Consider the following 72,089-nt stretch of genomic DNA (forward strand, 5'->3'; position numbering starts at 1 on the left):
ACTTCTTTCTTCTTCATTCTCAGATCCTAATAGAGGGTTATACCCAGTCTCAAGAAAATTCTTCAGATATATTTTGTATCATTTTCCACTTCGCGTAGCTCCTGTTTATGACTTATTTCTTCTTTTCCCAAACATTAGTTCGACTGCATCCGTAGAATCCCCTTTTCACACAATAACATCTTAATCCAAAACTTCAAATAATTCAAGAAGCTACCTTGTGGCCCTTTGAAGAATCTTCATTCATGTTTTCTATAGGTCATGACTCGTCAATTGCGAACTCAGTGATGAATCCTCCCAAGATTCTATTTATCCAGAAGTAAAAAACCCTTGAGATACTTATATTGATCCTCTTGAGAAATTGTATCAAATCAAGATTCCACTCTTTAGGTTCGTCGCCTTTGAAACAGTCCTTACGCTTGGAAAAACTAGATATCTGATTAAGAAATTCAATGTGGAATGAACCAATGAAAATCTTTTACTTTTCTTCAAAAATATATCTCTGCAACTAATATTTAGTCGATAATCTAGGGTTTCTTTTCCCTTTTCTTGCAAATTCCCTTTCTTTCTGTTCAACCCAACCCTAGAGTTTTCTTAGACGGATGCCAAAACATATCCCTTAAGCAAATCTTGGTCTTGGAAATATAACCATTTTTTCATTTGAGGGGGCTTGACCTAGGTTCAGATTGTGTTGCACACCAACAAAACCCTCAACTACTAGCCCTTTTAGTAATGACTTGCAAGAAGATCACAATCTCACCCAAAGCAGTTATGGGAGGTTACAGAACCAGGCTTCCGCAATTGAAGGGATATCTGCGAAGTGGCGCCATGAAATTACTTCTATTATACATCAAAGTTATAACTTCGCATGCATAAGAACTTCATGTAGATGATTTTTATACAAACACACATAAAATTCAACACGTAATGATATATCTTATAGTTATTCGCAAAATTTAGTAAAAAACACACATGACCAGATACAAAATAGTAGGCAAATAACAAGTATATAGGTTCAATACTTCACAAAATTTTTCTTTATTAAATAGATCTTTCAATTACATTCACTTCTCTGACCTGCGCACTCGGTTGCAGGTGGTCTACACACTTAGCTGCAAATTCTTCAAGTTCTTTGTGCACTCAACTGCAGAGCCTTCTCCAAAACTACAGACTACAAATGAAAAAAAAGATTCACTTATGCTCCTATCATTTAGATCTTCTGATTCCATGATTACAACGTATTACATATCCTTTTATACAATTAATTTTTACAAAATACATGGTCCACGTACCTTGGATCAATAAAAACAAGGACTACTACCCAATACCTGTAACAAAATAAGGGCTTTATTCAATCCCTGAGGCCCTAAAATTCCACGCGTTGAATATTTCTTCACCAGGTCTGCGCTATCTGCTCCTTGCTTCGTAGGGTATTTTACCCTAAATTTGGACCAAGCTACACAGAGCCAATGCTAAGTACAAGCGGCATCATGACCAACTTCGGGTGCCACACAAGTTCCAGGTGGGCAACAAACTTTGGTTACATTTGCAGAAGGATCACCTCTCTTGGCCCCACCGCAAGCTTTTCCCACTTCGATATGGACCTTACACCACCTCTAAGGATGTAGGGGACATTGCTTCCAGGCTCAACATTCCACCATCCCTTGGCCTGCACACAATGTTCAGTGTGGACTGCCTTCGACCATACTTTTCACCATTAATGGACACATCAGACATTGCAAAACAACTCACACCAATAGAGTTAAACACAAACTGCATAGAATGGGCCACAATTGATCGGATCATCAGCACACATATCAAGAACACTCGCTAGTAGAATATCCAACTATATCGAGTTGTCAAAGTTGGCCAACTCCTACACCAAGGAAATTGGCTCATGAAGGACCAAGTTCAATAGAACTTTCCTCATCTCATGGAGGCACTCAATGTCATGGGGACCATTGGTTCCTAACGGGGGAGGATAGATCTAGGTGGATATTGGTGGCCACCTGCTTATTCCACTTGGACCTCCAATGTTGTTTTTTTCAGTTTCCTTAATTGTAATGCAACTTACTATTTTTGGCAGTTTTTCAGGTGCTAAACTTTCAGAGCCGTTTTGAGGGATTAAAATATGTTTTTTAGTGAAAATGGAGAGACAATAAAATTCACAAACTAGTTTTCCAAAAACAATTTTGGCCTCCTCTTTGAAATTTTCGAAATGAGGTATTATGATAGCAAAACAAAGATTGTATGCCAAAGTTACAACCCTGTGAAGTTGATGTACCAATTTACCGAAACGGTGCCCACAATTTTGGCATCAACTCCTAGGTCTTGTTTCTTGGATTTTTAGGGTTTTCCATTGTTTCTAAATAATAAATAGGCCTTTGATCCTCATTGTAACATAATTCAGAGGCATGTAACTGCCACATCTCTTCTCAGAGATAAGCTACCATCACCCGAGCTAGTTTATTTCCATTTCAGTATGTAAGCATATTTCAGTTCTTTGTTATTAATGAAATGAAGTTTTATTTTTGTTGCATCTCTATATTTATCTGTATAAATGTACCTTTTTTGTTCCTAAAGAAGTCCAAATTAGTGGTATCAAATTAGTCTTCCCTTTCACTATTTTTCTTTGAATGTCCCCAATGAGGTCAGGGTATAAGGAGTTACGGGTCGAATTGGTTGAACTTTTGCAAGACTAGCCCCACAAACCTTGACGGCCTCCCATGGCGGAAGAAAATAAAGATGAGGGGTAAGAGATCCTTTCAATATATTTCCTTAGGAAGCCCTCAAGTGACAAAGTAAAGTGATGATGGATAAATTTTCCCAGATCCTTCGGCAGAAACCCACAGGTGATACATCTTCATCCAACAACCACTCTAGAGGCACCACTCCTTTTAAGGTGCAAGTTAACTTTGACATTCCCATATTTGAAGGTAATATAGATGAAGATGTCGTAGATATATGGTTAAATATGTTGGAAGGATATTTTTTAGTTCAAGATTTTTCCAATCAGGAAAATATTTCTTTTGCACTCCTCAAAGTCACCCCACATGTCAAGGACTGGTGGGAAACCTACTGTGAAGAAAAGGACGAGAGATAATCCTCACTGTTTTCAGCCACACCCACTTGGAATTCTTTTCGAGATGCCATCAAGTGACAATATTACCCTTTTGGGGGATATGAAGATAAAAAAATAAAGTGGACCATGCTATGGAAGAGAAGGGACCCAGATGTGTCGGAGTTCACAAATGTTTTCCATACCCTTCGCACGAAGCTGGGTATCAAGGATTCTGAGTGACCTTTGTTACTTAGGTATCGCATATGCCTACACAAGTACATCCAATATGAGATGGAGTTCCTTGAAATCTCCTTACTTGGCATCGCCTATTGATACGTTGTCAAGATTGAGCAAAAGTTTTAACACAAGAGGCGAGATTTTGGATCTGTGAACCCAAAGCAAGGAAAATGCACCTCCAAACCATAGAACAAAGGACAAAGCCAAGGCGGTGCAAACAAGGACAACCCGCTGAAACTGCAAGAAAAGAACAACACCATGAAGACAAAGAAGGACATAGGGAAATGGTGTGAGTTCCATAAGAGCCTAGCTCACAAGACAAGTGAGTGTCAAGCCAAGAAGGTTTAATTTGTGAATGTTACATAATTCAAGTTCCTAGGACTCTTTTTAAGATCCATTTATATGTTAAATAAAAAACAAACCAACCAACCATATCTGTGGAAAAATTATTTGACCAGATTTCAGGTGTGGATATGCAAAGTTCTGAGGATATGCGAAGATTTGTGGATATGCGAAGTTCTAATATATATATATATATATATATATATATATATACAAAGAATATTTTGGAAATGATAGAACGTGTTTATGGTGGTGACAATGTCATTCTTGTCTTCCTTGTGAGCTGCATTTCCTCAATTGATATGATCCTCCTAGTAGAAGGGTAGAAACAACAATGCCAAAGACTCTCCCAACACTCACTGTAGTTGGAATGATTATGTTTCTTGAAATTGAGCCTTGTTTGTGCCTTTGACCCTGAAAATGGAAGTCATGGAAGTATATCTACGTGATGGAGAATCTTGACAAAGTGATGATTTTAGTGCCAAATTTTAGATGCAAGCAACTATAATAGTGCAGAGAATGGGTGAGAACTTTGATCTGTGACTCGTGGTGATAATTTATTGTCATCTGGTTGAAATACTCTACTACCTTAACTTTTTTTTTATTGTGACAATGACCCTGCAATCTTTTTTCCTAAGTCAATTTTGGAGCCTATATGAACTATCGTTTCAAGCCCCTTAGTGTCGTCATGTTGCTTGTTTTGTTATTCTTATGTTTTCAACTAATGTCACATCCTCCAAAGTTATCTTATTATCTTATGTTATCTTGTTCATGGTTAGGCAGACTCATGATTTTTCTTGACTTAGAAACTATCCTTTTCACCACGCACACACACAAAAATCACACAAAAAACAAAAAACAAAAAAATTGCAAGAAAAGGGCCCATTAATGAAAACAAAAACTTCGTGTTGATGAATACTTTCTCTTGTGTTGAGCACACTCCTTCAAGTTGAATAAGCACACCCTACTTGAGCGTACTCCTTCATGCTTAGCAAGTGAACCCTCCTTGAGCACATTCCTTTAGCCTAAAGAAATGTGCCCTCCTTGAATGTATGCATGAACTTCCTTGTTCCATGTGTTCGCACTCCTAGAAATTAGGAACCCACTTAACTTCCCTCAACTAACTCATTCACTCATCGACAAGTGGCAAGCATGCATGAGACAAATTTGCATGTAATCTCTTTTAAATTAACCCATCTAATCATTCATTCTCATAATCATTATCATCTCGATTGGGCACACATCTTTGGATCAAGAAACTCTTCATCAATTTGCATTACAAGTAACCTTTGCATGTTGAATCTATTGGTTACCTTTCATGATTTTGTTGTCAATCTTGATTTCCTTGCTAGCGTTTCTTAGTTTTTTAGTTTATTTACTACTGTTTCTATACAATGTTCCCCCAATAAGTGTTATTTTATTATCACAAGATGAAACTCTGCATGTTCATTGACTCTTCTCTTTCTAATCATGATTATGAAAACATCCATAAAATCTTGTAGATTTTCTTATTATCCTTTCTATCATGAAATATTACTGCTAGACTTGTTCTTGAGCTTTCCTGTGATAGAGCTCAGTTCTAGAACCCGAAGCCAGATCAACTAAGAAAATTTCACCCAGAATAGACAAGTTTTCCCCTTGAGCGCATTCCTTTGTCACAAAGAACTACACCCTCCTTGAGTGAATGAGTGCACCCCGATGGATTTAATTTTTTCCCTTTCTCCCTTCAGCATTTTTGAAGCCTCGAAAATCGGGTCTACAACAAGGGGGATACCCACTCGGTCTGGACCTTGGTTAGTAGCTCCTTTTCCATTTGGTATAGCGGGTCTGACTGGGGATATGGGACCAGTTTGCCAATATATGTGTGTGTGTGTGTGTTGAGAATTGATATTTCTTTCCTAACGATTCCTAGTAAAATGCTTTTATTCTAAATCTAATCTAACAACATGCAATTTTATTCTAATAAACAGAAATATCTAATTCTAAACTGACCCGGGATGTAATCTTTCCGTTATGCGATCTAAAATGATTTCAAACAACAGTTGGTAATAAATATCATTCAATTTCTATGAGAAAAGAATTTAATAAAGATAAACCATTTCATATAAAAAGTTAGACGAAACAGTTGTGAAAAACATATCGCATAATAAGCTACTCATATATTAAACATAAATAAATAGTTATCGCTGTACAAAAGTGCCAAATGATAACTCAAGCATTTAAGCATTCATATATAAATAACTGAACATGAATATCACCATAACACATAAGCAGAAACAATTAAGAGATAAAAGTACCATTTATAACTAGTTCAACTCATGAGCTCCAACGATAATGATCTATATCTTCTTAATCTAACATCCACTATGAGTACAAAAGTGAAACATCAGTAGTAGATATTAAACATAGATATCAATAAATCCTATTCCATTCATTCATTAAAACCTCCTCAAAGGGTGCAAAAGTGCATGTTCTGAGGACAAGTTTTTGATAAATTTCTGGACCCTTCTCTAAATGCATGAGAAGGGTTTAAATAGTACTAACTAATTCTAAAACTAATTTATTACAAAAATGTAGGATGTGGTTTAAATGATCGTCCTCATTTCAGGCAAAAATAAAGCAAAATTAAAGCTAAAACTGAATCTAAAACTAAAATTAATAACTAACTATCTATGTATATGTTCCTTGTAGTCGCAAGCGTTTAGCATTTGCTTGAGGAGAGTAGGTTGGTTGACTTCCAATTTTAGCTGTCCTGTGAAAACTGAATCGGTAAGAGTTGGCGCCATCTTCTCAACAGAGTTGATGATACATTTGAGAGTCATGCACTGGTTGTGTGGTTTTATCAAGTACATCCAGTAAGAATCCCAATTCAACTTGGTTAACCTTTTGATTGACTCTACCCTTCCTTGAGCCTTCTGTCTCCAACTTGTTTGTAGGTGTTGCACATTTGGTAGATATTTACATATTATTTGAAGATAAATATTACTGGTTTTGAGTTCCAGTTTTGCCTTTTGACTTTAGCGCTTTTTCTTATAAATTTCCGGGCTTACAGGTGACTGAGCAATTAGAGGCTTTTCATCTCGAGGGGTTTTGCCTAGCAATGCGCGATTAGCACTAGGCGCTAATCGCGCATCGGAAACTGCCTTTGTTTCTTGATCCGGGCTTCCCTGGTGCGATTTTCGCCTCTTGCGCGCTTTTCTTTAGAGGATATAAGGCTTTAAATTTTGTGAAAATAATGACTCTGTGAGTTCGTAGTTCTGAGCTTTAAATTCTCTATACGTGATATCAGCATTATCTAGTACCCATTTAACCATGTCCGTGTACGGAAGAATTTTGGGCCTCGCTGCTATCCTGTGTAAGAATGAATAGGCTAGATCTGTAATAGATGCCTCAGAAGACCCGTGTGAGCCTGCAGTAGTCGTAACCTCCATTAACATGGGATCTTCTTCCTCAAGTAAACTATACATGCCTTCACAGGTAGTAATACCGAAATCCTTGTTACAGGTGGTGTCTGTGTATAAGGGCGTCATCTCTTTATCTTTAGAATTGGGAGCTTTACCCTTCTTTCCCATAATATATTGAACTCTACTCTATATACTTCTCTGCTCTTCACTCCTGCAATTTACAAATGAGTTGAGAACGATGATAAGAAAAAGGTGATGGGAAAGCTTTAAATGCGGAAAACATATAAAGTATATCACCTTACATGAAATGACTCTTCGATAAGATCAAAACCATATTTCATTAATGATTGCCAACTAACTCATTAATTAACATTAATGCGTATAACTGGACCTCGGTTTATGGAAAAATATTTTTCAAACAACGAGTCCTGAAGATCTGCGATAAGGTGATTTTGCGATTTGCTTCGCAATATCGCAGATAGCAGTATCGCAATGTTGTAATATCGCAATATCGCAATGTCGCAATGTCACAATATCGCAAATCCGTTGCATGTGGTAATCATCCGTCAATGCGTTTTCTGCGAAATGCGATTCGCGAGATGCGCCATCGCATATCGCCATTTTAAGGTACTTCAGCGTAAGTGATGTTTGAGGCATGCGATGCGATGAGGGTCTTTTGCATCGCAATTTCGCACTTTTAGAATTCCGTTTGTAAGAAGGCATCGATTACCCTTTTTGCGATGCGACGCGTTTTAAGGAGCGATTTTATTCTAACTTATCATAAAACTTAAGTTCTTTTAGATTTTTTGAGGGTATTCTCCTAAGTTTATGATAGTGATTTTTATTAAAAAAAGGAAATACAAGCATTAATCGATTTTTTTAATTTTTGAATAAGGGCCCCCACTTATTTAGTATTAGTGATAAAACTAAATAAGAAGGGGGGTTGTTGTTGGCCACAACAATTGGTGATTCATTTGGAAGAACCAATTATCCCTGCTTTTCTTTTGAATTTTCTCAACTTCCAAAACAGAAATTTTTCTAGAAAATCAAACTTTATTATAGAAAGATAAAATACATTATGCTTTTCAGCTGTCAATGATAGTTTGTTTCTTCTATGTCAACTTTGTTTATTTACTTCCTAGAGCTAGTCATTGTATCTATATCAGTCATTACTTAGTTTATAGAGATAAAAACAAAGGTTTCTTTGTAAATCAGTTTTAAATATGCTCATTTGTCATAGGTAGAGCCTCTGCTGCCAGCAGGCATTCATAGCCTCGACAAGCTTACCTGTTACCCAGTAATGATCCTGTATCCTATGTGGAGAAACGTACAATTTTCAAAGAGAAATCCATATCTACACTTATTGTTTTCATTTTCTTTTAATCCTTAAAGAAGCTTTGCTAAACAAGCTGGCTCGTGATGAGACCCCTTGTCTTTTGATTGCAACAATATTGAGTCATTTCCCTGTTGTGGTATGCAGTTTTGGCAAAGTCAGCAAGCTATAATATCTATGATCATGATAAGTCGGCTCGTGATGAGACCTCTTATTCTTTAAGTTTAAAGTGTATCACTGGATTATTCCTTGAAGCTTGTGATTCCTTTGGTGGGGAGGAAGTCATTGTTTCCTTAAGAATAGCTCTGGATGACAATGGTAGAGTTTTTTGGAAAGAGCTTTTCTACAGAGAATCTTTATTTTGTTATTGATACCTTTCATTTGACTGATATAAAACAAATTCTCACTAAAGGTTGTTTTTTATCAAAATTTACAAGGTTGAAACTAGTATCATTTTCAGGCTTATAGCCTTTGACTATATCTTTGAATAATACTGACCAATTTACTAAATTATTTCTATTTATACAAGCGAAAAAGAAAACAAAATCTAAAAGAAATATTTGTCCTTTTCGTGAATTCCAAATGTAAACATTTACAACTGGTTTTATTATGAAAATGAAGGAAAAACAAATCTACAAAAATAGAAGAATGATCTCCTAAGGAAAGTATTTTTTGAGTATCTGCTCGTTTACAGGTAAAGATTCTCTTTTTCCTATTAAATCCTGTAACATAAAGGTAGATAGGCCTATGATTTCTACGATTTGGAAAGGACCAAGCCACATTCGTTGAAACTTCGTATGTTTGCCCTTTTCCTCATGAGCCTTGTCCCATTTTAAAACTACATCTCCTATCTGAAAGTCTTTTTTGGACATCATGTTTGAGTCAAAAGAAGCTTTTACTAATGCTTGGTGATGAGCATGAGTTATTTTAGCCTGTTCTCTTTGCTCTTCTAGCTTAAGGATTTGTAGATGCCTTAGTTGTAAGGAAGAAGTTGGTGTTTCATCAATATATTGAACTAAGGCCAAAGAGGGAATTGCTAGATGAGTTGGAAGAAGCACTTCTTTCCCATAAACTAAATTAAAGGGAGAAGTGCCAATAGAGGCCTTTTTCGTTATTCGGTCTGCCCATAAAGCATATATTAAAGGCGTGTGCCAATTCTTATGATTCTAGTCAATGGTTCGCTTAATGATTCTAATTCAGTTTTTATTTGTAGATTCAGCTAACCCATTCCCTTGTGGGTAATAATTGGCAGAGTATTTAAGCTTAAAACCTCTTTTGAGTGCAAATTCAGTCATAGCATTGCCAGAAAAATACGATGCATTATCAAACATTAAAGCAGAGGGTAAACCAAACCTGGTGATTATGAACTGATCTATGAAATCAATGATGTGTTTGGCATTAGTTGTCTTGAGAGGAATTGCTTCTACCCATTTAGTAAAATAATCTGTAGCTATAAGGATATACCTATGCTGTTTAGAAGAGTGAGGAACGATCTCACCTATTATATCCAATCCCCATTGATCAAAAGGCTGTTCAATGTTGACTGGCTGCAAAGGTAATGATGGCTTCTTTTGTCTCCCAGCAGCAGTTTGACAAACTTGACATTTCCTTACGTAGCTATGCGCGTCTTTGAATAGTGTGGGCCAATAATAGCCTACACGGAGGATTTTATGTGCAGTAGCATCTCCAGCATAATGTCCACCTACTGGTCCAGTGTGGAGTTCCTGCAACACCTTTTCAGCTTCATATTTCTCAAGACATCTATGGAGAACATAATCATAATTCATTCTAAAAAGTACATCGTTCACGAGCTGATATTGCTTAGCCTTCAATCTTAGAGCTCTTTTCTTTGTATAATCGAGGTTTGAAGGGGCATATCCATTCTTTAGATAAAATATTACATAACATATAATGAATCAACATCGTTTAGGCTTACATCATACATTTGTATCTCTGTAGATGCTATTTCGGAAATAAGCGATGCTCCAGCCAGCTTTTTGCAAAAGCCTTGACCTTTAACAATATTTGCTGGTTTAATTTCAACGTCATATTCATGTAATGCGGTCACCCAATTGGCTCTTTTCTCACCCACATCTTTTTGTACTAAAAGATTTCTTACCGCTGGAAATGGTAATATGATCTTTGTATGGGTTTTAAGCAAAAAGGGTCTGAAATATTTTATCGCTTTAAAAACAACATATGCTTGTTTCTCTACATCTGAATAATTTAACTCAGCCCCTTATAGATTTGAATTGAAAAAAGAAATCAGGGCTTCTACCTTGTCTTGATTTGCTTGAGTGAGTATCGTAGCATATGATCTATCAGAGGAAAATGTATATAAAATGAAAGGATCGGAAAAATTTGGAGTTGCTAAAGATGGAGCGTTAACAATCGCTTGTTTGATCAAATTGAATGCTTCATATTCGTCTTGGCCCCATTTGAAGATTGAGTTCTTTTTAATCATTGCTTGTAAAGGAGATACGATTCTTGAAAAATATGGAACAAATCTCTTTACAAAGTTAATCTGGCCAAGGAAAGATTGCATAGCTTTCTTGTTGTGAGGCAAAGGTATTTCGGAAATCTCCTTGATTCTGTCAGGATCAATATGGATTCCATATTTTGACACTATGAATCCAAGAAGTTTTCCTTCACTTAATGCAAAAAAGGACTTTTTTGGGTTAAGTGAAATTCCATACCTTTGACACCGTTGAAAGATTTTTTTTAAATCTCTGATATGATTGTCTCGCTTTTTGGAATATACAGTTATATCATCCAGGTAGATTATTACTGATTTGTTTATTAATCCCTTAAATGCGATGTCCATGGCCCTTTGAAATGTGGCACCAGTATTGATCAGACCAAAAGAAATCTTTTGATAGGAATAAGTACCCCATTTGGTTCTGAACGTGGTCTTTAATTGATCATCGAGATGGACCAAAACTTGGTTATAGCCAGAGAAACCATCGAAGAAGGACATTAATTCTGATCCTGCAACTACCTACAATATTTGCTCCATAGGAGGCAAAGGAAAATTATCTTTTTGGCAGGCTTTGTTAATATTTCGAAAGTCAATGCAAATTCTAATGTCTCCATTCTTTTTTCTAACGGGATATATTGGAAACCCATTAATAATGTCGCACGGGGAAAATGATTTTGGCTTTCAATAACTTATTGAGCTCAGATTTGATCTGGTTTTCTAGATTAGTATGGATCTTTCTTAGCTTCTTCTGGACAGGTTTTTCATCGTTTATCATTGGGATAGTATGTTGGATTATGAAAGTGTCGTAAGTCTTAAGTTCATCGTAGTTCCAAGCAAAGACACTTTTGTACTGTTTCAAGAGACGAACATATGCTAGTTTTTATTCAGGAGTTAGGCCAAGGCCTAGGTTGATATTCTGTGGCTTGGTATCAGTTCCTAGATTTACTAATTCATAGTTTAGAGTTGAAATTTGAAGCTTTGAATTGGTAGATCTTTTGAATCGATGTTTTAAATGATATAGATCTTCTAATTTGACTACTGATTTTGGCATAGCATTATTAGTGCTATCTTGTTGCAATTGTCTGTCATGTTGGTCCTCATCAATTATCTAATTGGTGTAAGATCCCTCAGAGGTGAGGCAGCTTACAATATCAAGATCATCGTTGAAAATTATCCAATTTGTAATGTTATCAGGAATGGAGGGTCTAAAGGTTAATTCGATTGAAAATCTATCGGGGCTAAAGTCTTTTGAGGGAATGAGCTTGGAAGCTACATTTGCCAAGAGATCAGCACTAGCATTTTGGAGTCTAAGAATTGATGAAATATTAAATGCTATAAAATGTTCAGTCAGATCTTGTACTAAAGATTGGTAATGCTTTAAATGACCTGATAGACACTGTATAGTATTCTGTACCTATCTGATAACAATTTCGGAATCTCCGAAGACTTGAAGATATTTGATGTCTAATCCAATTGCTTTGTATAATCCTTGGATTAAAGCCTCGTATTCTGTAGTATTATTTGTGCAATCGAACTCGACTATATAAGTTAGCATAGTTTTGTTTCCCTCTAGACTAACTAATACGCATCCTGCTCCTGCTCCTTCGTTAGACTTAGATCTGTCAAAAAATAACTTCCAAAATAAAGATTTATTTACAGGATTATCTATAAAATTAATACATCTAGAACTATCTGTTTGAGAAAAAATTTCTACTTGAGATAAAACAGAATGTTCTAAATAAGGTGAAGTGTGAGCATTAAAATTTCCTAGGAAAGAATCAATAGAATAGTTGCCAATTATATTGTTGTTGTATGCTACCGGTTCATTTTCTCCTTCCAATTTTGTTACTATATATTTCTGATGTCTTTCTCGGTAAACCTTTATCTGATTTGGTTTACCATTGTAAGGGAGCCACATGTGCAACCAATCGGTTACAAATTATCCATGAAGTTTTTCTGATCAGTTCCTGCTAAGAATTAAGCCATATAATTCTAGAATATCTGCAACTAAAATATCGATAACTTGACATACCTTTGGATTAGATGACAGCCTTATGGTAACTTGATTTAATTCGTCGATCACTTGAACTTGCGACCGATCCAGCTACACTATGCGCACAACAAATTTTTGAGGTTGAACGTTCAACTTTGCACAAATCGATTTAGGTAAGATATTAGATGAAGCTCCAGAATCAACTAAACAATTATGTAAATTTTTATTGAAAATTTCATAAGTAAGAAGAAATGGCAGAGTATGAGATCTTGACCTTCCTCCAATTAGAGCGATGTCATTAGGATCAACTTTATTAATCACAGTATTTGGAGGTCTTCCCATCTCAAGGGAAGCTTGTGAGATTACAGTGGTGGGCAAAGGTGCAACTGGTACTACATGCAATGCTTTCAAAAGGAGATTTTGTTGATGTTTTAACTTGCTCAATTCATAAAAAGTGATGTTAGCCCTAGTCTTCTTCATGTCTTCTATGATATTATACTCCATTTCATCCAAAACAATCAATGTTTTAGATGGAGTTGGTGAATCTGTTTGGACTGGGCTTGTTTGAGTCGCTTTGGATGTCGTTTTCTTGGCTGCGACTTTATCCTTAGGCATTGAGCTTGCGCTCTTTGGCTTAGGAGTAGGTTGAGGAGGATCGAGTTGATTTCTACTTCAAGTACTAACCGGCGATGCCTCTTGATCCTCTTCATCAGGGAGGATGAAATCCCACATACCTTGTACCTCTACAACTTTTTCTTCATCAGTAGAAATTTCCTCTTCTTCTTCCTCTGATTCAGCATTTGTAATAGTGTTAGGAGGCTTTGAATCAGTCGAAGGATTTCTTCTATAAGGCTTGTAAGGCTTTTTAGAAGAAGTCTCTGCTACTTGTTTCTTTATGTCAACCATTTCGTTAGACATGGTTTTCAAAACTTTTTGCAATCCCTCTAAATCAAATGGGTCTTTGGGTTGTTTTTTCTTTGGATCTTCTTTGAAAGAAACCTTTTTAGATTTACGTTCTTCAACAGTGTTTTTCTTTTCTAGAGATATGATGTGTTTCTCTACAACTATTGCTTCCTTCATATTGTCAGCTAAATTTGTTTTGTTAGCTCTATCCACGAAGACTGCTATGTTTGATGGTAAAGTAGAGATGTACCATTCACTTCGCACTTCTTCGATAGGTTTAGAAGCAGTAGGAATTTTGTTCAACAGTTTATTGAAACGTGAGTTAAAATCTTTGATAGGTTCCTTTGATTCAGCCCTAAGGTTAGACATATCATTGATTAATGTCGTAATGGACCTGTCATCACCAAACTTAGTCAAGAATTGTTCTTGGAAGATATTCCAACTAGTAATAGACCCGGATGGTAATGAGAAATACCACGATTTGGCTACTCCTTGCAAAGTGTAAGGAAAAAGCCGAACAATAGCATCTTCATTAGTGACCCCACTGAGATTTATGGATAACATAAAGTTATTTATGTGTTCTTCTACTAGCATGCCTGCTTCAGGATTAAACTTAGGCAACCATTTTTCGGGATGAGCCGGTAATTGACTCAAGGTCAAGGATAATTTTAGGGGCGAATGTTCGCCCTTTGGCGAAATTAAGGGGTTTTAAATTTTTAGTGGGCGAATATTTTGTATCATAGTACATTATTACAAATCACCTAAAATAGCCCACCTTATTTTAAGGGAGAGGGTAAAAAAGGTAAATTTAGCCCTTGAAATTAGGACTTACAACCTTCCATTCGCCCATTTTCAAGAATAGGTTTTATTTAAGTGAATCCATTCGCCCATTTTCAAGAATAGGTTTTATTTAAGTTAATCCTATGGGCCAAATACCATATTTATAAAAGAGGTATGGTAAATTAATAAAAATATAAATAAATGAGAGGTATGGTAAATAAATAAAACATTTTTTATATTTACTCCATAAGTCACCTTATATACATGTAAGGGTGTAAACAAATAAAAATATAAGTAAAGTGGAGGTATGGTAAATAAATAAAACGTCTTTTTATACTTACTCAAAAGGTATGGTAAATAAATAAAAATATAAATAAACTAGACGTATTGTAAATAAATAAAACCTCTTTTTATATTTAGTCCATAACCCTCATTCTATTTATGAAGGCTTAAGAAAGAGGTTTTATTTAAGTGAATCCTATGGGCCAAATACCATATTTGTAAAAGAGGTATGGTAAATTAATAAAAATATAAATAAACGAGAGGTATGGTAAACAAATAAAACATTTTTTTATTTTTACTCCATAAGTCACCTTATATTTACGAACACTCAAAAAATGGGTTATATTTAGGTGAAACATATGGCCAAAATACTATGGGACAAATACCATGGACTAGATTGTTATTAATACCATGCAAAAAACCATTATTAACCCTAATATTAGAATTAATAAAAATAAAAATGGCACATGGTATTGACCCATGGTATTCACCAAAATGGCACCTGGTATTGACCCATGGTATTCACCTAGAATGTATCCTATTTAAATGGGGGAATTACACCAGCATGTAGCCTATGCTAAGATTCACTAGGACTTTACAAAGTTTTATTATTTAGTGAAAAACTCGCCAAGATCTTACAAGATTTTATAATTGAGTAAAATATTCGCCATGCCTGGTGAGAGATTCGCCAAAAAATTATATATACATATTATATTATTGATAAAATCGCCTTTCATTTTTCCTATATACCATGGAGATTCGCCCATTTATTATATTTATAAATTTAGGGGGGGTTCTTAAAATTTTCCCTGCTCAAGGTGCAGGCATTAAGACTGCCCCTGGGTTATTCCATGGAATTTGGGCCATCGTTGAACTGATAATAGTGGAAAGTGCAGAAGATGATCCCTGCAATTGAGAAGATGAGGATATTACAGTTCCAGATGTTTGAGAAGGAGATGTTGAAGTTCCAGTGGTCTGGTGAACGATGATTTGAAGTGGAGGAGTGGATGGTTGACTTCGCGGTGGAGAAGTTGAGATGGATGATGATGACGAAAGAGTCTCACTATCAGACCCTTTAGTTGATTTCCTAGCTTTCTTCCTTGTAGGTAGAGGTAACTCGGTTGGCTCAATACCAAACTTTTCGCTCTTTAATCTGGTGAGAGGATGAGCAGGGTTATATTGCGAAGTCACACTGCCTTGAGATTTGTCAGATTTTTTAGGAGATATTGAAAATCACTGAAGTTTATGAATCAAAGATTCAACTTCAGGAGGCTCAATAGTAGATTTGTCTGAAATGTCAGGGTTTGTGGCAATGGTTGTTATTCTTTCGACTTCTTGCTTAAGATTTAAAGATTCTAAATTCGATGGAGAAGTTGGGGGAGATGGTGAGGGAGATTTGTTCTCAGAATCGTATTTAGATTTATACTTACTTGCCATTCACAGTTCGGGGCCCTCCTTTTACCGCCAAATATGTTGAAGCCTCGAAAATTGGGTCTACAACAAGTGGGATACCCACCCAGTCTGGAACTTGGTTAGCAGCTCCTTTTCCGTTTGGTATAGTGGGTCCGACTGTGGATATGGGACCAGTTTCCCAATATATGTGTGTGTGTGTTGAGAATTGATATTTCTTTCCTAATGATTCCTAAGTAAAATGCTTTTATTCTAAATCTAATCTAACAACATGCAATTGTATTCTAATAAACAAAAATATTTAATTCTAAACTAACCCGGGATTTCCGTTATGCGATTTAAAATGATTTCAAACAACAGTTGGTAATAAAGATCATTCAACTGCTATGAGAAAATAATTCAATAAAGATAAACCATTTCATATAAAAAGTTAGACGTAACAGTTGTGAAAAGCATATCGCATAATAAGCTACTCATATATTAAACATAAACAAAGAGCCATCGCCGTACAAAAGTGCCAAATGATAACTCAAGCATTTAAGCATTCATATATAAATAACTGAACATGAATATCACCATAACACATAAGCAGAAACAGTTAAAAGATAAAAGTACCATTTATAACTAGTTCTACTCATGAGCTCCAACAATAATGATCTATATCTTCTTAATCTAACATCCACTAAGAGTACAAAAGTGCAACATCAGTAGTATATATTAAACGTGGATATCAATAAATCATGTTCTATTCATTCATCAAAAACTCCTCGGAGGGTGCAAAAGAGCATGTTCTGAGGACAAGTTTTTGATAAATTTCTGGACCCTTCTCTAAATGCATGAGAAGGGTTTAAATCTTAATAACTAATTCTAAAAATAATTTATTACAAAAATGTAGGATGCGGTTTAAATGACCATCCTCATTTCAGGCAAAAATAAAGCAAAATTAAAACTAAAATTGAATCTAAAACTAAAATTAATAAATAACTATCTATGTATCTATTCCTTGTAGTCACAAGCGTTCAGCATTTGCTTGAGGAGAGTAGGCTGGCCGACTTCCGATTTTAGCTGTCCTGCGAAAACTGAATCGGTAAGAGCTGGTGCCATCTTCTCGGCAGAGTTGATGATACATTTGAGAGTCATGCACTGGCTGTGTGGTTTTATCAAGTACATCCAGTAAGAATCCCAATTCAACTTGGTTAACCTTTTGATTGACTCTACCCTTTCTTGAGCCTTCTGTCTCCAGCTTGTTTGTAGGTGCTGCACATTTGGTAGATATTTACATATTATTTGAAGATAAATATTACTGGTTTTGAGTTCCAGTTTTTCCTTTCGCCTTTAGCTCTTTTTCTTATAAATTTTCGGGCTTATAGGTGACTGAGCAATTAGAGGCTTTCCATCTCGAGGGTTTTGCCTGGCGATGCGCGATTAGCAGTAGGCGCTAATCGCGCATCGAAAACTGCCTTTGTTTCTTGATCCGAGCTTCCCTAGAGCGATTTTCACCTCTTGCGCGCTTTTCTTTAGAGGATATAAGGCTTTAAATTTTGTGAAAATAACGACTCTGTGAGTTCGTAGTTCTGAGCTTTAAATTCTCTATACGTGATATTAGCATTATCTAGTACCCATTTAACCATGTCCGTGTACGAAAGAATTTTGGGCCTCGCCACTATCCTGTGTAAGAATGAACAGGCTAGATCTGTAATAGATGCCTCAGAAGACCCATGTGAGCCTGCAGTAGCCGTAACCTCCATTACCTTGGGATCTTCTACCTCAAGTAAACTATACATGCCTTCCCAGGTAGTAATATCGGCATCCTTGTTATAGGTGGTGTCAGTGTATAAGGGCGTCATCTCTTTATCTTTAGAATTGGGAGCTTTACCCTTATTTCCCATAATATCTTGAACTTTTCTCTTTATACTTCTCTACTCTTCGCTCCTGCAGTTTACAAATGAGGTGAGAATGATGATAAGAAAAAGGTGATGGGAAAGCTTTAAATGCGGAAAACATATAAAATATATCACCTTACATGAAATGACTCTTCGATAAGATCAAAACCATATTTCATTAATGATTGCCAACTAACTCATTAATTAACATTAATGCGCATAACTGGACCTCGGTTTATGGAAGAAGCTTTTTTGAACAACTAGCCCTGAAGATCTGCGATAAGGCGATTTTGCAATTTTCTTTGCAATATCGCAGATTGCAGTATCACAATGTTGTAATATCGTAATATCGCAATGTCGCAATATTGCAAATCTGGTGTGTGTGGTAATCATCCATTAATGCGTTTTCTGCGAAATGCGATTCGCGAGATGCACCATCGCATATCGGCATTTTAAGGTACTTCAGCGTAAGTGTTTTTTGAGGCATGCGATGCGATGAGGGTCTTTTGCATCGCAATTTCGCACTTTTAGAATTCTGTTTGTAAGAAGGCATCGATTACCCTTTTTGCGATGCGACGTATTTTAAGGAGCAATTTTATTCTAACTTATCATAAAACTTAAGTTCTTTTAGATTTTTTTAGGGTATTCTCCTAAGTTTATGATAGTGAGTTTTATTAAAAAAGGAAATACAAGCATTAATCGATTTTTTTAATTTTTGAATAAGGGTCCCCACTTATTTAGTATTAGTGATAAAACTAAATAAGAAGGGGGGTTGTTGCTAGCCACAACAGGCATGCACCAGTGTGCTCTCATTTTCCTTGAGCACATGAGTTCACGTTGAAGGCATGAAGACTCGAAGCTTCATCCCTTTTTCCCTTTAGAGTGCACCAGTGTTCCCTCTATGTCTCTTTGAGCACATGAGTTCACCATGAAGGCCTAAATTCCTGAAGACTCATTCCTTTATCTCTTCAGAGTGCACCCTTGCACCCTTGAGGTTTTCATTCTCTTGCTTGAGAAGATGAGTAGACAATAAACCTCTGAATGACACTTGAACCCCCTTCATGTTTTGAAAGTGTTCACCCCTTGTTTGCATGTAGATTTTATGCCCATGCATGTAGCTATGTGCTATCATTGATAGATTTACATTCTTAGTTACATATAATGTCTCTATGAATATGATTTGCTAAGATTATGTTGCATAGTTAGGATATTTAATAGATCTAATCTCTTCACCATGAGTGTGCTTCCACAAACAGGTGTTCAAGATACAAGTATTATTACTCTTGCATCATCTGTTGGCACCATGCCTCCCGGTACACATAAAGTGGCCACCAAATAAGCCTTAGAAGCAAGCACTAAGGAAGCAGTTGAAGTGAAAAATGAAACCATTCCTATATATGTAGACACATAGTGCTTCATAGATAAGTCTACTAAGCTCACATCAGGTGGCATAAAAGACACATTCATGCATAGGCAATTTGTTGAGAACTTGGAGGACTTGGAAGTATACATCAATATAATGTGGTCTATGATACATAGGGTAGAATCCATATTCAAAGTAATCCCCTATGCATAAGTGATTGAGTGGATTATTAAACACATGGATGAGTCTCATCTTGTGCTTCATATTGAATGTGGCGGTTAGCTCGGCACCTATAATGGAGAAGATATGCAATCTTATTACAAGATTCTTAGGCTCACAAAATATGCAAATAATGACTTCTACATTAGATGAGAGAATCTCGACACAAGTGACATCATCAAATCTTGGGGTCGAGAGCTTTCTAAATTTCACCACCACCTATTCGTAGTTTATGCGACCAAGATTCTCATAGATGTATATCAATATCTTAATTCCATGTGTTGTTAGTTGCATGGGCGAAAGAACGCTGAGGTGTTTGAGGAAAACAAGATATATATGCTCAATATGGTGGTTACCCATCGTAAGATCTTCCATTTGATAGATATATTGCCATTTGAGTTGCAGCACCATGTGGGGTAGGCAAAAGCATCTTTGAGGGTGAATCAAGCACTTTAATTCTATATGCCTGCCTTTCTTTTAGATGGAATTTGTGCATGATATGCTTTCCAAAGAATGTACTGGAACTAGACCCCTCCAAACAAGTTTCCATTTTACTTCCACTATAGAGTGTTGTCAGAATCAAGCTTCAAAGGTGCATATGACAGATTTACATTCATATTCCATATGATATTCGAGATTAATCCTCCTTCCATGACCGATCAGGTGAAGGAGTCACTACAGGACATCGCAAATTGGTTTGCAATGCGTGTGGGCTCATACATTTGATGCTTTGGATTTGATATCTCCCCTTCATCTCATGCTGTGATATGTGACCAGTAAGGTGGTCGTGCAGGAAATAACATATCAATTGGATAAATGGTTTTCGGGAGTCCTTCACAGGAGGAAGAATGCCCCTTGGACCACCTTCCCTTTGAGAATTAGATTGTATGAACTAAAGATCCATAAGGCGAAAATTGTAGAAATATCAGATATGGATCGCTTACACTTTGTAACTAAACAATTTCATGAATGTGATCCCAAGATATCTAGTAGCCATCATTGTGAAAGGATTTGTTTTGATTGGGGATATTCATTAATGTCTACAATAGAAGATGAGAAGGTGAAGAACTAGTATGATGCAGTTAGAAATCCACATCTAGGCATGGAGACCAGTTCACCCCAAGCTCCGACAGCTCAAAATATGCAGGTGTAGGATGTAAGGATAACCCCTCAAGAGTGTAGCTCCTACGAAGAGGATCAAGTATGATTCAACAAGAGAAAGAAATAGGAAATGGAAAGCTAATCCTTTGAGCACAATAGCTATTCAAGTGGAATAAGAAAGGAGAGAAGTATAAGAAGAGGAGGAGAGGAATCGAGATGAATTTATTAGGAAGCAATAGGAAGACAAAGAGGAAAGAAGAAGAATAGGAACATAAAAGGCAATCCCAGGAGGAAGAAGCAACACAGAGATTGGAAGAAGAACAATAGACTTAGGAGATAGAATAAGAGTTGGAGGGAGAAGATACCATCCAACCAATTAATGATTAAATAGGTTCTCCAAAAGAACCTCCTCTCATGGGTGGTCATATTCCATTTGGAGACATGGGAATCACACCTCCACCTGAAGACAAAGTCATGGATGTGTTTAATGTCACATTTTATCCGCACAAGAAGAGTATCGTGAAGCAAAGACAAAGATACTTCTAAAATGATCCTCAAAACCCAGTCTCAATGTCTACAGGGAGGGTGATAATTTACAATACCAAAAGGAATCCAAGGGAAATCATGGTAACAAATGTTTCTTTTGTTACAGTATTGCAGGAAAACTATGAATATTTGTTGGATGGGAATGTGAGGTTAAAGATAGAACTAGTTGTGGTGAAGTAGCAGGAGGAACATCTTACAATAGAGAATCAACAGTTATCTTCACCACAACTTTAATACCACAGAATGGTAGACAACCATGCAACAAGATACCATGGCACGATTATATTATGAGATGCTACTTCTACAAAAAGTGGTGGCTCCTCTCTTTTGAGTTCATAAGAAAGCATACAAAGTGGTAAAACTCTTGAAAGTGGAAAAAATAGTAACTGACCTACTTCAATAATGGGCTACCAAGAATTTAGATGGTCTGTAACATTTGGAAAGAAAAGACAGGATTTCCATTGAGATTAAAAAAGTTTAGTTCAGAACTACATGTGTCTTAGAGAACGGTTGATTAGAACTATTGTAATTTACAATCAACTACACAATGGTTTCAAGTATCTAGAAAAAACACATGGGATGCCCTAAATTGGATCACTTGAATAAATCAGAGGTAGGGAAGTCATCTTCCAAGATATTAGGAAGTACATAGAAAATATCAAGCAAGCATCAACACAGGAAGTCTTAGAGATCACCAAAGACATTATTCTACAATATGACATCACACCGGTCAAATCTCACATGAAAATCTCATGGCTATGGAATAATGTATAGTCAAGCTCCAAGACCATATTGATGGAGGCACTATAAGTGAAGATGCGTTAGGTAGGGAACTTGCCAGTTCAGGTCAAAGTCATCTCAACATAGTTCAGAGCATGCGCACAGACATCACCAATGAGCTCCATGAGGAAGCAAAATATTTTTCAATTTCATAAGACTTTGTCCTATTATCATTTTTGTCTTATATAGCCACTGTCTCATATGTAATTTGTCTTTTATAATAAATGGTATGTAATGAAGTCCAAGAGACACATGTGGAATGTGAATAGTGACATATGGAACAGAAAGAGTCATGTATAGAATATGAAAAGTTGTAGGAGTTGAAGAGTCATGAGGAAGCTCATTGTCATTAGTTATAAATAACTCCTCATCACTCAAGCTAAGGGCTTGGATTCTTGGTGTCTAGCCTTGGCTTCTCTTGTAGTGCATACAAGATAGATCATTCTTTGGATAAGAGAGTTGTACTACTGGATATAGTGTTTCATATATGTAACAATGTACTTGGGATATTTCATTCATAATCACAAGCTCTATGAGCCAGCATCTCTTCATACATGTATCGTGGATGTAGTAGGATAATTATTGTTGTGTTTACAATATATGTTGCTTTAATTACATACTAAGGCTAATGAGCTATTTCGTTACTTAGATATGGTTATTATTGACTATATGTTGTTGTGCTTTCATCATTGTTTTTTATTATGTGTGTTATCATAGTAAATTGATAATCTAGCCATAATCTACTAGATGGATCGAAGTACACCATGTAAGGCCAATTTTACCATAGTAAAATTGCTTTCCCTATGAGAAATTATTTAATAAACCACATTTGTTAAGCAAATTATAATTAAACCCATGGATAATAATTAAATAAATCACTATTTGTTTAATTATCTTCTAGGAATAATTAATTAATCACTAATTAGTTATTATTACTTGTCAAGTTTGACCAAATCCCTCAGGAACAATTAAATAAGTCATTTTTTTATTATTCTTTAACCATATTTCTTGAGATGATAAATAAATCATTTATTTATTTATTATTTCTAAGTAGAAGTTTAAATATTTTTTCCCTTTAACCAAATATAATAAAATATTTCAAATGGTTATTTCTAGAATGGGGTTAATAATATTTTATTATTTCTCATTATTCGAGGATAACCTAATATTTTGTTATAAATAGAAGGGTTTTCCATTCATTATTCAGTTTTGATTATTTTCATTGTTACACTCAGTGTTGTAACTCTGATTACTATCACTATCGCACACCATTTTTATTTTCCATTTGAGTTCTAACTGAGCTCAAACATTTTATTTTGCTGGGTTTACATATTATAGAGGAGAAAGAATCTACAAACGCTGAAGACATCTAAGGATAGGCAAGAACCCATCGCAAAGAGGGGAACTGGTAACATTATTTGTTCCCTTCATAGGTGTTGTTTAGTAAAATATATTATTTATATATTTGGTTTCCATTGGATTATTGGAGTTACTTGCGCTTATTTTACTATTCCTTTTTTTTTCTTTAACTATGATTGTGGCGTAGATCAAGGATTTGGTAGGTTTGGTTTCTATCATTTTCTACATATCTACAATGTTTAGTAGCCATTTTAATTGTTAGGTTTGTTTGTCATCCATAGCTTTAAGTGCTTTCTTTTTGTACACATTCGAGAAGAAAACACAATAACAATGTGGACTAATTTGTGGGTAATCAACAAGCCTTCTCTTCATTCCAAGGCCTCCCTTTAGGATATTGCTATTACTTTTTTAACCGGACACCTATTTTCCTTTACTAGTTGTGGAAGTTCCCTCGTTCACCTTACAATGGGTGTCTCACAAAGCTTGCATACTTGCTGCGAAAAGAGGTGTTGTGATGTCTTGTGTGTGATTGTAACCAAGACATATCTTTGAAACCTTTCCAGCATCAGTTGGACCATATATCTGGATGGGACTCCTACACCAAATGGTGTGAGGTCTAATTGGAACTTCACATTAGGGAGATGCCCTTACATGTTGGCAGCATCTAACACCATCAACATTTTGGCGCTAGAAAGAGGGGCAGATGACAAGTTGAGCTTATGAAGTATGTTTGAATCACTTACCTTTAATGTCTTCATCCCAGATCATAATCCCGTGTTTCTTTAAAGCTTTATATCTTTCAATCCCCGCATAATTTTTACATGACTTGCGAAATTGGAAATTCGATGGCAAGGGTACGAAAACTGTCCTTAACTATGTAATTGAGTTTGTTCAATTTTATATCTCAAGTAGTGTGTATTTTGAAGAAATCCTCACACATTTGTTTACCATTACATTGAATGGTCATGTGAAGAAATGGTGTTATTCTTTACCCATTGGTTCTATCTCATATTTTAAAATTTTGGTTAACTAATTTCATCGCATTTTGGACAAATATGAATATTGTAACACCCTCCTCCCACATTTATCCAAGTTAATCGATCCTCTAGGGTAAACATGTGACAAGAGGCTACTATGATGTGACTCAACTCCCTAAGTACAGTTAAGGAAGTGGAACTGACAAAATACAACCAATTTGACCTTCCCCAAGAGCTACAGACCCCTCAAGAGGTAACCAACACTTCCAGGTGCTTTACCCCTAAGACAACTTATCCTTTCACTAACCTAGCACCTCATGAACTCCCACGAAAAGGAATGCATGTGACCAAAGCCCTCCAGTCACTCTCACAACAAGGAATGCCAGCGACTGTGGACTTTTCCAGGTAGTTATGAGCCAGTGACCCCAAATTTTGTGCCACTTTTTGAGGGTCGAGACTTAGGCCACTGTCGAAAACTTCATGAAACTTTATGAAATGATAAATAAAAATGGAATAATGCTACTAATGAAATAATTCGTACAAGTACTTAATCTGACCCCTACTAGCCATGACAAACATTTCATCAAACATATCACAAATATGCAATCTACAGGTCATAACAATAGATCTGAGCATAGGGGTCTCATACTTATCTAAGGTTTACAGAGAAGCATTGTTGGATTATCACAATAGTTGCATTATCATCTATTATGTCATATATTCATTGTACATTCATTTTCAAATCAAAACATGATGAGAGCCATAGATAAAGTCTGTCATAAAACATACTCATAACCAACATATAACTAACATAAATAACAAGTATATAAGAATCACATATGAACCAATATATTCACGCATGAAATACCAAGGAGAAAGTGCTCTTATCAATTAATACAAAAGCGAACTAGGTTTGGGACTTGCACGAACCAACCGATCATAGATTTACTGAACCAAATATTTATTTCAGCCAATCAACCCTGTGCCACATTCCAAGCATAGATGTGGGATTCACAACAAAACCAACCAGGGCTAACCGAGGACAAATTACCTCAACCCTCATCAATAGAACTCGGTTTTACCATAATCTCCACTAGATCACTAGGCCCTAAACAAGCATGGATGCCACTAGATTTCTCCACCTACAACACGAGGAATTTGTCTGTATCAACATCTCGACTTTACCGTGTATCCCACCATTACCAGTCAAGGGATTCCTAGGCTACGAGGTCACCACCCTCTATGCTTTACAATATATCTCACCATTACCGGTCAATGGATTCCTAGGCCCAATCAAGGATATTCGCCACTGAGCTTTACTGTGTATCTCGTCATTCACTGGTCAAGGGATTCCTAGGTTCAATAGAAGTGTTCACATCTAGGCTTTACCGTGTATCCCATTCTGGGATTCCTAGGCTTTGTGAATAATCCTAAAACCACCCCTTTCAACCTTGAATCCATCCGACAATCCAACTCAACCAAATACAAGAGAACCCACCACACCATGGCTATCTAGAAATGGCAAGGCAAGGCTAAAGAACATTGTCACACCTATAAAAACCCATGCTAATGAAAACAAGAGAACCAAGAACTCACATGCATGTACCATGCATGCCAAATCTAGCAAGGAAATCACACATGCAAATTGATACCTGCAAGTAAACCTATTGTAGCTGCTTGTTCCTTCTCTTCCTTTCTTGATCTTTGCTTCCCTTTGCATTCTTTGATCCAATGCTAGAGTTCTCTAAGAATTATCTAAGTGTTCATGAGTATGAGAGGGAGCTCCAAAATTGAACTGAAAAAATGGTACCAAATGATCCTTAGAATCCATTTTATTAATGAGGACTCTATTTTCTTCAATTTTCAATTATTTTCCTTCATTTTCCTCCTCACATGCAACTTGTGATCTCTCACCTTCCTTGTTAGGCCCCTATACTGCTACTGTAACCCCTTATTGTTATTAGTACAACCCACTTATTATATTGATGTACCCATGTAGTGCCCATATTGTTACTAATGTGCCCCATAGAAGCCCACTATTGTTATTATTGTGCCCTTACATTATTATTGTTATGTCGGCTCTGGTTATGTTATGACCCCTTAGACTCCTATAATTAGAAAGGAGGTCTTTTCATTTGTATCATCCAAGAATTGTTCATTTATGTAATGTAAAGGAGGTTTCCCCCTCGAAGAGGCTGAATTCTAAGGCTTTGATCTATCTTTTCTATCTTTTCTTGAGCTGGTTTCATAACATTTGGTATCAGAGCTTTGGATTCTAGGGTTTCGCTACTCCAAATAGGTCATCGTGGCATTTTCGCTATAACTTTTTATGTGACGTTTCAGAAGTCACAAAAAAAACCAATTTGAGAAGAAATTGCGCTGAACCTTGGGTCCGAATTTCAGAGCTTTTCACGCGATATTTGTGGAGATATGATCTGAGGAAGTTGGTCTTTTTGCAGACTCCTCAATTACATTCAAAATAGGTGACCTGGGGAAAATCGTCATAACTTTCTCTCTGGGAATCAGATTGAGATTTCGTAAGAAGGTATAGAAAGAGCATAGACTGTAGTTTCTTGTATATCATTTTCAGAACCAAATATCGAAAATTGTACACGTGGCACTTAATACAACTTCGCTCTTCTGGGAAGGTCTATAATCAGGTCATCTTGGGAGATTGTGCATAACTCTTTTTTGGGGAATCCAATTTCGATCAGACTGGTGGCATTGGAAAGAGGACATAGAGGGATACTACAAGTAGCAATTTCAGAACTTAAATATCCACAAGTACAGAGTTACAGTCGTTTCAAGTTCGAGGTCCTAAAATCAAGAAAAAGCAAGATGAGGAAGTTTGATGGCAAGGATCCGGTAAATTGGATACTTTAGATGGAGCAATATTTTGATCTACATGGTGTACCAGTGTTACAAAAGGTATGTATTGCATATTCATATTTAGAACCACATCAATTTTTATGGTATAAAGGGCTTTGTTCTCGTAAAAAACTTGTTACGTGGTCAATTCTCACGGAGGAAATGATAGCACATTATGAGGATACAAAGAGCAACACCTTCTTTAGAGCAACACCACAACAATTGGAAAGAGTAAAAGGGCTTTGTGACATATTTGAAAGTAAAATTATGGCAACAAGGAATTCTACCCCTCACAACTATAAAGATGGACGTGTTGTTCCTCCTAGCCTTCCACAACCTACAATGGTTACACCACAACAATTGGAAGAAAAAAGAGAGAAAGGGCTTTGTTACAATTGTGATAGCAAATGCACTAAAGGTCATAAGTGCGCTGAGAAGAAATTATTTTACATAGAGTATGAAGAGGAGGAAGAAAAGGATCAAGAAACATCAAAGGAAGAGGATATATGCCAGGACCCGACCCCAGAGAAAGAAGAAATGAATCAGAACATATCTTGTAAACTATTGGCAAGAATGACCACTCCTCAAACTCTCAAGATAGAAGGAAATATCAAGAAGAAAAAGGTGCAAGAAGTGAAAGATCACATCAAGAAAGAAGAAATGAATCCAACCATATCTTGTAATTCACTGGTCGGAATTACCACTCCTCAAACTAGAGAGACAGAAGGACATATCAAGAAGAAAAATGTTCAAGAAGTGAAAGATCACATTGATCGTCAAGAAATGAATCCGACCATATCTTGTAAAGGATTGGAAGAAATTACCACTCCTCAATATCTAAAGATAGAAGGACATATCAAGAAGAAAAAGGTTCAAGCAGTGAAAGATCACATCGAGCATCAACAACAAGTTCTCCAACTTTTAAAGGATAGCGCGACTTCGGTGCAAAATCAAATGAAACAACAGGTAGATCAACATCATAGTGAAAAATGTTTTGATGTAGGCGATTGGGTATTTTTACTGCTACATCTAAAGCAAGCTATTTATGAGAAGGAAACATTGGCAATACTACATGCACTTAAAAAATGGCGACCTTACCAAATGGGAAGACTCTTCAAGGATGAGGATGTGGAAGCATTGTTTTGTGCTATTTCTATTATCCAACCAGATTGGATAAACGAAGCAAGGGATGAATGGAAGAAGGACAAACAAGTATGGCCACTTATTCAAAACTTGCAAAAGATCCCAACTCAAACAATATTGCCAGATATTGAAAAGGAAGGAAAAATCATATTGGAACCTGGAGCAGTCACAGAAACAAGAACTCGATAGCTACGAAATCGATCAATTTCAGAGTATCTCATCAAGTGGAAGAACTTACCCGCTAAAGATTCCACATGGGAGGACAAGAATTTTATACAGAAGCATCAAGAACTACTCAAGCGTTGAGGACAACACTTTTTGAAGGAGAGGGGCATGTTAGGCCCCTATACTACTACTGTAACCCCTTATTGTTATAAGTACAACCCACTTATTATATTGATGTACCCATGTAGTGCCCATATTGTTACTAATGTGCCCCATAGAAGCCCACTATTGTTATTATTGTGCCATTACATTATTGTTGTTATGTCGGCTCTGGTTATGTTATGACCCCTTAGACTCCTATATATAGAAAGGAGGTTTTTTCATTTGTATCATCCAAGAATTGTTCATTTATGTAATGTAAAGGAGGTTTCCCCCTCGAAGAGGCTGAATTCTAAGGCATTGATCTATCTTTTCTATATTTTCTTGAGTTGGCTTCATAACATTCCTTTTCTTCTAATTTCCATTATTTTTATAAATAAAATGCGAATTAATGTCACTTTTCCTTTCCAAGCCTTTGCCATTGCCTTTGCCAATTTCCTTAGCCATAATAAACCAAATGAACACCCACACTAGGATGTTTTCCCAACATTCAGCTTGGAATAATTTTCCTTTATTAACTTTATTACATGAAATTTTGACCAACGTTCTTACAAAACCCTCCCCCTTGGGGGAACACTATCCTCAGTCTTCAATGACACCTACAACCAACAACATTGTTGAGAAGAAAAAACCTAATATCCATGGGGTTTTATAACTTAGCTCGATGCAATATTTACAATGATCAACCTGTTGAGAAGCAAATCAACATGACAACATAACAACATGAAAACCATAATGACATGACACCCATACCACTTATTGGAGCTTTATAGCACAACTCATGGCAATATTTATATTCATATATATATATATATATATATATATATATATATATATATATATATATATATATATATATATATATATCTGTGTGTGTGTGTGTGTGTGCATATACCAAAACATATGCCAAAAACACTCGCTCAACCAATGAATAAGAAGGTTAGATAGCTCACAGTTGTTCCACCATCTCCCATGTAGCTTCATCAGGCGGCAAGTGTTTCTATTGTACTTTAACTTGCTTGATTGCTCGGCTTTAGAGCATAAGCATCGTTTTCAGCAATATACACTGATTTTCTGCGTTGAATTCTACATCTTTCTCCACCTGCAATACAAACCATTCAATCACATGATCAACATCTTTAACATACTTCTTAAGAAAAGACACATGGAAAACATCATGGAATTTCATTGTCGAAGGCAGTGAAAGTTGATAGGCTACTAGTCCAATCCTTTCAATAATCTTAAAAGGTCCACAAAACTGAGGTGCCAGCTTGGCGCAAGATCCAATCCTCAAGGAGCTCTTCTTGGGCTTGATACACAAATACACCTTTTCCCGAACATGAAACTCCTTAAACAACCTTTTCTGATCTCCATAAATTTTCTTCCTGTCCTTTGTTTCCTTTAGATTCTTCTTGATAACATGCATTTCCTATTCCATATTTGCTAACATGTCTGGTCACATCAATACCATGTTTAGTGGATCACTCCAACTGATGGGAGCATTACAACTATGCCCATATATTGCCTCAAATAGACTCATCCTTAGTGACTCTTTATAACCAATTTTGTAATCAAACTTGACCAATAGATGATACTCCTCCCATCTCCTCTACTGATGCATCACATACATCCTCAACATGTCTTCCAATATCTTGTTGACCCTCTCTATCTGTCCATTTGTTTATGGATGATAAGTTGTGTTGAAGCCGAACTCTATCCCCAAACCTCCAAACAACTCCTTCAACAACTTGGAAGTGAACTTAGCATCCTTGTTTGACAAAATATTCCTCGGTACACCATGCAACCTCATGATATCTCTAATTAATACATGTGCCACATCAATAGTTGAATACATAGACTTTACTCGAATGAAGTGCGCTACCTTAGTCAACCTGTTCACCAAGACCATGATGGAATCATGTTATCTAGATGTCCTCGGAAAACATGTGATGAAGTCCATGGAAATGACCTCCCATTTCCACTCTAGAATCGAAATCGGCTGAAGCAACCCACCTGGATGCTTACACTCTACCTTCACCTGCTGACAATCCAAACATCTAGCCACAAACTCTGCCACTTCATTCCTCTGATTCAACCAATGATAAAACTTCTTCACTATTTTCAATGTCTTATGGTATCTTCAGTGCCCTAAATACAATTTTGCATGGAATTATCACAAGATAGTATTCTTGAGCTCATTGTTGTCTGATAGATATATCCTCTCTCTAAATATGATCAAACCATCTGATGTTAGACAATGGTCCACATCTTGACCACCTGCACCCTACTGTAACCTATGCATAAACTCCATGTACCTATCATCCAGTTGTCTTTCATATAAGATCTGATCTTGTAAGTTTATCCCATAAGAACTCATAGATGCTATGTGATTCACTTATACTCTCCTACTAAGAGCATATGAAACTGTGTTCTCCTTACCCTTGATGTTCCTAATCTCAAATTCAAACTCACTGATCATGGCCAACCATCTGGATTTCCTGGCATTCAGATTTGGTTGGTCAAATAAGTATCTCAATCCACTGTGATCACTCATCAAAACAAACCTCTTGCCAAGAAGATAATGTCTCCACATCTTCATTGCATGGATGATCAATGCCAAATCAAGATCACATGTCAGATAATTTTTCTCGCGCTCATTCATTTTTGGTGACTCATAGCACAATACTTGTCCTTCGTGCATAAGGACTCCACCAAGTCCAGATCTCTTGCAAGCATCTTTACACACCACAAAATATTTTTTTGGATCTGCAATATTTAAAACTAGAGTGTTTGTCAACAACTGCTTCAATTGCTCAAAACTGGTTTCACATTCCTCTATCCATTCAAATTTATTACCTTACGTCTGCAATGACGTAATATAATATGCAATGCAAGAGAATTTCCTGATGAACCTCCTATAATAACCTGCTAGAGCCATAAATGATCTTAACTCATCCACATTTCTACGAGTTGCCCACTCCATGATAGCTCTTATATTCTCTCGATCCAATGCTATGCCTTCCTTGGAAACAACATGTCCCAATTAATGTACCTTTATCTGAAAGAAAATGCATTTTCTAAGCTTGGTATACAACTAATGTTCTCTCAGTAATCTCAACACTGCTACTAAGTACTCAACATTCTCTTCCTCATTCTTAGAATATATCAAGATGTCATCAATGAATACAATAAAAAAAGTTGTCTAAATAAGGATGAAACACACTATTCATCAAGCACATAAATTTAGCTGGAGCATTAGTCAAACCAAATGGAACTACAACAAACTCATAATTCCCATACCTGGTCCTGAAAGAATTCTTGTATATGTCCTCTTCCTCGATGCATACCTGATGATATCTGGATCTCAAATCAATCTTCAAGAACAATGCTACTCCCTTTAATTGGTCGAACACATCATCAATCCTCAACAACAGATACCTATTCTTAATCGTCACCTTGTTCAAATGCCTATAACCAACGCGTAGCTTAAGAGTATCATATTTCTTCTTCAAAAACAACACTGGTGCACCCCAAGGTGATACACTTGGCCTAATGTATCCCTTTCCAATCATTTCCTTGAATTGTAAGGTCAACTCTACTAACTATGGTTTGCTCATCCTGTATGGTGCTTTCGATGTTGGTGTTGCCCCTAGTACCAACTCAATAGAGAAGTTCACTTCCGTATGAGGCAATAACTTTGAAATATCTGCTGGAAACACATCCTCAAACTACTGCAAGATAGGTACCTTCTCAATACCTCCACATCCTCAACATCCTTACCTTTCTCACTAGAAATGTGCACTTCGAATAACACACACCTTTTTCTGTGACTGTGCTTTTACTGCATAGTTGTCACCATTCTAACGGATGTTTCCTTCTTCATACCCTCCAAGATCCTTTGTTCACACTTTGGTCCTGTGAAGATACAACCAGTCCATACCCAAAAGCATATTATATTATCGCAATGAAAATACATTCAAATGTGCTTAGGTAGGCTTACCATTCAACTCAAATGCACAACCTCTTACCCAATGATGAACTATTTTCTTTGTACTTGTAGCAAACTTCACTAAACAGGATTCTACATGCACTTCTTTATTCAAACCACACTTATCCACCAGGTCAGGACTAACATAACTATAATTAGATCTAGGGTCAATCAAAATAGAAACAACTAGACCACACAACTTACCTTCCATCTCAATAATATATGCCTGATGATTTTCCTACATCTTATTCAATGCTGCATAGATATCAGGAATGCTCTGCCCAACATCCCCAACTATCTGTGCCTCCTGTGCACTGTATATCTGATGCCAACCACCCTGACAAGGTGGACAATCTCTCTTGAGATGCTCCTTGCCACATATCCAACACTACAATGGTCCCATACCATCACCTCTATTTTGCTACCCTTCACATTGTGACCCATGTCCCTGACTAACTACATTGAATTTCTTATTAGGTGCAACATTTTCTTTCACTTACATCTTGAGGCATTGTTCTTTTCGGCTGCCATTTACCTTTAGCTTTGTCTTTCCCTTTCCAGCCTTGTTGATATTCTTTCCTTACGCTTTGACTGCTCATGAAAACTCTTTAGTTTCCCAATAACTTCCTCAAATGACTGAGGCTCATCATATTCAATCCGATCTCTAAATGCTAATGGTAATCCACTAACAAATATCTGAAATTTGGCCTTTTCATCTTTAATATATGTTACTATTGTAGCAAACAAAAACCCACCCATTTTTCTTAGTTTTTAATAAACAATGGAGACCCTTTCATTTTTCTTATGTTTCTATAGAATCATTTTACCTTTGCTTAATGAAAAGGAAAAAAGGGAAATAAGTTTGTAAGTTCTATTGAAATCATTTTCACAAACAATTAAGTATCTCCTTATCGGGACAAATGTTATTAGATCTATTTTATAAAATATAACGAATTTTTTTATCTCTGATATTTGAATGACTAATGTACCAAAAAAGTAATATTCTCACGTGATACACTAAAATCCTTCGATATGGGATATTTGTGATATCGTAAGTTTTATTTATGAAATGTTACGAAATGCTTTTTCTCAAGATCCTACTTCCTGATGATTTCCTTTAATATTTAAAAACTTTTATATATTGAAACTTTCAATATCATAAGTGAGATTCAATTAAGCCTACGAAAAAGAATTCTGCTGGAAACTTTTTAATAGCAAAGTCTTTGTTTATCAGAGTTTTTTCTATTAGTGACCTGTAATTTTGGAAGCCTTTTTTATCAAATCTCTTACCTTCGGCACATCATACTTTGGATCTTTCCATATCGGAGGATTGCAACATCGTAAGTCCATTTTCAATTACTCTTCGATATTTTTGTCCTGAAATCTTATGTGGAAATATACACGTGTCTTCCCATCATTTCACTTAATGGGTTTAAATGTAATTTTATTGGTCTCGAAGAATAAATGATTCACATTTAAATTTATTTTATTTTCTCAATTTGTTCCTTTTGACGGTGTTGGACCCGCCAACATGTCAAGGGATCTACCTATTAAGAAGTCCCAACTAGACCTCAGACCATTTGGAGTAGGAGTCCTAGTAGTGGGTAGTATGGTATCGCCTTGACTGCAATTGTGTGCAAAGGTAAGAAAGATATATTTGTTGGAAGCAAGGTTGTGACCTTGCAACAAGTCAGGGAAGATGCATGGAAAGTCTCTAACACATGGAAGGGGAGAGGAGTGTTCCCCTTAGAAACTTGTAATAATATGCAACTTGAAAGGGAACACACGAGTTGAAGGACATCACATATGGAAATCAGAATAGTCGACAATCCAAAGTGATGAGTTAAACCAACAACCGGCTTCGATAAGATTCATACAAACATATAAGAGATAGTCCATACATACATGTGTAAGTTACAACTATATACATTGTTAGAGTAACCAGAATAGTCAAACTACAATAACAAACATGCATGAAACATGTTGGCTCTGTTATATTAAAAGAGTGAAGGATACAACCATACATACAACCATGACAACCACTAGCCCCAATAGTGGAACATTACTATCACTACTACCTGCTCCTCCAAAGAGATGTACTCGCTCTGCACTGTGGAGAAGACAAGGCTCGTTAGAATAAACTCCAAGCTTTCTCTAAGTTATACCTATCGGAATCTTGGCTCCCAAAGGTCGGTACAATGAGTTATGAGGTTCTATATATAGCAAAGGGTGGGGTGACCCTTGAGATTCCCCTATGTGACTCTTCAACTACCCTCACGACTCTTCAACTTGCACATGACTATTTACATTCTCCTATTGATGCTTGGTCTTTCACTTTACAACATGTTTACAATACAATCTGCACATGTACCCATGTGAGACAAAATTGGGCTTGAGTAAGCCATACAAGGCATCACTGGGACTTGGATAGCTGTGGGAAGACTAACTCGTCGGCATCCTCTTGGTGATCGTCGGTGGCAATTTGATGCCAAGATTTGTAGTCTGCTATCGTGTCTGTGAACTCCATGGTGACATCCTTTTGAAAGTGACTCTTGCCTTCGTAGCATCCGGGTACACTAATATGGAACCTCTATCCAATTCGTCATATGGCATGCACATCATGGTCTTGAGTGCAGCTAGAATAGCAACATACTTGTGCATAATGTCTCTGCTCATCTACAAATCTGTGTTGGTTGCTATGTGTATCAACTGCTCAAAGTACATGTCTAGTTCCAGTCAAACTTGGTTCTTTTCTTTCACCTCAGTGAGTGTGCCAATGTATGGGATCGCATGTGTGTGCATAATGGCATACATGCTCTTGAACACTCGTTCCTGCGAGGACTGTAAGCTGGTGATGAGCTATGGGAATTCCTCATAGTACCAAATATGACTCCGGATGTGTGCTTTCAACTCTACTTCCTTTAGCTTCATCATATTTGGCAAGTACAAAAAGGCTCCCTTGTACCTCATTGTCGATATTTGCATGTGATCGACAACAGTGTGTATGTCTGTCAAGATGTGTGCTCTCCAAGCACAACGTTGCTGCCAATCATTGAGATGGGCAACTAACTTATGCACGGTGATGAACCTAAAGTACAATTCCACTCTGCTCAAGTATCGCTTTCTTCCACTCTGCTCTAGTGGATGTTGTAGCTTTCTATTATCTCTACTTGGCCACTTACAATTCCTTAGCCATGCGCTCATTCTTAGCTATCAAGAATCTCACACTTGAGTTGGTGGCTTCAGCATATGCCTTTGTAGCACCAGCCAATGCAGTTAGATGTATGTGCACATTGGACACGATCACTCATTCTTAGAAATTCACAGGAGATGCATGGACATCTAGAGTGGACACTTTGTGTGACTGCACAACCCTATGTTCTGACTCTTCAAATGATATGTTGTGCGCATCTACTTCCGAATTGTCCTCAAGGATTTGAGTGTCTCCTTGATCACTTATGACTTGCTCTGCTCCCAGATTTGGTGAAGCTTGTGGAGTGACCTCTGGTTCCTTGGGCATGAGTTCTGTATCCTGATCCTATTCCGGTTGAACCACATTCGTGTCCATCTGTTCCATTATTTGTTCAATCTCCTTAGAAAAGTCCTACTCCCGCGACTGTTCACTGTGTTTTCTATCTACCAGTTGTTCTGATTCAATAAGATGTATTTGCATAGTTTCATCAATGTGTGCACATTGCGCTTCTTGTTGTTCCTGTTCCTGCTGCACTTTCTCCTCATGCTGCATAGCTCTTGTTCTTCCCTTAATTGTTCCTCAACCTCCTACAACTTCTTCTCTGCCACATCCAGTGTCTGTTTCTCCCTCTATATTTTTGCAATCCTTTTGTTGCATTTTCACCTCTTCACTTAAATATCCAAGGCTGCTCTTTCTACAAGTGGATCTTCCTTGAACTTGTATCTTTTCTCTGCCTCTGCGCTGTCGGAAATCTTCCTCTTGCCTTTGTCATGCACAAGTCTACAGCCCTTTGCTGATGCTAATGTCGTTGTGCTGCCAATTGTTACTGTCTTGTTTGCTACTAACCATTCTATAGCCACTCTGACTGGTTCATTGAGCCTTGAGGAGTTGTAGCAATATCTCCAAGGGTCTTCCTCAAACCAATGACATGCCCCGTGGATCCAAGGATGATACACTCTCGCACAATGGTCCTTCACTACAAAGTGCGGGTAATATGGATTGAAACTTCTGGCATCGAAGGTGAAATTATTGAATTCCTCCATCTCGGCCTGAGCATACGTTAGACTCTGGATCTCATACAACTCAATATGCAAAGGAAGAATAGGACAAGGTGCCTTATTCTTCCTCTATAGTCTTGCTGAAAACCCTATCAAGATGTGCTATGCAACCTCTTGCATGACTACCTTTTCCATAAAAAACTTCAGTAACAAATGCGGAGCCTTCTCCATGTTGTACATCCTGATGAAGGTGCCAAGGGGTGAGGCATACCAATCTTCTATGTTAACCAATGCCTCCATCACTACCTATGACATGCAAGGCGGATCCTACTCAAAGATCATCCTATACACCAAGGTGATGAAGTGGTCTGATAACTGTAGTATTAGTCCATAGAAGCTTCACTCGGAGAATAGCCTGCAATAGATGTGCACAGAGTGTTCTGAAGGTGTCCATGACCAAACCAAGCCAAGGGACTGCTAATGGGCACAGATTACATCAACCAATTAGCAAACATGAAAAGTTTCATTTGTTGACCCTTGGGTGGATGTTAGGAATTTTTTACTCAACCCTTCAGCTAGAGAGCCAACATGTCTGACTAGTTGAAAGGTTTTCCTTCGTTCACCAACTAATCCAACACAATCACCCAACTCTACGGAAAGGTTTCTATACTCTCCTAGTCGTATAAGCGGCATGTGAAGATGAAAATAATTGATAAGGCTTCCAGAGTGTCTTTGTCTTGTATACCTGGTTGGGTGTCATCCTAAACTTAGACGAATATCTCACCCAGCTCTTCAAGATGTCTCTTGAGTTTGCGCTGCTGCTCGGATTGGTGAAGAGTGAATCCATTGTGTTCACTAGCTGTGGCAAGTGATACATCTCCTAAAATTTATATTCCTTGAAGGTAGCAAGTTATGTTCCACTGAAACTACTCAGTACCATTGTCTCTAGATCAGTATGCGAGAAAATTTAGTAGATCATGTCTGTGTATGGAAATGCAGGATACATACATGCAACCCGGTATAAGCCTGACTTGTGTGTGTTGACATAGACTCCATCGTCCTCTAGATTTTCCTCAAAGGTGTCTGAAAAGATGTCATTGATTTCCTGCCATGTGATCTTTATCTCCTTGTCTATGAACAACTTAGTTTCTTCATATATGGGCAAGCTCATAGACATTTGCTTGACCATATCTCTAGTTGTGCTATCTATGGTTTCCTTTAACCATGCTCTCTTGGAAGCCATTGTACTTGTATTGCTGAGAGACGTATGAAAACCTATGATACCTGGAGACAGATCAACATTGATGGCAAGAAAAATGTCAATTGAAAACCAAAAGAAACTTGAGGACTAACAAGAAACACACCTAGGTGATTTCTTGGGAAAATTACATAGTTTTCTCTGGGAGAGGTTGGAAGATTGATTGCTCGAACAACGCAAAGCATAGTCCAGGATGCTAGTGGGTTGACTGAGTGCTGAAATTGCATATAGCACAATCCAACTTGGCCTGTTGAGGATTGGAACTGTGCAATGAGCAATTTCAGTTAGCATGAATCTTGCCCAGGAAATTGCACTGCACCATTCTCGGGGCCAACTAAGGCACTATCTCTCAAAACTGTGCAGAGCACAGCCTGGGAGGCTAGTGTGAGGCAAGAGCTGCACAATTCCTAGGAGCAAGGAAAGGCCTTCACTCCCAGAAATGGGTAGTGCAAGCCGGGCAAGGAGAGGTTCGGGCCAAGGTAGCTCAGACTTGCCTACGGGTGACTCAAAATTAGTAAGGAATGAAAGCATGTGAAAATTTGGTGCAGACATGAGTGAATGAACATGCATGTGACTACATTTAGTGTAGGATTCAGTAAGATGGGGAAACAATTAATTATGTGAAGCGAGTCTCCACAACGGCGACCGTTAGTGTAGAAATAGTGTCATGCACGCGATAGCAAGGAAATGTAATGCAAGACTTGAAAAAATGCTTCTACAATCTAAAATGCATGGAAAGGACAACAAGCATTCAATAAAATGAAGAAAAAAACATTCACGCAAACCAAAATGTAAAAAGTGACATAAAAGTAGCAAAAGTTCCTAGATGCATTGGGAATGCCAGAGTTCCAAGATCGAAAGTGAAGAATGAGCTCTGAGGCATCGAATAAATAGTTTTGGCAAGATCGAGGCTTATGACATACATGCCACAAATCTAGGAAAAACTGACACTTGGCGGGAGGTTTCTGAAACAGATTTTGCATGTAAACCCCAGCTACTAAAACAAGAACCCTAAAATCTAGGGATGCTTTTACTTTTTTCCTCTTTTATTTTTCGGGAAAAACCACCCATGCATGCAAGTAAATATTGCACCGTCTTGCAGGGAATCGATCAACCTGTGAGCACATGCAATGGTCATAAAGCCATGGGATGACTTTTGTGCAGTTTCTGGGATGAGTGGCTCTACGCAATTTCTGGAGTAAAGCCAGGTCTACCAGCCAAAACTGCACAAATTCTGAGAGCAATCCCGGTGATGGGCTATTGTGTGTAGTTTTCTTGGGGAAGGAAGCCTACTTGCTATGTGCAATTCTGGAGAGAAATGCTAGCTACCAGGATGCACTCCACAATTCTAGAGAGAAAGGTTGGTTTCCCTCTAGTGCTATGAAATTTTCCAAGTCAGCACAAGAACCGGTTTGAGAACAAGTCAGGGGAGATCAGCTTGCGGGTGAAAGACAAACAAGTTAGCGAACACAAGTTGTTAAGCCAAAGAAACTCAACTAAAATCATAAGTACCTAGGTAGTGTAATACATGTTGCTAAGGATGGTTGGTAGGGAAGCTCCAAAATGAAGCTAAGGAAAAATTTTGGAGGGTGTTGTAGCCACTACAACAGTTCCAAAAATGGATTTTTATTTTTATTTTTTAATTTATGCTAGCGTGTATTTTTACTAAATAGTGTCTCTGCTAAGTTCTTGCATCCATTCCTTATAGGTGAACTCTGATTCTCGGAATTACGAATAAATGAAGAAAGGTGGCAAGGAAAATAAAAATCCTCCACAACAGTAGCCTCTCAGTCCATAGGTGGAAGACATGGACGAGAAAATCCCAGGAGTCAGACTGTTTTCTGACACTATATGCACCAAAGATGCTCGGCTTTTCTCATGGGAAGCGATTTAGTAGTATTTTGAAGAATAAGGACCAAAGGTAATTAAAAGGATAACTACAACTGAAGAAAAAATTCTTATCTCAGAAAATACTCCAAAAGACGCGACTAATTCCTTTCTTCATAGAATTGTAGCAAGATCAAGACTAACATCGTATAAAGATATGGTGCATTGGGTGGTTGAAATCTAGATATTTCTGTAAGACACATTCAAATATTGAAGGGAACGATGACTGGTTCTTTTTCTAGTCAGGATTTGCAAATAATGTATCATTTGGGTAATCCCGAGTGTGTTTATAACTAGCACTATGACGAAGCCTTTATAAAGGAGCATGGACACCCATAAAAAAAGTTTGACAATGGTGAAAAGACCTTAATAAACATAAAGATAAGGAAACTGGTAATGTTATGAAACCAGCTCAAGAAAAGATAGAAAAGATATATTAACACCTTAGAATTCAGCCTCTTCGAGGGGGCAACCTCCTTTACATTACATAAATGAACAATTCTTGGATGATTCAAATGACAAAACCTCCTTTCTATATATAGGAGTCCAAGGAGTCACAATATAATCCAGCTGACCTAACAATAATAATATAAATCCACAAAAATAACAATAGAGGGATTCTATGGGGCACAGAAATAACAATATGGGGGTAATAGGGGCACAACAATATAAATAAGGGGTATAACTACAATAGTAATGGGGTAATCACTAGTATTATAGGGACCCAACATGCCCCTCTCCTTCAAAAAAGTGTTGTCCTCAACGCTTGAGTAGTTCTGGATACTTCTGCATAAAATTCTCATCCTCCCATGTGGAATCTTCAGCGGATAATTTCTTCCACTTGATAAGATACTCTGAAATTGATCGATTTCGTAGCTGTCGAGTTCTTGTTTCTGTGACTGCTTCCGGTTCCAATATAATTTTTCCTTCCTCGTCAAGTTTTGGCAATATTGTTTGAATTGGGAGCTTGTCGCCTATAACCTTCTTTAAACATGAAACATGGAAAACTGGGTGCAATCGAGAAGCTGCAGGAAGCTCCAATTTGTATGCCATAGTACCAATCTTTTGCAACACCTTGTACGGACCATAATACTTTGGTGATAATTTATTATCCTTCTTAGCTTGCTTTAGGGACATTTGCTTATATGGTTGTAGCCGTAGGAATACCCAATCACCTACATCAAAACTTCTTTCACTGCGATGTTGATCTGCCTGTTGTTTCATTCTATTTTGTGCCAACACGAGGTTATCCTTTAAGAGTTGGAGGACTTGTTGTTGATGTTCGATGTGATGTTCCACTGCCTGAACCTTAGAATTTTCTCTTAAATATGATGTGATGGATGGTGGTTGATACCCATAAAGTGCCATAAATGGGGTCATTTTTGTTGCTGTATGGAAGGAAGTGTTATACCACCATTCAGCCAGAGGCAACCATTTGACCCATTGTGTCTGTTTATCAGATACAAAGCAACGAAGATATCCTTCCAAACATTTGTTTACTATCTCAGTTTGCCCATCAGATTGAGGATGATAAGATGAGCTATGAGCTAACTGAGTACCAAGACAAGAAAATAATTCTGTCCAAAAATTTCCAGTGAAAATGGGATCTCTGTCACTTACAATAATCTTTGGGTTTCCATGTAGCTTTTGAACTGTTTCCATAAATGCAGTAGAAACTGTACTGGCTTTAAATGGATGTGATAATGCACAAAAGTGTGCATACTTGGTAAGTCTGTCAACTACCACCATGATGACACTCTTTCCCTCAGACTTGGGTAAACCTGTGATAAAATCCATTGAAACCTCCTCCCAACGTTGGCTTGGAATGGATAAAGGTTGTAATAGACCCGGTGTCTTAATTGTTTCAACTTTATTTTGTTGGCAAACCAAACATTCCGCCACAAACTTTTGAATATCTGATTTAAGGCCATCCCAAAAAAATTCCTTCTTAACCCTGTGGTAAGTTTTTAAAAATCCTGAGTGCCCTCCTAAGGGAGAAGTGTGCAATTCCATAAGAATCTTTTGTTTTAGCTGGGAATTCTTACAGAGGTATAAGCGATCTTTGTACCATAACGAATCATTTTGCCAGCTAAATGTATCAGAAGTACTGGAATCTTGTTGTAGCTTTTGAATAAGTGCCCACACTTCTTCGTCATTCTTCCATTCCTCCCTTGCTTCGTTTATCCAATCTGGTTGGATAATAGAAATGGCACACAACAATGCTTCCACATCCTCATCCTTTCTTGAGAGTGCATCTGCCACCACATTTTGCTTCCCTTTTTTGTAGATGATTTCAAAGTCATAACCCAACATCTTTGTGACCCACTTTTGTTGCTCTTTAGAGGATAATCTTTGACATCTTTGTGACCCACTTTTGTTGCTCTTTAGAGGATAATCTTTGTTCTAAAAAGTATTTAAGGCTATCATGATCCATTTTTACCTTGAAGTGTCTTCCCATTAGGTAGGGTCGCCATTTCTTAAGTGCATGGAGTATTGCCAACATTTCCTTCTCATAAATAGCTTTGCTTAAAAACTTTCCCTTGATTGGACGACTTTCAAAAGCAATGGGTCTTTCATCTTGCATTAGAACAACACCAATTCCATTTCCTGAAGCATCACATTCCACAATAAAGGTTTTTGTGAAGTCCGGTGTAGCTAAGACCGGTGCTTGGCACATTGCCTCTTTAAGATGTTCAAAGGCCTTTGTTGCTTCCAGAGTCCATGAAAATGAATCTTTCTTCAATAATGTTGTTAGAGGTGCTGCTATTCTCCCATAATTCTTAACAAACTTGCGATAATACCCTGTCAACCCAAGAAATCCTCGCAGATGCTTTATGGATGTGGGGATTTTCCATTCCTTAATGGCTTTAATTTTGCTAGGGTCTACCTTAACTCCTTCATGAGATACAATATGACCCAAATATTCCACCTCCTGGACTCCAAAGAAACATTTGGATCTTTTTGCATATAATTGTTTCTCCTCCAATAGTTGTAGCACCCTGTCAACATGTTCAACATGATCCTTCCAAGACTTGCTGTAGATTAGTATATCATCAAAAAATACTAACACAAATTTTCTAAGGAATGGTTTGAAAATTGAATTCATCAAACCTTGAAATGTTGAAGGTGCATTGGTAAGGCCAAAAGGCATGACCAAAAATTCATAATGACCCTCATGAGTTCTAAATGTTGTTTTCGGAATGTCTTCAATCTTCATTCTGATTTGATGATATCCTGAACGAAGATCCAACTTGGTGAAGTAAATTGATCCATGCAATTCATCCAGTAATTCATCAATGACAGGAATGGGGAACTTATCTTTAATAGTGAGCTTGTTGAGCTCCCTATAATCTGGACACATGCGCCATGATCCATCCTTCTTGTGCACCAATACTACTGGAGCTGAGAAAGAACTTTGACTCGGTTGAATTATACCAGCCTCTAGCATTTCTGCAACCATACGTTCAATTTCACTTTTTTGGACATAGGGATATCTGTACGGCCTGATGTTTGGAGGAACACTTCCTGGAATCAGATGAATAGCATGATCATGATCACGCATAGGTGGGAGACCTTTGGGAGTCTCAAATACCTTGGAATGATTGTCCAGGACTTTTTGGAGATCTGGAGAAATAGATGATTCCAATGTGGAAACATCTAGCGAACATAATTGTGCAATTACACCTCTTTGCTCCTTTTTTAGAAGCTTTGTCATGCCATTAGAGCTGATTATCTTTCCTGGTTTCCCTGCAATACCCCTTAATTCAACTTCCTTTCCTTCCGTAGAAAATTTGATGAAAAGTTCTTGAAAATTAAAAGCTATTGTACCCAAGGATTGTAGCCATTGGACTCCTAGTACAACATCAGCACCTCCCATTGGAATGGAAAGCATTGGGCTAGTCAATACATATTCTCCCATGGATAGCTTGATATTATGGCACTTTCCAGAGCAATTTATTGTTCCTCCATTTGCAATCATCACTTGACACTCTGGTGCTGGATATAGGAAGCAATTCAATTCTTTTGCTACCCTACAATGAATAAAATTGTGGGTGCTTCCTGAATCAATCAACACTATTACCTTTTTCTTCTTGATTTGTCCTTCTATCTTGATGGTTTGAGGAGTGGTAATTCCCGCCAATGCATTACAAGATATGGTCGGATTTATTTTTTCTTCATCTAGGCTTTGTTCCTGGAGTATATCCTCTTCTTTTGACCTTTCTTGCTCCTTTTCTTCTTCCTCTTCACAATCTATGTAGAATAATTTCTTCTCAGCACACTTATGACCTTTTGTGTATTTGCTATCACAACTGTAACAAAGCCCTTTTGCTCTTTTTTCTTCCAATTGTTGTGGTGTCAACCTTGTAGGTTGTGGAAGACTAGGGGCAACAACACTTCCATCTTTATAGTTGTGAGTGGTATGCTTCCTAGTTGCCATAATTTTGCTTTCCATTTTTCTTGCTAACCTGAATGCCTTCTCTAATGAATCAGGTTCCCAAAGGCGAACATCATGTTGGATATTATCCTTTAAAGACCCTATGAACACATCAATCCTATGCTCCTCTGGAATATCTTTTACCCTTATGTTCAATTTTTGGAACTCCTCAATGTGCTCCATTATTGAACCCTTTTGTTTGAGACTTATCAATTGGCTAAAAAAAGTGTTGCTTTTTGTATCCTCATAATGTGCTATCAATTCTTTTGTAAAAATTTCCCAAGTGATAAATTGTTTACGAGAACAAAGCCATTGATACCATACAAACTGATTTGGTTCCAAATATACAGTTTCCATACGTACCTTTTGTGTGTTTTGCACATTATTGAGATCGAAGAATTGCTCCATCTGTAATATCCATGTGGCGGGATCCTTGCCATCAAACTTCCTCATATCGATTTTTGGAACATGGTGAGTCTTTGATCCAACATTATAGTCTATGGAATCATGATTAACATTTCTTTTGTTCTCATCATGAGTTTCCTTTTGTACCCTTTCACCCTTAGTGACCATTTCTTGTAGCAACTTATTCATATTTATCTTCAATTCTTCCATCTTATCATCCATGCCATCAATTTTAGTGTCCATGCCATTCACCTTAGCTTCCATGCCATCCATCTTAGCTTCTACACCTTTCTTTAAACCATCCATCTTAGCTTCTACATCTTTCCTTAAACCATCCATTTTAGATTCTATTGCTTTTTGTGCAAGTGACACTTGTTGCACTTGTTCTTGTAATTTTGATATATCATATAGCATTTCTTCTTCTTCTTCATGAGTCATGCTAGAGCTTTCAGGTTCCTTACTAGGTGTTTGCATTTTATTTCCTCAGGGCATCAGTTACTGATAATAATGCTCTATTATGCCCTTTGAATTCCTTCAAAATAAATTTTCAAACCAAGCTTAAGCAAAAATTTAAGAAAATCTACACACCTTTTTTCACTTTGTAGGAGCTCAATATTGCCTCTGATGTATCTCTGTACTTTTCGATCATCTAGTTCTAAATTTGTGACCTACAGTAGCCCTCTGTGTCCTCTTTCCAATGCCACAAGTCTGACCCAAATTGGATTCTCCAAGGAAGAGTTATGCGAAATCTCCCACAGTGACTTGATTATAGACTAGTTCAGTAGAGTGAACTTGTACGACGTGCCACGAGTCACTGTTTCGATATTTGGATCTGAAAAATGCATACAAGAAACTATAGTCCGTCCTCTTTCTGAAATTTGAATCCGATCCCTAGAGACAAAGTTATGACGATTTTCCCCAGGTCACCTGTTTTGAATGTAATTCAGGAGTCTCCAAAAATACCAACTTCCTCAGATCATATCTCCGCAAATATCGCATGAAAATATATCAAATTCGGACCCAAGGTTCAACGGAATTTCTTCTCAAATGGGTTTTTTTTGCAACTTCTGAAACATCACAGAAAAAAAGTTATAGCGAAAATTCCATGATGACCTGTTTGGAGCAGCGAAACCCTAGAATCCAAAGCTCTGATACCAAATGTTATGAAACCAGCTCAAGAAAAGATAGAAAAGATAGATCAATGCCTTAGAATTCAGCCTCTTCGAGGGGGCAACCTCGTTTACATTACATAAATGAACAATTATTGGATGATTCAAATGACAAAACCTCCTTTCTATATATAGGAGCCTAAGGAGTCACAATATAATCCAGCCGACCTAACAATAATAATATAAAGCCACAAAAATAACAATAGAGGGATTCTATGGGGCACAGAAATAACAATATGGGGGTAATAGGGGCACAACAATATAAATAAGGGGTATAACTACAATAGTAATGGGGTAATCACTAGTATTATAGGGACCCAACAGGTAAGTACTCAATCGATTCCCTCACTGCTCTGATTTCCCAAGTTCCTGTCTACCTTTAATGGATGGTGCAATGGAAGGTTTTATATTTGATTGGCCCATTATTTTATCATATAATTTAGCTATACACACCTTATCTTTCTAGCATGCCATAAATATTTCATAAAATAAGGTTCCTCCTTTATACATGTCTGCCTATATCATGGATGCCATGTGTTTTACAATAGATTTTCCTACCATGGGTTGGAAATGGACTATTAAGGATCCAAAGCCCATTCATATTTATAATGATATATTGTAGGAGTCCAAGTACAATGATCATTTTTACTAGATTTGCCATAAAGTGATGCTTCCAATTTATGAAGTCATTTTTGAGTCTATGCCACCTTGGATGTCACAAGAGCCAATGGATGATCTTCAGAAGGTCGGTAATTGGTTTGGGGAGAAATTGTTCACTTACATTAGATTCTACGGTTGCCTTGCTCATCCTTATGTTTTAGCCTTGTTCATCCCAAACAAGCTCGTAACCAGAGAGGTAGCTTATCAACCAGTGGGTTAAAGTAATACTAAAACATTGAAGGAATCAAATAAGAGGATTTGCCTTCTTTCCTTGTTAAGTTCGGCATATTTGGATTGGCAAATTATCGCCATATTGAGAAAGAAATTTTAGCCAGTCAGGTCCTTAATTTTCCTATGGTGTCCAATAGATAATATGATCCTAATGTTGTGGTCAAGAATTTCACTGCTTCTTAGAATCTTCGATAGTTTGTCCATGAGGTAGAAAAGTTAGATTATTTATTTGCACAGACCCCCTCTTATGTATTAATCTTAAAATGAGTAGAGGAACAATTGAATATAGAGGAGAAAATCGTGTTGGTACAATACAGAGCTTCCAGGATAGCTAACCATCCTTTGATTTTTTTATAGTTAACTCTGGAGAATTCATTCGTTTCTAATGATCAACTTGATAGCTGTTCACAACCTGTGGTTCCTCCTAAAGATTAGCCAAATGTTATTATAAATTCCTCTACATCCTAGCCGGAGAATATTATTTTTAATCCTAAGTTAAATGAGACATGGAAAGAGTTTAGTCAAACTCTTAATTCAAAGACTGGTGAATGGAATATAACATCTCGAAGTACAAAAACTTTACAACAAGATGATGTTCAAAACTCTCCGAAGAATTCTAAGAAGAATACAAATTCAGGATATACTTCTAATATGTCCTATGTTCAAAAGGAAATTCATATCATTCCTATTTTTCCCACTTCAAAAGTAACTCAAAATATTGAATAAATTCCTCCTTTAGGAATTTTCTACGGTCCTCAACATAAAGCTTTGGTAAGAATGGGAAGGAAGAAAAGGAAATTTGAACAATCTCAGTCATTATTTCCCAAGAATATTTCTTCTTTTGACGTCCTATGAAAAGGTTCCACTACAACACAAGCAAAAGAGTTAGGAAAGCTAACTCAATTTATAGGTGCCTATGCTTTGACAACCATTGACAAAGTTATAGAAATTCAAGAACTTCTTAAGGAAAAAGAGGAAAGAATCATATCGCTAGAGTAAACTCTTGATATTTAGAAAAATAAAATTAATGAAAATGGAAGAATCAATAATCTTAGTTACAAAAAAAATCTGAGTCCCTGAAGATACAATATGACAAAGATTTCAAATGAAAGATGATCAAATTGAGAAGGTGTAGGAAAAAATAGAAAAATTGCATGTCAATCCTCAATTGACAGAATTCAAGAAAGAGGCCAAAGAATTGAATTGTTTTCTTAAGAATCAACATAAATTATTTTACAATAAGTTTATGATGATTCAGGGTCAATGTAAAATTGCAAACTCTTTGGTTGATTAGTTGTCTAACTTGAAAAACTATTTCGATGAAGTGAATGAGAAACTTTCTTATTTTATATACTGGCAAAAAAGTTCTGAAGGAAGAGCTGCAAATCTACCTAAAATGGATGAATCTCAAAAAAACATATTTTTTAGAGAATGGGAAATCAAGATGAAGCAGGATGAAGCTGCTATACATGAAGCTCAGGATATTTCTAGTTCTATAATAGTAGCTGTCAATGATACCTTATTGCAATCAAACCTCATCTATAACTGCTACGATGATTCAATTCCATATATCAAGGCATTACTAAAGGCATGATAGGAATAGAGTACCAAAATGATTGAATTGATTGAGAATTTATCTAAATTGGACCTTGAACATCATTGGAAATTATTGGTTAAGCCACATAGTCAATGGTTATTTCTTCGATATCTTTCCAATGTCACTACTCAGATGCTACCATCAATGAAGACAACTATTTTTACTAGTCAGGTGAGGATCAAGCCCGAGCACCCTCCAGAGCTCACTATCTTGTTGGATATATGCAGATTGCAACAACTTACTGTTGGACAGTGTTCGTGCTAAGCTTAGAAAGTTGTTGCAACTATTTCCTTGTTAGTTCATTAGTGTGGTTTCTATTGATAAGTTGTTGGAATGATTTATTTTTATCCTTTGTACTAAGATTATAAATTACTTTCTCGAGATAGAGACATGGTTCTGAATTTTTGAAAAGAACAGACTTAAATTACACTATTGTATTTAAGTTTTTCTTCTTATAAGTTGAATCACTTTCATTTCTATTATGAGAATATCTACATTTTATCAGGTACTATTATCTTGTGTTTTGTGTATTTCCTTTGAAAGGAATTGTTTTATGTTATTGGTCACATATGTATGTGTTAGTCAATGTTTCATGATCACTACTGATATTCTTGATTGAAATTCAATATATATTGTGACAAACAAAATATCTTATCATATGTGATGTTTTAATTAAATTAATTTACTTTCACTGATTTATTATCATGATTTCATAATGATCTACATTGTTATGTTAATTACGACATCTTTCTAGCATATATGTCTTCAGCTTACCCACGCGTTATAATAATATATAATTTTTTGTTATTGAGTTGTTAGAATACTTTCATTACATCACCATCTACTACCTCATTCCATATATATTTTATTTAAGGGAATCTGGTCCCATAATTCCAATTGGAGCCACTATTCCAAATTGAAAAGGATCTATTTGGGACCCCGACCGAGTGGTTTTCCCCAATATTGATGAAGTCATTTTGGACCATCAACATTTTTGGCGCTAGAAGGAGGGCCTACAGACTATGAATGACAAGAAGACCTCACTCTAAATCAAGAAACCATTCTAAGATTCAATCCCCCTCAAAGTTTCCTCCAACTTCTACATCAAATTCTAAGTCACCTAACTCTCGATCTGAATTTGTTGAGCCATCTTATAAATCTCTTAGCCTTTTTAAAAGATCAACTAGTGAACCATATGTAAACACACCTATTTTAGATCAGCTGACTGAAGCTCCCAAACTTCAAACTCTTATACAAAAATTCGAAGGAATTTCTAATTATGGTGAACAAACTTCTCAACATGAGCATTCTGAACGGAGTGTTACATCTTCATTACAATCTATAGGAGTTCTTACCAGATCACAAAGTGAAAATATTAGAGTTAAACCATTTGAATTCGCACTGCGAACTCATAAGAAAAAAAAGCATAATTCTGGTGGTGATTCATCGTCCAGTGAGAACGTTAAATCTTCTCCACCAAACACCCATACTATTCTTCATACCTCTTCTCATATTCCTTCTCATAAGCATTTACCATCCTCTTATCGCCCTCTGGCACTTTCATCCATTCATAATTTTTCTTCTCCGTCAACTAGTACTACTATTGCCAGTAGTATTACTAGAGTGAGTGTATAAATTGTCAATACTCCTACTGTGCCTGAATCAGGTTCATCTATTTCTGGATCCACTATTCATGTTATAAATCCTAGAATGACTGGCAGACCATGGAACAATCCAGGAGAAATTGCAATGAACCCTCTGTTGCATCCTCTCCCTAAACATCTAGAGAGATGGTTTCCTAAATATAATCCATATGATGGGCTCCCTGTAGAAGAAAAATTACACAATTTTACGTTAGAAATTAATTTTAATGGAGTTTTAGAGGATGACATAGTTTGTAGATTATTTCCTTATACATTTGAATAATCAATGAGCTCATGGTATTTCTCTTTACCTATTGGATCAATCACTAATTGGGATATATTCGAAGAATATTTCCTTAAAATTTTTGGGGATGATAAATCAATAGAAACATTAATTAATGAATTACCAAACCTCAAGGCTTCACCTCATGAGAAAGTGAAAGAATTTAATTAAAGGTTTAATAAAATTCTAAATAAAATCCCAACTACATCTAGACCTGGTGTTGATGGTCATATTGAATGGTATATCAGTTCCCTACCTTCAAATATTTCTATGTTTGTTGACAGAGCTCAAAAGACAATACTTAGTGATAATATCAAAGAAGCTCTAGTTGTTGAGAAAAGAGTACTAGCTCCTAACTCAAAGAAAGTTTTTGTTGAAGAGAGAAAACTAGCTAAAGCAATTACTTTTAAAGAAGAATATAAATAGAATAATTCCAAGGATCCTTATGATCTTGAAGGTCCATAAAAAGTCCTAAAAAATATTTCTAACGAGATGGTTGAATTTAAAAAGAAGGTAGTTGGAACTTCAACAAAGAGATATAGGCCCTTTAAGAAAAATCAACCTATTCAATCTCAACAACCTACTCATATATCCATTGCAGATTCAAATGAAGAAGAGGATGAAGAAGGTACAATGTCAACAGAAGAAACATAAGAAGAAGAGGTAACTAAAGCCAATGGCTTATGGGATTTTATCGTTACTACTTCAGAAAATGATGAAGAAGAAGAAGAGGCTCTTAATGTTACTACTCGAAGTAAAGGACCCAAAGTTAGAACACATACGAATCAAAAATCTCCAAATAGTTCATCGAATGAAAAAGATATTTCCAAAAAGTATTCTAATCAACCTTCATGGTCCACATAAAATACACCCTAAACTCCTCTTGTTACTTCTTCTACTCAAAAACTCTATTAGTTTCAGATTCTATCAAATATAATATAGTCGAGCATATCAAAAAGACCAAATATAACATTTCCATATATGAGGCCAGTAAGCTAAAGCAACAACATAAGTTATTGCTTAATGAAATAAATGTTGTTCCTGCATCTCCATTTTACCTTCAACTGTTATCACTACCAAAGTATCTAAAGGAAATAACAAACCTCCTTGTGTCTCTTCTAATAATCTAATACCTCTGATGCAATTTTGATAGGAGAAAGGTCTAATTCACATACACCTCCTTTCCTCTTAACTATTGAACCTTTCAAAAAAAATGTTCATAATTGTCTGGTAGATTCATATGCTTCTTCCAATATCATGCCTTATTCAGTATGCTTGAAATTGAATGTAAAACTCCAAAAACCTGATGTGCAAATAGTTTAGCTTGATAGAAGAAAAGTTAATTTTCTAGGAGAATTGAAAGAAGTACTAATTAGATTTTCATCCAATTCAAAATTTTTACAGATTATAGATATTTTAATGGCAAATATTCCCAATTTCTATGATATTATTCTAAGTAGGGATTGGTGTGAGAATTTACATGGTTGTTTTGCTATAGACTGATCTCATATTTGGATCCCTTATAATGGAAAACCTAATCAGATTAGGGTTGATAGGGAGAAACATATGAAGTACACTATGACTAATCTAGATGAAGAAAATGAACCATTAGCTTTCACGAATAATATTCTGGGCAATTACTCTTTTGAATCTTTCTTCAGAAGTTTCCTTGCTCAAAATTATCCTCTCCCTGTTGAGTTTGTTACATCACAGATTGAAACATTTTCACACATAGAATCATCTAAGTGTGTAAATATTTAGATTTATCTGTAAATAATTTTGATAATTTATTTTGGAATCTTTATTTTTATGTAGCTAAGTCCAATGATGGTGCAGGGGCTGGTTTCATGTTAGTAAATCCAAATGGAGAAAAAAATATGGTTTCCTGCAGGTTAGAGTTTGAATGTATCAACGATGTGGAGAATATGAAGCACTAATTCAAGGATTATAAAACACTATTAGTCTTGATGGAAGTTTCTTAAAGTGTTCGGTGATTCTGAAAGTGTTGTTAAACGGGTAATAAATAATATTCATTGTGTTTCAAATCACTTAAGGCATTATAGATCCTTGATCCAAGATTTAACCTCACATTTTCTAGCATTCAATGTATCTCTAATCCCTAGAATTTAAAATGTGAGAGTAGATTTATTAGCGAGTGTTACCTCTAAGATCATCCCTCCTGGGGACATTAGTCCATATAGGTTTTCCATTGAATTGATTTTTCAACCCTCTATCCATAACAACATTACTAATTGGAGAATTTTTAACGACCATGCTAATATTATGAGTTTTCTTACTTCAAAAAGAACATACGTAGATCAAATTATCAATGAGGATGAAGATGATAAAAATCTTAATATTTCTTCATAAGAAATTCGTTATGAAAACCTATGGTGAAATTAGAATATTAGTGTGATTTTAAGGATAGATTTAAAATACCAACCAATTGCAAACTCCAAATATGTACCTTGAAATTTTAACTCATAAATTTATGGTTTGAAGAGAAACCACAAAATATATATCTAAGACTCAGACTCTCTTCTAATGAAAGGATTTCCTTTATTAATTTATTAAGGAAACAAAAAGATGTATTTTCTTGGAGTTGTGATGAGTTTAAAACCTATGATACTTCTATCATTCAACACACAATACCCATGCTGCTAAATGTTAAATCAGTGCAACAGAAGCTCAGAAAAATACACCCAAACCTTCAGTCACAGATTAAAACCAAACTGAGTAAGTTGCTTAAGGAAAAAATTATCTTTCCTATTAGACATTCCAAATAGGTATCAAATCTTATTCTTGTTAGAAAAAAGAATGAGGATATTAGAATTTGTATAGATTTTCAAAATTTGAATAAATCTTCTGAGAAATACAACTTCCATTTTCCTCCTATAGAACAAATCTTACAGTGAGTGGCAGGTTCTAGATTGATGTCTTTCTTAGTTGGTTTTTTGGTTATAACCAAGTTCTCATCCATCATGTAGACAGGTTGAACACCACTTTCAGAACAAAATGGGGAACTTATGCATATCAAAAAATTCCCTTTGGTTAGATAAATGCAGGAGCAACATTTCAAAGAGCCATGGACATAAATTTCAGAGGTCTGATTAATAAATCAGTATTTGTTTACTTAGATGATATTACAATTTATTCTAAACAAAGAAACAATCATCTTCATGACCTGAAGTAGATATTTGAAAGGTGTAGGAAGTTTGGAATATTGCTTAATCCTAAGAAATCATTCTTTTCCTTAACTGAAGGTAAGCTTTTATGATTTATTGTTTCAAAATATGGAATTACTATAGATCCTGAAAGAGTCAAAGCCATTTCAGAAATTCCTTTGCCCCATAATAAAAATTCAATGAAATCATTCCTAGGGAATATTAATTTTGTTAAACATTTTTTTCCTGACTTCTCACAAATTGTTATGCCTCTCTAGAATATGATAAAAAATAAAACAATTTATAAATGGGGACAAGCTGAGAAAACATACTTTGAATCCATTAAACATGCCATTATTGATGCTCCTTCATTATCTTCTCCTGATTATTCTAGAGATTTTGTTTTGGATAATTTTGCCTCATACCACTCATATGCAGCAGTGCTGACTGAGAAGAATCAAGAACAAGCAAAAGATCATGTTTCCTTTTACAGTTCAACGTTACAGGGAGCAAACTTAAATTACTCAGAAGTTGAAAAGAAAGCATTTGCAGTTTTCAAATCAACCAAACATTTTAGACCTTTTCTCTTAAAATCACATAAAAAAGTAATTGTACCTTTCCCACGTATTAGAAAATTACTGATTCAAAGAGAATTAGGTGAAAAGAGATCCAATTGGGTCACAACTTTACAAGAATATAACCTCAAAATCAAATCTGCTAAAATTGTTATAGGACAAGGTTTTTGCAGATTGGTAGCAAGTGCATCTGAAAATCCATCTGAGGTTGATTCAAGTGAAAATATTGAAGTTTCAGAGGTAAGTCTTATTAATATTGAATCCCAATATGGAAATCTTATTTTCTCTTTAAAGAATGGCTATGCACCAATGGAACTTGATTCTAAAAAGGAAAGGGCATTAAGATTGAAAGAAAATCAATATCAAATTTTAAATGGAATTTTATTTAGAAGGAATTTTTATTTTGTTGTGCTTAGATGTCTCAAAAAATATGAAGCTAAAAACGTGTTGCAGGAAATGCATGATGGACCAGTTGGTGGCCAATATAATGGAGATACTACTGCTCATAAAATTCTCCATGATGGATACAATTGGCCAACATTATTAAAGGATGCATATGTGTATGTTAGAAAATGAAAAATCTGTTAGACTGTTTCAGGAAAAGAAAATAAATAAGCCTTACCTTTACAACCAATGAATATTGAACAACCATGTGAACAATGGGGTTTAGACATCATAGGTGAGATTGTTCCACACTCATCTAAGAACATAAATATATTCTCACTACTACTAATTATTTTACTAAGTGAGTTGAGGAAGTTCCTCTAAAGGTGGTCAACTTTTAGGTTGTGATTGAATTCATTGATCAACATATTACAACTAGGTTTGGCCTTCCAAATGCTCTAATGTTTGAAAATTCATCTTATTTTTCTAGAAATCTAATAACTAAATTTGCGTTAAAGATAGGTTTCAAGATTAAATATTATGCAAATTGTTATCCTCGAGGGAATGTATTAGCATAATCTATAAACAAAAATCTCTTAAGAATTATAAAATGAACCATAGATGAAAATCAAGAGAATTGGCATAAGGCTTTATCTTTTTCTCTATGGGTAGATAGAATTACTCATAAAACTTCTTTAGGGACTTCACCTTACTACTTAGTCTATGGAAAGGAAGTTATTCTTCCCCCTAATGTTGTCTTTCCTTCACTTTCCCTGGTTCATTCTATTGAATAAGAACCTTGTTCTTCTCTTCAACTAATATTATCTCAATTATTGAAATTAGAAGAAGGGAGATATAAGGAAAAACCCACTTATGCTAAGCATCAAAATACGGTTAAAACATGGTTCGATACAAGTTCAGCTGGAAATAAAGCTTTCAAAGTTGGTAACCTTGTATTGAAATGGGACAAATCCCATGAATAAAAAGGTAAACACACAAAGTTTCAAAAAAATTGGCTAGGACCATTTCAGATTATGGAAAAACTTGGCCCATCTACTTTTATTCTAGAAGATTTACAAGGTAGGAAAGAGTCCCTCCCCGTAAATGGGCTCATCCTTAAGAAATACTTTTCTTGAAGTTCATGCTACTCTTTGTAAATATGTAAATAATCATATGTATAAATTGGTTTGTCTTTTAGTTAGCTTTGTTGAATGTTTCTCTCTTTACATTGTAATTGGGTTTTTATATTAATATTCTCTAATCATTTTTATGAACTTCATATAAAAGAATATTATTAAGGAAATGATTATTATGGTCTGCTCGGGGTAGCTCAATTGATAATGGCCATGGAAATGAAGTCTCACTGAGCCAAAAGTCTTAGGTTCAAATCTCGTGCTACCCCCCCAACCAGGGTGAAAAGTTGTACATGATGAAGTGCTAGTCCTACCAAGCTTACAAAAAGAAATGATTATTATGTTATTTTTCAGTATTTCATAAATATTTTAGTGTCTGATATAAAAAATGATTTTGTCTATATTATTTTGTGAACTATTCATAACCTAAATCTCTAAAATACTATTTTGTCTCATGACTAGTCATATTTTAGAACAATTAATGAAATAAGTAAAGACTATGAAAGGGTTTAGCATCTTATGAATCTAATGGTCAACCAAAACTATTAAGGACAAGATTTAATCCCCAATCCACTGAAAATATTTTTATAGTGTATTTCAAAAATATTAAACTTGAAAGATAAGGGGTCTCATTAAGAGCCATCTTACCATGATCATGGGTAACTAGTGGTATTCACATTATCAAATCTGGTCACCAAGTTAGAATAATGACTTATAGCAAAAAATTGTAAGACAAGAGGTCTCAGCATGAGCTGAATTGTTCAATATCATTAATACTTGTGAATGATATTGTCAACATTTGGTCACAAAGCAAGGACAATGACTTTTAAGGAAAAGAAAAAAATTAAAATCTCAACTAAATGTCTCAAAAATATTATCTAGTGGATGGGATATTGGTATTTCTTGGTTAAATGGTAACCATGTCGAGGCTATGGATGCCTCATGGAAGATTTGTTACTACCCGTGGCAACAAAATCTATATTAATGAAAAACTTTAAATGGTCTTTATTTCATCATTATAACTGACTTTATAAAATGGTTGTCACAGATAAATTGAGTCTTTCAAAACAACAGGCTGTGAAGTTTGCAAATAATGACTTTTAATTTATTCAGAGAATTTTTTTATAAGAAATATAAACTTCCGCATTGTATTCTTTTCATTTTTATTCCTTTCTTTTAATATTTAATTAATTTATTTAGAGACAATTGTTTTAGCCAGTGCATCACCAATTGTTGTAGCAAATAACAACCCCCACATTTTGCTTTGTTTTTAATAAAAAATGGGGACCCTTTCATTTTTCATATGTTTCTATAAAATAATTAACCTTTTTTAATAAAAAGGACAAAAGGGAAATAAGTATGTAAGTGCTATTGAAATCATTTTCTCAAAACTTTAAGTTATCTCCTTATCGAACAAACGTTATCAAAGTTATTCTATAAAATATCATGAAATTGTTTATCTCTGATAATTTAATTCTTGATGTATCAAAAAGGTAATATTCTCATGTAATACGCTAAAAGCCTTCACTATCAGATATTTTTGATATCGTAATTTTTATTTATGAAATGTTATGAAATGTTTTTTCCCGAGATGTTGCTTCCTAATGCTTTCCTTCAATATTTAAGAACTTTTATATATGGGGACTTCTGATACCATAAGTGAGATTCAATTACACTGAAAAAAATTATGCTAAAAATGTTTTAATAGCCAAGGCTTTGTTTATCGAAGTTACATCTACCAGGGAATTTTTATTTCGGAATCCTTGTTTATGAGAGCTCTTACCTTCAGAACATCATAGTTTGGATCTTTCCATATCGGAGGATTGCATTATTGTAAGTCAATTTTAAATTACTCTTTGATATTTCCGTCCCGAAATATGATGTGGAAATATTCACGTGACTTCCCATCATTTCACTTAATGGATTTAAATGTGATTTTTCTAGTCTCAAAAGCATAAACAATCCACAATTAATTTTCTTTGATTTTCTCAATTCGTTCAAAAAACGGACTTTTATTTTAAGTTATTATTTTATGCTAGTGCGAATTACTTCTAAGTAGTGTCTATGTTAAGTTCATGTGCCTATTTCTTACAGGGAACTCTCATTCTCAACATTTTGAAGAAATGAAGAAAGGTGGCAAGGTAAAGAAAAAGGCTCCACAGTAGGAGCCTATGGGACCATATGGGGAATACATGGATGAGAAAAACCCAAGATCCAAACTGTTTTCCGACATTGTATGCACCATAGATGTCAGGCTTTTCTCCTGGGAAGGGATTTATCAGTATTTTGAAGAAAAAGGACTAGAGGGCATTAAAAGGATAGTTACAGCTAACGATAAAGTTCCTGTCTCAAAAAATACTCCAAAATATGTGACCAATTACTTTCTTCATAGAATTATAGAAAGATCAAGACTAATGCCGCATACAGATATGGTGCCCTAGGTGGTCGAAAATTTGGATATTTCTGAAATACACATTTGAACTTTGAAGGGAATGATGATTGGTTATTTTTCCAGCCAAGGTTTGCAAAGAATGTATCATTTGCCTAATCCCTAGTGTGTTTATAACAAGAAGTATGCCAAAGACTTTATAAACGAGCATGGACACCCATCATAAAAAATTTGTTAGTGGAAAAAATACTCTAATAAACATAAAGCTGAGGAAACTGATAAGTACTCAATCGATTCCCTCACTGCTCTGTTTTCCCAAGTTTCATCCATGATGTGTCAGTTGCATGTAATGCCTAATGTGTCAAAATTCCCAAACACATTGGTACCTTTAATGGATGGTGCAATAGAAGGTTTTATATTTGAGCGGGACACTATTTTGTCAGATAATTTGGCTATACACATATTATCTTTCTGGCGTGCCAGAAATATTTCATAAAATAAGGTTCTTCCTTTCTACATGTTTGCCTATATCATTGGGGCCCTGTGTTTTACAATGGATTTTCTTGCCATGGGTTGGAAATGGATTATTCAATATCTAAAGCCCATTCATATTTATCATGATATCTTGTGGGAGTCCAAATACTATGAACATTTTTACCATATTTGTCATAGAGTGATGCTTCTAATTTATGAAGTCATTTTTGAGTCTAAGCCACCTCAAATGTCGCAATAGGCCATTGATGATCTTCAGAAGGTTAGGAATTGGTTTGGGGAGGAATTTTTCACCTACATTATAGTCTATGGTAGCCTTGCTCATCCTCATGTTTTACCTGTATTCATCCTAGACAAGCTCATAAGCAGAGAGGTAGATTATCAAACAATGGGTTATGGTATTACTAAAAAATTGAAGGAATCAAATAGAGAATTTGGCCTTCTTTCCCTGTTAAGTTTGGAATATTTACATTATAAAATTTCACCATGCTGAGAAAGAAATTTTAGCCATTCAAGTCCTTAATTTTCCTATTGTGCCCAACAAACAATATGATCCTAATGTTGTGGTGAAGAATTTCACTGCTTGTAAAAATATTTGATAGTTTGTCGATGAGGTAGACAAGTTAGATGTTTTATTTTCATGCTCCTCCTCTTATGAATCAATGTTAAAATGAACATAGGAATAATTGAATGTAGAGGAGAAAACCTAGTTTGTAAACTACACAGCTTCCAGGATAACTAATATTCCTTTGTATTTGTCACAGTTATCTCTGGAGAATTCATCAGTTTCTAATGACCAACCTGATAGTTTTTCACAACCTATGGTTCCTCCTTAGGATCAGGCAAAGATTGTTATGACTTCCTCTACATCCCAATCAAAGAAATTGATTTTTAATCCTAAGTTAAATGAGGCATGGAAAGAGTTTAGTCAAACTTTTAATTCAAAGAATGATGTACAAAATACAACATCTCAAAGTACAACAAATTTATAACAATATGATCATAACTCTCCAAAGCATTCTAAGAAGAATACAAAGTTATTGACTTATGATAAGTCCTCTACTCAAAAGGACAATGAGATAATTCCTATTTTTCCCACTCCAGAAGTAACTCTAAATATTGTAGAAATTGCTCCTTTAGACATTTTCTATAGTCCTCAACATAAAAATGTGGTAAAAAGAGGAAGGAAGAAAAGGAAATTAGAACAATATCAATCATTAGTACCCAACAATATTTCTTCTTGTGAAGTCCTATGGAAAGGTTCCACTGTAACACCAAAAGAAGAGCTACGAAAGATAACTCAATTTATAGGTGCCTGTGCTTCAACAACAATTGACAAAGATGTAGAAATTCAAGAACTGATTAAGGAAAAAGAGGAAAGAATCATCTCCTTGCTGCAGAATCTTGATATTGAGAAAAAAAAATTAATGAAAAATGGAAGAATCAAGTATATGAGTTACAACAAAAATTTGATTCTCCAAAGATACAATATGACAAAGAGGTACAAATGAAATATGATCAAATTAAGAAGATGCACGAGAAAATAGAACAATTGCATGTTAATCCTCAACTGGAAAAATTCAAGAAAGAGGCAAAACAATTAAATTCCTTTCTTAAGAATAAAAAAAAATATTTTGCAATAAGATTATGATGATTCAAGGTCAATGTAAAATTGTAAACTCTTTGATTTATCAATTGTCTAACATGAAAAAACTATTTCGATGAAGTGAATGAGAAGCTTTCTCATTTTCTAAACTGTAAGAAAGTGTCGAAGGTAGAGTTGCAAATCTATCTAAAATGGATGAGACTCAAAAAATCATAATTTTCAAAGAATGGGTAATCAAGATGAAGTAGGTTGAAGTTGTTATACATGAATCTCAGAATATTTCTAGTTCTATCATAGAAGCAGTGATGGTGAAGGTTCCTGGTAAAATATATAAGGCCGCGATGATTGGACACGTATTCCAAGATGAACGATGGGAAAGACATCCTAGTATGGGCATTGATTCAGTTTATTATGGCTAAAGGAAATTGGCAAAGGCACTAAAAGTAAAAAATGCATTTTTGGCACATTTATTTATGAAAATAATGGAAATTAGGATAAAAGGAAGGTGAAAGGTCATAGGTTGCATGTGAGGAGGAAATTGAAGGAAAAAATGGAAATTGAAGAAAATAAAGACCTCATTGATAAAAAGGCTTCTAAGGATCAGTTGGAAATATTTTTCTTAGGTTTGGCATTGTATGGAGAAAGGAAAAGAAGGCAAGAGGAAGGAAGGACCAAGAAAGGAAGAGCAAGATTAAGCAGCTACAACATGATTCTTTGCAGGTATCGACTTGCATGTGTCATTTCCTTTCTAGATTTGGAATGCATGGTATTTCATGTGGTTCTTTGTTGTTATGGAATGGGTTTTTCCATGTGTGAGTGTGTTTTCAGCCTAGCCTTGCCATTTCTAGACAGCCATGGTGTGATGGGTTTCTCATTTTTTGGTTGAGCTAGATTTTTGGATGAATTCAAAGCTGAGTGAGGTGGATCTCTGAATGATAGAACAAATGGCCTAGTAACCCATAAAGTAGACTATGGGTTGTGGTAAAGATGAATTTTGTGTTGCCTCAATGGGCCTAGGAATGCTCGACTGATGAATGGAGGGATATATGTTAAGCCTAGAGGTGGATTCCTCTACATTGGGCTGAGTAATCCCGGCTTGGGATGTGTGGTAAAGCCTGCAGATTGGGTATCGATTTAGGGCCTAGTGAGCCAGTGTGGATTGCGGTAAATCCTAAGATACTAGGATACAGGAAAATTCCTCATGGTGTAAGTGGAGAAATATGGTGGCATCCATGCGTGTTTTGGCCTAGTGATCTGGTGCAAACCATGGTAAAGCCTATTATTACATGTTTATTGTGTTGACCTAGTGATGCAGGATGGATTATGGTAAAGCCCAATTTTTATTGATGAGGGTGAGATGCTTTAGCCTTGGGACGCCCTGGTTGGTTCTTTTGGTTTGATTCCCACATTGATGCTTGGAATATGGCATGAGGGTGAATGTCTGAAGAGATATTTGGCTCAACCATTCTATGGTTGGGTGGAATGTGGTAGTCCCATGCCAGGTTGCATTTTTCATTCATTAATAAGAGGTTCCTTCCTTGATATTTGATGGCCCAAAAATTCATGGTTGCTATCTCAGCAGCTTAAAGTGCTATTACAGGAGGAGTAGAAACCATTGCTCTCTTAGCAAACTACAGTGTTGTTACAGGAGGAATAGCAAATCATTTCTCTCACAGCAAACTACAGTTTTGTTATAGGAAGAACAACAAATCATTTCTCTCACAGCAAACTACAATGTTGTTACACGAGGAACAAAAAATTATTGCTCCCACAACAAACTAAAGTGATGTTACAAGAGGAACAACAAATCATTTCTCTCACAGAAAACTACAGTGTTGTTACAGGAGGAACATCAAATCATTTTTTCCAGCCACACAGTCTATAAAAAAACGTTGAAAGATCCCTTTGTAACTCCCCAACCAAGGATATTTTTGGAAAATCGCTCACAATTTACCAAATAGACCCTACTCTGCACAAAACCCAAATTCTAGAATTTCGATTTTGGTCTTTCTTTGATCAAAAATAGACCCACAAATTTGACGACAGTTTTCCTTTACAAATTTTCTTTCTTCTCTTGGCTTGATATAGAGTGCTATGTATTCTCGAATTTGTAATGTAAAATCACTCTTTCCAATACACAATATTGGATGAAAAAGTATCGAATTAGAATAATAATTGAAATATGATTCGCCAAGTTCTCACTTAAATCTAAATAACAGAGAAAATATAGTGCAGGAATTCCTCATTCAACACAGCAATTTAAAGACCAAATCAATTTCAATCTCTAGATATTAATATTATGGTTCACAAACCTCACAAACACATATGCAAATAATTGTCTCACACACACTTACAAATTCGATTTGCTGATACAAAAAGCCACTGGTCTAAGAAATGTTGTTCAATTAACTTCAATCTCACACCAAAACTTCCAGCACCCAAAAATGTTCCTCCTCCCTCTCCAAAAACTAAAAAAAAATTGTCCAAGAAATGAGTTCATGGATGTGAACCAATTTCCCTTAGCCCTAACTACCTACTAGCTATAAAATCATTTATTTTAACTAGATATTCCTAACTAATCATAACTAAATATCAAAAACTTTTCACAAATAAACTTTAAATGTTCTAGCCTTGACATGTGATCAATCCATCACATTACTAGGCTCTTGGTTTGACTTTAATAACTTATCATTTTTATGTGCTCGTCTTTATTCACCTACATCGGACTCCCTGAGAAAGAAAAGTTTATGAGCTCCTGCTCATAAGATCTTCTATAGAATGACTTGCTTTCTGTAGTGTTGCTTCATCCATTCAAGTAGAATCCTCCATCGGGCAGTCTTTCCACTTCATAAGATATTCTAACTATTCTTTCCTTCTGTTCTTCTTGACAACACATGTATCCAAAATTTGTTCAGCCTCTAAACTCTTTTCCACAGGAATTTGCTTCAGCCACTATTGTTCCTTTCCTTCATCCTAGTCAAGATTCCCAGAAGCTTCATCCACATCACCAACTATATAGGGATACAAATCTACTACATTAGAAAATGGTGAAAAGCCAATTCCTGGAGGTAGCTCCAGCTCATAAGCATTCACTGAAAACTTGCGGAGGATCGTACAAGGTACTACCTTCTTCATTTTGACATGTTGACGTACCCTGCACTTACTCACGTACCTTTGTACATCTGCCTTCATCTTAGGCCAAAAATAGAAGTGACTCAGCTACCCAATTGTTTTCTCAACCCCAAAGTGTCCCGCCAACCTGCCGTTACACTTTTCTTTGACCAAGTTTTCCCTCATTGAGCAATTGGGAATACTAGATGATTGTTCTTGACAATAGTCCATCCTGCAACATAAACTATTTCCATGGATTGTTATCTCTATTGACTGGATTTTTACACGCTACAAAATCTTCTTTAAAATCAACATCAATGTCATATAAGTCCTTAAAATAATGAAAGCCTAAAATTTGTATTTTACTTTCCTGCATGATTAAGCATCTCCTACTCAAGGCATCAACAACCTTATTTTCCTTCCCACTAATGTGCTTCAAAACAAAAGTGAAATTTTGAAGGAACTCCACCCACTTTACATGTTTATGATTTAACTTATGTTGTTGCATAATGTATTGTAAGGCAAAATTATCCGTGTATAGAAAAAACTCGTTAGGCATCAAGTAATGCCTCCAATGCTTTAAAGCTTGAACCACCACATAAAATTCTTTGTTGTAGGAAGAGTATTTATGTTTTGACTCATTAACTTCTCGCTGAAATATGCAATGGGCTTATATTCTTCGCTCAGTACAACTCCAATGGTTGTCCCACTAGCATCATGTCTCGCTTGAAAGGGATGATTGAAGTCTAGAAACTTCAACACCGGCTTCTCAATGATATTCTTCTCCAATAGTTGAAATTTTTTTTCTGTTGCTATTGTCCAATAAAATAGTTTCCTATTCTTCTTTATGGTGTCAATGATAGGTGCACAAATGCCACTAAAATTCCTGATATATTTTCTGTAGAAGTTGGCTAAGCCATGAAAAATTCTCACCTCAAAAATATTCTTAGGTGAGGGCCAATTTACAATTTCCTCTATATTTTCTGGATCCATTTTCAAGCCATCTTTAGAAATTACAAAACCCAAGTATAAAAACTCACTCTTCATAAAAGAACACTTCTTCATGTTAATCAATAGCTTTTCTTGCTGCAATCTCTCCAAAAAATACTTCAAATGTCTTAAGTGCTCTTCTTTAGTTTGACTGAAAATTAACATATCATCCAAGTAAACAATGACAAACTTACCAATGAACTCCTTCAAGACTTCATTCATGAGCCGCATAAAGGTACTATGTGCATTTGACAAGCCAAATGGCATGACCATCCACTCATACAAGCCTTCAATGGTCTTGAAGGTTGTCTTCCACTCCTCACCTTATCTTATCCAAATTTTATGATAACCAATTTCCAGGTCAATATTTGAGAAGTAATTTTCTCCACCCAAGCAATCCATCATATCGTCCATCCATGTAAATGGAAACCTGTAATGAATGGTGATCTTCTTGATTTCTTTAGAGTCAATGCATATTCTCCATTCTCCACCCTTCTTTGGATTTAGTACTGTAGGTACGACACACAGACTCAAACTTTCTCATATTAATCCTTTGTCCAACAATTCTTGGACTTGCTTCTTCACTTCGTCATTCTCTTTGGGTGTCATTCGATATGCAACCTTGTTCGGAAGACTTGCTCCTGGTATCAAGTCTATGTGATGACTGATTCTTATTTTGGGTGAAAATTCACTTGGCAATTCATCAACTACAATATCATGAAACTCATGCAACAACTCCTGAACTTCAATAGGTAAATATACAATTTCAGTGTGTAGAAGTACCACCTTTGGCTTTCAAATCACTGCATAGATTACCTATTCTTCTTCCATCTGTTGTATAAATTACTTTCCACTAAGTAGCAATGCTTTTGGGCTGCTTGGTTCAGTTGTACCTTCCTCTTTCAATGGTACAAGAGTGTGCTTGATGCCATCCTTTTTGAACTTATAACAATTGCTCTCTCCATCATGTGTCACCTTCCTATCAAACTGCCATGGGTGACCCAAAAGAATGTGACAAGCATCCATTGACCTTACATCATAGAGCACCTTGTCTTTATACCTTCCTATCTGAAACTCAAATTCACTTTGTTCATGCACCAACAATTTGCGTCCTTTTTGCAACCACGATACCTTATAAGGTGTGGGGTTCTTAATATTTTTCAATCCCAATCTTTCCACCATTTCTTGGGAAACTAGATTGTTTTTACTTCCGTTGTCAATCACCAATTTGCAGCATTTGCCTTTTGCCTTACACATTGTCTTAAATAAAGATTTACTTTGGACTTGTTCAGCAGTCTCCTTTTTTGGTTTTAACAGGACTTTGTGCATCATCAACACCTCTCCAGTCTCTTGCACATTCTCTACCTCAGGTACTTGGGCCTCTACTACTTCAGTTTGAGCTATGTATGCACCTCGTTGTCCCGTTTTTTCATTCTCAGGACATTCAAAAGATCGGTGAGCCAATTTATTACATTTGTAACATTGGTAGACAGTCTCTCTGCCTCTTCCTCTACCTCTACCTCTCTGGTATGGTCTTCCTCCTCTGTTGCCACCTTCTTTCTCTGACTTCCCTTGATGATTTGAGTTGCCTTCACCATTCTTTTGTGCAGGAAACTTTCCTCTTCCATTTGTTTGTCCTTTCCCTTTGGAAAAACCACGTCCTTTAACATAGCTATCTTTTCTTCTGCCTTAAAAGCGCACTGGTATGCTTCCTCTATTGTCCTTGGAGAAAGTATGTTGCTTTCATCTTGAATATCTAGTGCACTGGTATGCTTCCTCTATTGTCCTTGGAGAAAGTATGTGGATTTCATCTTGAATATCTAGCCTCAAACCATTGATATACCTTGTTGTCTTTTGCGGGGTATCTTCTACATAGCCTACTATCGAATTCACCTTGTAAAACTCTTAAGTGTATTCTCTGATTGTCATTACCTTTTGTTTAATATTTTGCATCTGTTTGTAAAGAGTTAGATGGTAATCCTTTGGCAAGAACTTACTCTTCATATTTTCCACCATTCTATCACAGTTCTTGATCAATGGTTTGTCCTTCTTCCTTTTTTCAGCCTGTAAATTGTCCCACCATAGTGCATCATCACCTTTCAACCTTGTCACAACAAACTTGACTCTCTTATCCTCGTCAATTTCCTTGTACTCAAAATGCTTATCCATCTCACTGATCCAATCTAGTAGATTCTCATCTTTCAAACTGCCATCATAAATAGAGATTTCAGGCTTTCGCCTTGAACTTGAGCCCAATACTGCTCTCAACAACTTAATCTCAATAGCCTCTTCAACAACTGTTGCTCCTTATTCTTCAAGCTCCTCTTCGGCCTCACTAACATATCCACCTTCAGGATCCCGTTGTCTCCCTACTTCCATGGCTTCTAACCAAATTTGCAAACCCCTTATCTCTTCGTGGAGTTCTGCATTACCCGCGGATCTGCCTCTGCGACCTCGTGCCCTTCCTACTTGCCTATTCATCTCTCTATACTGTAAAGACCAACAATGTTAAGGCTCTGATACCACAAATTGATGGCCCGCAAATTGATGGCTGTTATCTCAGAAGCTTACAGTGTTATTACAAGAGGAACAACAATCATTGCTCTCTCAGAAAACTACAGCGTTGTTACAGGAGGAACAAAAAATCATTGCTCTCATAGCAAACTGCAGTGATGTTACAAGAGGAACAACAAATCATTCCTCTCAGAGCAAACTACAGTGTTGTTGTAGGAGGAACAACAAATCATTGCTCTCACAGCAAACTATAGTGTTGTTACAGGAGGAACAACAAATCATTTCTCTCACAACAAACTAAAGTGGTTTTATAGGAGGAACATTAAATCATTTCTCTCAAAGAAAACTACAATGTTGTTACAGGAGGAACAACAAATCACTTTTTCTAGCCACGGAGTCTGTAAAAAAAAATTTAAAGATCCCTTCGCAACTTCCCAACCAAGGATGTGTTTGGAAAATTGCTTGAAAGTTACCAAATAGACACATCTCTGCACAAAACCCGGATGCCATAATTTTGAATTTCATCTTCCTCTGATTAGAAATTGACCCGAAAATTTGATGACGGTTTTCCTTTACGAATTTTCTTTCTTCTCTTGGCTTGATACAAAATGCTCTGTATTCTTGAATCTGTAATGTAAAATCACTCTTTCCAATACACAATATTGGATGCAAAAGTACTCAATTAGAATATTAACTAAAATATGATTCTCCAGGTTATAATTTAAATGTAAATAACAGAGAAAATATAGTGCAGGAATTCCTCATTCAACATAGCAATTTAAAGACAAAATCAATTTCAATCTCCAGATATTAATATTATGGTTCACAAACCTCACAATCACATATGCAAATAATTGTCTCACAAACACTTACAAATTCGATTTACTGATACAAAAATCCACTGATCTAAGAAATGTTGTTCAATTAACTTCAATCTCACACCAAAACTTCCAGTACCCAAAAATGTTCCTCCTCCCTCTCCAAAAACTAAAAAACAACTACCCAAGAAATTAGTTCATGGATGTGAACCAATCTCCCTAGCCCTAACTACCTACTAGCTATAAAATCATTTCTTTTAACTAGATATTCCTAACTAATCTTAGCTAAATATCAAAAACTTTTCAAAAATAAACTTTAAATGTTCTAGCCTTGATATGTGACCAATCCATCACATTGCTAGGCTCTTGGTCTAACTTTAATAACTTATCATTTTATGTGCTCGGCCTAATGCACCTACATCAATATCTTATGTATAAATGTATTGGTTTATGTGTGGATTTCATGGTTGATGTATCCTTGATATTTCTGTTGCTATTATGTTGGTTATATGCATGTGTTATGGCAGTGCTGATGAATGGTTTTCCTCATGTTTTGATTGGTAAATGAATGAATAATGTATCTATGACCTAATAGATGATAATCTAGCTAATGATATAAGGGATCAATGCTTCTTAGAGATTCATAGATAAGTATGAGACCCCTATTCTTAAATTTGTTGTTTACACCTGTAGATTGCATTGATGCCAAGTGTTTGATAGAATTTCAGTCCTGGTTGGGGATGGTCAGGCCTAGTCCTGGGGTTAGTTTTTGGTTTATTATTCATTTCATCATGTGTTTAATGGATTCTGGAAGCTACAACCAGTTACGGGAAGTGGCCAGAATTCTGGTCTTGAAAAGTTCCTTAAATCCCATAGACTTTGGCATAGGTCTGCTAGAAATAGTCTCTGGACGTAGGCATGCAAGCTTTTGCGCACATCCAGAGCTCTCTAAACACTAGCATGCCCATAGCATGGGAGCATCCAGAGGTTTAATAGCTTAAAAACTCAGTGGGACCCAAGGGCATGATACCTAAATGGTTCGAATGACTCTTAGGAGTGTTGTTGTTGATGTGGAAGGTATGTTTGATGTGCTCCCTTCGATTCCAATTCCTTAAGGTAACCTAGGAGGTTGAATCATATCATAGTATCCTCTTGTCACATGTTTACCCCGGTTGACTAGTTACTTTGGTAGATGTGGGAGGAGAGTGTTACAAAGTGGTATCAGAGCAAGTTCACCCCTCAGACTGGTATCACAACATGGTTCACCCCTCAAACTGGATGGGAGGTGTGTTGGTCATGCAATCATGTTGGTTTTATATGTGTTGCTTATGTTTGTATTCCATGTGCTTGTTGTATTTGCATGGTGTTGATCATGATTGTAGTGATGTCACCATGTGAAGGTTGATGGTGTTGTTCTGGACTATGTCATCATGAGTGTATGGGTGTATAGGCGTTTGTTATGCATGCATTGTCATGGTTATGGTTGTGCATGTATGGTAGGTAAGACATGCATTGTGAAGTCATTGTATGCAATTAGGTCATCGTGATGATATTGGTATGTTATGATGCTAATGTGTTGACTGAGATAGAGTAGGACATGTAGATCATCAAAGTGAAGTTGCAACATGTCGTCCTATAGGTTTTATGTTGGTCATGAATGTATGTAAGTTAAGGATTGTTATATGCATTATGGTTATGTGTATTCCTTTCATTATATGGATGTTATGGTTACATACATGATAGATGCTAGTTGATTAGTGTAGTCATATGCACATGTGTTGGATAGTCATGAATGACAGTAACTTATGGTGGTATGCATTGCTATTGTTGTTTTAGGTTAGATAACTTGATTATTATGTTATATGTTGTTGATGAACATGTTATAGGTTAACTTGTTGTTGTTATATGATAGTTAGATTGATTATTAGGTTATATGTTGTTAATGAGCATGATATATAATGTTTTCTTGTTATATGCTAGTAACTTGATGATTAGGATTATTGCATTTAAGATCTTGATGTTATATGTATTGTGTTAACCTAGATTGGCATATGTAGATGGTTATGGTTATGATATCCATGTATGAGCCGACATATTTTTGATATAGTGTTGTACTAATCTAGATTGAATTTCCAAATGTGATTATTATGTATGAATGATAATTTTTTATGAGTTATGATGTGAACATGTTACATAGTCACTGTTATGGATATCATGACCTTATTTATGTTGAGATGATATGTCGTGAAGTTATATCCTGCTAACTAGAATGATTGTGCAGACAAGATAGCCTCCCTGAGATACATTAAGGTATGAGCTTTCTTATGTCGTCAACTTTGTTCTTGAATGCTTGACTATGTCGTTTATTTGGTGTTTGAGTGTTTGGTGTCTATTATGTTGTCTATTTTTTGTCTGAATGTTTGATTACTTGAATGATATGAGTATGTGTCTATAAGATTTCTTGATGGTTGCACTAATACATATATGTTGAGACAGTTGATATGTACTTGAGTGTAGTAGGTGACAATTGGAGCATTATGTCTAATGACTATGAGTTGACTATGGATTATGATATGATTGTTAGTCTTGGTAAAATTGGATTTTAAATTGATAGATATGATTATCTTGGTATTTAAATCATGTGATTGACATGTGTAACTAGTTGTAGGAAATATGCTTGGTATTAGCATGACAAGGTAATAGTTTATGTGTTTCTATAACTAACATTCACGTGATGTGATAGTGCAGAGTAAGACTCAATTGCAGCAAAGTAAAAAGGTAAAAGAAAGGAATTGAGAAATAATTCCTTTGGCTATGTTTGGAAATGCTAATTCCAAATGAATGAGTGTTTTGCATACAAGAATTTTTCTTAACCTTTACATGGTCTGACCTTATGTGGATATGTGCTAGATTCATGAACATGTATTTGATAGTTATATTAGCTAGTCTCTAGTTACAAGTGGATCTGTCAAGGGAATTGGAGTTCCTTGAGACATGGTGTGGATGTGTTCAGTTGCAAGGAAACATGCTTGGCACAAAAAGATAAGGTAACCAATGTATTATTATATTTATTTATGGATTTAAAGTTATGTGTTTATGGAAATATGATTCAGGGGATTGCATGACCAAAGAGGTTTTAAGGAAATCTTAAAAGAAGGCTTCGATTGAGATTTCACTTGGAGGCAATGGAAACCCATGGGGATTGATTCATGGTGTCTATTGAGCATCTTGTGCTTTTGGTCTTTTGTGATTTGTTGAGCTTGATTTGTGGTTTTGTTTATATTTGGTGCAATGCCTTGCCACTTTGTTGTGGTGTCGTGTTGTTATTGGTTTTCATGGTCTCATTCTTGTTTGTTTCTTGTGCTTGCCTTTATTGTTTTGAGAGTCTTGAGATTTTTTTTGGGAAAGAGGAAGTTAATGGAGCTCGAGAAGAGATGAATGAAACTGAACAGGTAATGTAAGACTCAGATGAATCTGAGTGCATGAGTAAGGGTTGTTGGAGGAAAGAATATGATAGCTAGTTGGATTGGTTGGGTCCATTGGTGCAAATGGACAGTGGCAGTACAATCATGAGAAAGGTAACATGAAAGATGAATTAAATGGATCTGAAGCATCAGATGCCTTGGCTATGTTGGGAATGATTATTCTCAATGTTGTGCATGGTGTGCACAGATAAAGGGAGCTCTCTTAATCTTAGCATTATGATATCTCGAAATTATTTTATGATCGTGATTATGCTCATGTTTATATATGTATACATGTTTGTATGTATGTATGTCGTGTCTGAAAGGGTTTTCATGGATCATGGTTGTTTAATGCTAATGTTTATATGTATATCTGTGTGTATGTATGTCGTTGTCTGACATGATCGTGATTGTTTGATGCTAATGTTTGTGTATATGCATGTATGTATCCATGTATCTATGTCACTATCTGATAGGGTTGCTAGGAATAATTCTTGTGGAGGAATTATTTATTATGCCAGTGAATGGTGTGAAGAGGTTCCCGGTTCATGATGAATCAAGTGGGAAGAGTATTCATGGAAAATATATGAAGTTAGTATCATGTGGTTATGAGTTGATACTATGTGATTATATTATGTCTATATTATGGATAGGCTATACCGAGGGATACATCAGCGGAATGAAAGCAATGTGGTCTACGGCATGCTGGGACAAGCATGGATAAGACACTGGAATCAAGATTTCTTGGTAGAGATAGTGTGGTTTTGGATTTGTGGTATCATTTTCATGCATATGTTGTATATGTTGTACATGTTACATCTGTGAGGTTGTCTGCGGGAGATGTTTTGTGCATATGGTGTTATGTGCATGTTGTATATGTAGTGCTATGTACATATGGTGTTTTGTTCATGTTGTACG

This window comes from Pinus tabuliformis, chromosome 7 (assembly GCF_031772625.1).
Source record: "Pinus tabuliformis cultivar Carrire ecotype Pingquan chromosome 7, CPIR1, whole genome shotgun sequence".
Taxonomy (NCBI): Eukaryota; Viridiplantae; Streptophyta; class Pinopsida; order Pinales; family Pinaceae; genus Pinus; species Pinus tabuliformis.